Raw genomic sequence first — 72,089 nt, 5'->3', positions numbered from 1 at the left:
GCTTCATTTGGGAAAATGCAAAAACCATATCTTGTAGTCCGTAATAAATATTTCATTAAATTATCTCTAATTCAGCCTTTGTTCCCATTGGAAAACCTCTAGTGGTGCATAGTTTTTCCTCTTTATTTTATTGCCCTGGTAACATGCAATCGTTTCATAAGCCCTTTGCTTTCTGATATATGGTATATTGCATTGCTTTAGATTACTCTCATAGGCATTGTCTTGTTTAAATATGTAATATCTGACCATCTAATCAACTTAGAGCTATTTGAAAAGAATAATACAGGCTTACATTTGGCTCTCAGAACGTTTCCCAAACAATGAAGAGGTGACTCCACACAAATATTTTCTTTATGCTATGAAAATATTAAATTATTCTCTTTATACTGTGAAAATACATGCTGCTTTGGCTGACATAATTAAATTGACGATGTATCTGATTTCTTAATAATAAAAAAGCAGGCCTTAGAGCATTCAGATTTTCTATGTCCACTTAAACCAAGGAATCCTACTGTATCTACTCAGGCATTCACTTTTTATTGATGATGTTGCACACAGAAGGATGAAGGTCATCCTATAGCTTTTAGAACAGCAAATTTCATACCAATTTGTTGCTTTATTTTTTTGTTTTATTTTAAATTTGTATATTTGTGTGTGATAATCTCTTTCCTCCTTTTCACTATAATTAACTATCTTTTCATAATGCTTTAGAAAGGAATACTATATTTAAAAGGGTATGTCTAAATTTACCCCCCCACCACTAGTGTAGACCAGGCCTAAGTCACATTTGTCAAACTACAGATTTTAATAGAGATGTAACAAATCTCATATATATTGCTGGCAATGGGTGAAGGCTGCTGGTCTGTCTGAGAAAAAATCTGAATCTTAAATCTGAATAGACAGTGATGATTGCTTAATAAAGGGTGCTTTTGATAGTTGACCCTAACTGCTCTCTTTTATGGTTGCTGGGCTGTACAGTTAAAAGCTTCTGCTTCCTCACTGCCCCTATAGAAATATGCACATGTGCCATTTGACTTCTCAGGCAATGGAACAACTGCCCTTAGATTCACTACTTCCCTGGAAGAATTGGATAGAGCACAGAATTGGGATGAAGATAAATTTGTCCCACTGTATTTATTTTTTCTTATTAAAACAGTGTTCCATTTGCCTGTATGGCAAAGCAGCAACTCTTACTATGATAAGGAAAGAATGAGAGAGCAGAAACTGATGGGAGGGTAAGGGGGGAGAAGTGGCTGAGGAAGGGAGAGATTAGGTTGATTCTGGGGACAGAGTGGAGGGAAGCAGCAGACAGGCAGTCTGGGACTGAGGTCCAGTTGTAATAAAGAAGCTAAGAAAGCGGAAGCCAGGCCATAGTTAAAAGATCTGCCATCACATGTCATGTAGTGATGGCCATTTAAAATACTGTACATGTGAATCGTACAGAAATTTGGAATCAAGTTTTTCAAAACTGCCAGATTCATGTACAAATCAGAGATTTATCTCAGCCCTCGTTTGCTGAAAAAATAAATCCATGTGAATCTGACAACGTAAAAATAAATATTAGATCATACAGAATGCTAGAGTGACAAACAGAGGTACTCAAAAGACTGGAAATGCCATAGTTAAGGTTGTCTATATGACCTTAAATGTCCCCTTGTGTGCCCACACCACCAGTTAGATGTGATTTCAATGGAGCTAAGCTGATTTACACCAGCTGAGGATCCCTCTGTTTTCTTTGCAGGACCCACTGCATTGTTTAGAGGGCATATTCTATGGTGTGGAATAAATGAGACACCTGTTCAATATTTTATTTTTAATTTGCTAAGTGTGCAGCCTCATTTCCCATTCACTGCACATCATTCAATTCCTTTTGGACTTCTGCCTCTTTCATTAGATAACCAACCATCCTCAATGAGTGAGGCAACCCTGTGAAGCCAAATCCAAAATTGTGCTGGTAGGTTACCCACGCAATGTCCCACCGCCCTCCCTTGGTCTAAATATAATTAGATATTATTTAAAATCTGGGACTCTGAAAAAAATCTACATTTGGGAATTTATTTTGTACAATCAATGTTTAAAAGGGCATGCAAAAATGGTCACATGTGGTGATGTCCTGGGTTGGAACGATAAATGCTATTAAAATGGAAATCTGCCCTTAGTTTTTAAAACATCTTTCATCACCACCTAGCTGACAGCTGAAAACAATTTCCAAGACCTTCATAAGGCCTTCAGCAAATTTATATGGCAGCAGTGCAGCAGACCATGAATCGTCTCACAGCCCTTTAGCTCTCTAAGGGAAAGGGTGATATTGCCCTGTCTAATTTCCAATGCTACAGAATGACAGAGTCTCAATTTTGCTATTTCTAGTAGTCCAGCTGTTCCAGGATACAAGATGTTTAGTGTTTGACTTCCCTCTAATTTGGAGTGTACAAGCCTGGTGATCCTTTTTCTATTCCTTGTATCAACTCCTGGCATTCCCTCCTAGTAGCTGCACACAGCCTGAATCTGGGAGTTGTTTCGTACCTGCTTAGAGCTAAGACAGGAATTCTGTCTTACACAATTTGTGTACAATGTTGCTATCCTTCTTTTCTGACTTAGCATACAATATCTGAAGAAGCCAACTTTATACCAGTTGTACAGATCCCTGTATTTACTTATTGTTGAAAATATACACATTCAAATTATCTCCACTTCACTCATTGAAATAGCTGGGAGGGAAGGCTTTATTAATATTATTTTAAGGTTCCACCAAGACTCTACCAATTTACAGAAGCAAAAAAATGTGACTAACATCCTATGAATGAACAATGGAATGAAGACTTGGCAGATGTTTTCAGAAATTGGGTCTGGAGGCAGACCTGGAATACAGTACATCAAATCTTTATTTATACTGGCTGGAAAGCTTTGTTGTATAGAGTGTTACAGCTACACAGTGTTTTAGAATAAAGAACCTGATTAGACAATGTCTGTGACATGACCAGAATTCCTTGCCATATAAGGCATATGTTGTGGAGTTGCCCAATAATCAAGCTATTTGGAACAGAAGACCATTCAAAAGATTCCAAGTTACATTGCAAATTGCCTTTTTTCTGTTAGGTAATGGTTCTTTTAGGCTGTGTTGGAGAATCAAGGATATAATATCACAACCTGTGATCAAAGAAACACAATGTAGTGGTTCTAAATTATATTCCCAACAGAAGCTAACTGTAGCCAAGAAGTATTGGGCAGAGCCTGCACTGAAATGCTTTGGGAGACTAATTGGATAAACACCATCACCTGGTCTTTTGTAATTATTCTGATGCTGCATTATCAATATGCCACTTGGTCTGCTAATGAGCTATTGTTTTCTGAGAAGAATAATGGAGATTTCTTTTAGGAAAAAATGCAAACTGAGAATAACAGGGCCTTTATGAGGGGACCACTAATCTAAAAAATGTTGCTTTAAGAAATATAATAAACTTTATTTATGTAGTTCTGTGTCAGGTGCTAGTTATTCTGCTGACTTCCCTGGCAGCCTGCTCAGGTGCATCTTGTTACTTGTAAACCAAGACCATATAAGAGTCTGAGTCTTCCCTTCCTGAAGAAAAGGAGAACTGGGGGGTAGGAATATAGGTGCCTAGCAGGGAAAGGTGTAGACTGATGCTTATATTTTGTAGTTCTTAAATAAAAAATCAGCAAGTAGGGATGATGTTAGAACACTAGTCCTCTTGTGTTTTCTGTGCTCTGTTGAGAATGGTTGGTGGATATTCTATGCATTCAAAAACTTCCTTTACTTAAAAAAAAAAAAAAGTAGGGTGCTCTGTTCTCAAAAGTAGTGCAAATAATATTGGTGGAAAGGAAAACAGGTCTACTCCAGTGACATATTTGCAAAAATATGTAGTTGGGAGAAACCCCAGAATACTGTCTAGGCTGCAGACTATAGTATTTCTAAATACATTTAGAAAATGGTCATGCAAACTAAAGAAAAATATGTGAAAAACAAAAAAGAATTCATTTTTCTCATAACTAAATATAAGGGGGGAGGGGAGAGAATTGAGAGAGGAGAAATGTCCTTGGTGTCCTCCTTAGAAATACAAATCACTAGTCTGATTCAGACCTTCAGAGCAATTTAGGCTGACACAATGGAGAGCCTTTAAAATTATAAAATGTGCTGCAATTTATAGAAATCCCTGTGTGGTCTGGAGTTGCGTCACCCAGCAGGAGCTCTAAGAGGGGTTTTTGTGTTAGGATGCACAATCGCTCCCAAAGGTCTGGTGTGAAGGGGCGGTAGATGTACTGTACCAACACATGTCCCTGTGTGTTCAGTACCAGTTCTGCTTGCAGGTGATGAGGCAAAGTGGAGCAATGGGTCTTACACCTCTCCATACCCTTTGGGGCAGCTTGTAACTCTGGGGACAGTTGGAGAGAACAGTTCCTATTCTCCCCTGTGTGTACAGATTGTGCATACGCCAGGCATTGACAGAGGGGATGCCTGGGAGAGAAGGCTCTTCACACATTTTCTCACACTGTGGCACACCTGTGCAGGGAAAGGAGGCAACTCAGTCCTCAGTTCGCCAAAAAAAGTTATACATATGTTATAGCCTAGATCTACTTGATGAATAGAGCTATTACTTCTCATGATTTTAATCTTTCTTTTATTCATTATCTTGACTTGCCCTTCTTTGATTTCCACTAACGTAGAAAGAAGCACCCACCCCCAGATATTTCTTTATTAAATTCCTTCTGTGATTGAGGATAAACACAGTATGTTACCATCCCAAAATTATGAAAGTTCTCCACTCATTATCACATTTTACATAGCATACAGACATAATGACAATGTTAATTAGTGACAAAAGCTTGATTGTTCTTTAATTATTCTGTCAAGAGCTGGTAGAAAATATGAAGTCACAAATTATATGATATAAATGAAGTGGATTGACTTTAATGATGTCTTCATGTACCAACATGCATATTTCATTACTGAGGTTCTGCTATTAGCATTTTAATACAGTCCATTAATAATAAAAATGCTGTGTAATGAACATTAATAAGAAAATTATTATTGTAACTCCTTAACAGGCAACCAACATCTAGGTGCACTTTTCAATAGCACCAAACATCAAAAGAATGGGGTGCACATAGTCTGTTAATTTCTTATTAGTCATCTTAATTACTGAGCAGAGACTTTAAAAGGTGACCAGAGTCTATGGGTAAAATCCTGGCTTCATTGCACTCAATGACAGAACTCCAACAGAATTCAATAGAGGACACCTAGAGCCTGCCAATATGGGAAAGCCAAGCCACAGAGTTGTAAATTTACATCATGCCAGGCTAAGGCTCCAAAGTAGTTTCTGCTAGGAGCAGTTGCAGAGGGACCACTACCAAGTGCGCCTAAATGTCCTCAAACTTCACCCTGAGGATCTCAAGCCAAAAACATTTCCTCCAAGTATAGTTGTTTTGGTGCAGTATAAGAGGAGAGGAAGTTGCTCTGATAAATAGTTTGGGATCAAGTTAGGACTTTGAAGAGTGTAACCATCACATTGAATTTGACTTAGAAGTGGACTGGCAGCCTGGGCAGAGTATGAAGATGGGCAGGTTATTATTTAACATTTATATTGCAGTAGTGCCTACAAACCTCACCATTGCATTTGGTGCTATACAAACATGAATGGTGCACTAACTGGAGCTTCTGAATAGCCTTCAGTGTTTACCTTAACACATTGCAGTAGTGCACACTTGAGATGACAAAAGTCTAGATTACAGTAAAGAAGTCTTAATCCACACATAATGGTAATAATTATAGCTGGTCTGACAAAAAAAATGATTTGTGAAAAGTTTTGCAAAAAAACCCTACCATCCCCTCCCCCCCCCCCCCCCCCCACCAACTCTAGTCACAATCTTCTGGCTAACCAGAGCTGTAACAAGCTATTCCTGATCCCTAGTCATATCAGCAAGGGGCAGGGAATAATCAATAAATCTAAAACAGGTTAAGAATCACTTTTTAAATCTGTTCTCATGTAAAAGACCAGCTCCAGAATGTTTCCACATATATAGCAAAGTCCATGATTGACATGAGGATCCACAGCCCCCAATACACAGAATCTTGGTGTGACACAGTATAAAGCGTAGTGGTAGCTCAGCCAGTTTGTACATGAAGGTTTGAAGGGGCAGGGCCAGTAAGGAGTTTGTACATTACCATAGTCCCACATAAATTATATCCCAAATCTGTCCAACTGAATAGGTATATTCAACAACTTCGGGCCAGATTTTAAAAAATGCAGATGAATGCTTTTGAAAACCCATTACCAGGGCCGGTGCTACCATTAAGGCAAACTAGGTGGTTGCCTAGGGTGCCAAGATTTGGGGGTGCCAAAAAGCGGTGCTCCCAATTGTTTTTTTACAGGGTTCATGGGCTGGGCTGCCAGCGGCGCGCTGACACGTGTGGCTCAGACTCCCTCTCCCAGTGCAACGGCCTCTCCATGCAATTATTGTCATTGCCAGCAGGGGCGCCGGCGGCTGGGAGCTCCGAGCCCTTTAAATCCCGCCTGTAGCTCCAGCGGCCGGGGCTGGGGTCAGGATTTAAAGGGCCTGGAGCTCCCTTTAAATCCCAGCTCCAGCCCCCGAGCCCTTTAAATCCCAGCTGGAGCTGCAGTGGGGATTTAAAGGGCCCGGAGCTCTGTGACGGCCGCTGCCCGGGGCCTTTTAATTTGCCCGTGAGCCCCAGGGGCTCCCAGCCACCTCTGCAGCTGGGAGCCCCGGGTTGATTTAAATGTATACATGTATAATGTATGTGATTTATTTTATTTGCGGGGGGGGGCGCAAGGTGGAAGTTTCACCTAGGGCACAAAATATCCTTGCACCGGCCCTGCCCATTACACACATGTCTGCATCTTTAGGCACTTAAAGGAGCAAGATGACAACCTTCATGTGGTGCTTCTGTTAAGTGCTGGTGTTTTTTGTGCTCTGTGTTTTGTGCAATTCCACCAACATACCAAAGTCATCAATTGGCCACTGGACATTGTTTTACCGACCTCCAAGTGAACATAGCAATGATCAACCACTCAAAACAAACAGCTTGTCGTTGATCCTGTTGAGGAACCACTGGGTTTTGATTTATGTTGCAAAGACTGGTGCAGATTGAATTGCACCAGGACATTTAGTTGGTTTTGGTCCTGCTTTGAGCAGGGGATTGGACTAGATGACCTCCTGAGGTCCCTTCTAACCCTGATATTCTATGATTTTATGATCTCATTGGAGATGTGAACAAACCCTTTTAAAACGGAAAATGAGGCAAACACCTGTATGCAACTGTGGTCCCCAGGCACAATTGATAGAGTACATCATATCTGAATGCCCCCTTCGTTCTTTTGCCGGGAGCCTGAAGGACATTCACCAGCTCACTGCTGCTGCAATGTGCTGGCTATCAAACGTAGATATAAATGTGTTGTTGTTGTTACCTACCCAAGCCATACGAAAGAAGAAGAAAAAGAAGAAGGCACTTAAATACCTGTAAAATCTGATCCTTAGTCTTCATCATGAGACACTTTCTACATCTGAAGTCAGGCACAGACATCAGTCACCCCTCCTTGAACCTCCCTAGGTTCATATAAGAAGAGGTGGTTCTTTAGGAAATTCATATCTAAAACTTTGCCATGTGAAGGATTATAGCTCTTTCAAGAGTTAAGTATGAGGCGTGGGGGGCCAATAGAAAGACAGTAGGTCAGGGAATTCCCACAAGGAGGATGAGATGAGTTTTCACTTTTATGCTTTTTGGAAAACGTTGATTTGGCAATGAGATTCTTTACAAACATGAAAGAATTAATTAATTCCAGTGGAGTAGATAGATATTATTAGCCTCATTTTACACATAGGGAAACCAAAGTACTGAGAATGTGACTTACCAAGCTTCATGATCAGGGACAGAATTAGACTTTAAGCATTCCTGATTATCTGTTCTTTGTTCAGATCATGTCTGTGGTCTCAAAAGTAACATGAGGGAAGTCAAGTTCCATGGTTTTTCCCCAACCATCATTATGGGCTATTATCTTTACTTACGTCCATTCTAGTCCTCCCTCTACATGACTGTACAAATACCCCCCATTCTGAAATGGAGAGATCCGCCATAACCAGAACGGAAATGTGTGTGTCCCATGAAATGTCCACTGAGGGTGCTATTGGGTGAGAGAAATGGTTTTTATTCCATTTAAGGTTCACTATGTTTTTTAGAACACTATTATGGAAATGTCAGTTTGAGTAAAAGGCCTATTGTTTTTCCTGAATGTGATGCTAAATGAGACAGACAAAACCAGTTCAGTTTATTACTTCTCAGTATGTTCATTACTGTCATGTTATGAATATAGGTATTTATATATCAGTTTTGATTTGAGCAAATAGTTTTGAGATTCAGTTGCAAAAGAGCAATCCTGCAAATATATTTTTGAGCATATAATTGTGGTGTTCCAGTATAACAGAGAAGGAAATATTTTACTCACTTAGGATCCTGTTTTCCCGCTACAGGATATAAATAACCATAAGGAGTTACCTGTATCCTGCAGTTGGATAATGAGGTCCCTGTAATGTGATTGCTGTAATTTAAATGCAAAAAGAAAGACCAGAGTTTGGTGTACATCTTGCATCAGATTCACTAAAGATGCAAACCCCAAATGCTGTATTAGAATGAGAACAACTGTGCCTTATCTCCTGTTATTTTTCTTGTCAAGTTTTTTAATGCTGTCACTCCACAGCATCCCTATACAGAGGTCTCTGATAGGAAAATTTTCCTTTCTCCATACACACATTCAAGGATACTTTATCACCTAACTGATTAAAGGCCTATCATAATCCCCTTTTCATAGTACCCAACGAATTGGTGGTGTTAAAAAATGTTCAGCTCATTAAGAAAATGTCACACTTCTCATTCCTAAACAAAAAAAAATAATCTGGAGAAACCTGATGACTCATCTGTTAGTATACAGTGCTCTATAAATCAGAGCTCTCAGTTTAAGTGTAATTGACATGTTCACCATAGCTGAGGAAGAGCTGGGAATATTGTAGGGTTCATTCCCTAATCCTCCACAATTAATTGTGCTCACAGAAACATTTTGAGCATCTTTCAGTATATGTGGCTCTATATTCTTGTAGGAAGTCCAAGAATTTGTATGGCATTCCAGCCACTTCAGACACAGGAGACAAGAGAATGGCTTTTGAACAGGGTGATTGGAGTAATGGATGAGAACCAAAACAACAACAAAAACCTGCCATTTGGACCAACCTAGTATTTCCAGAATACATTTTGAAAAATGTTGCTGGGCAATGACGAGTCCATGCTGAAAAATCTGGAATACAATCCCAGTTCCCCTCCACCAATGAAACATAAAATCTTGAAACAGATAAACTGCTTATTGACATACTGTAAATGGCAATACTAAGTCACAAATTACTAGGCATTTGTTTTGAGCTGATATGGTTTTAGCTCACTAGTAAACAATCCAACATGGAAAGCCTGCGATGCTATATAGGCATGAACATTGTGCAATGAAGTCTTCTCAGAGATTTTGCTACCCTAAATCAGATACTATACAAGATTTGTTTTGAGAAGATGACTAGTGGTCTAATTTCTCACCTCTTCCTTTGGGCTTAAGCAAGCCTCTGTCTCCCACACTGTCACTCAATTTCTCCTTCTGTGAAATGGGGGAAATAGCACATACCACTCACTCAGGGATGTTGTAAGAATGAATTTGTTTATCTCTGTAAAGAATTTTGAAGGTATAAAGGTATATGTAAGTGCTAATTATTTTCCCCTCTTGCTGTAAATTGGCTGAGTCCTTTGCCTGGCAGTAATGATTATACATCTTCAGATGTTCCAGCCTCTGCTGAAATTTTGTGAAAATTGTTTAATTCAGCCAAAATGGCTGAAGTTTGGCAAAGATATAAGCAACTGAAAGCAGGCTCTTATAATGGGAAGTGTTAATAATAATATGTAGTGTTGCCTGTCTATAATTTTATTGTAGTGATTCAAAACTGGCAATAAACTCTGGACCCCTCTCAGATTTTGGGAGAATTTGGATTGACTTCAAATCCAAAGATGCCCCTATGCTTTTTGTTAGGGGACAGACGCAATACAGGATGGCTGAAGGGGGTGTTTTTGATTTCTGATTTGGAAGCACTCAAAATCTCAAGAATTTGGCCCTGTGAAAATGGAAACCAAGCCCTGGCTTTGATTCAACCTTGGATCCAAACATCTAACTCTTTGCCTAAATGTCATCTGTATCTCACTGTATCTTCTCTTCCCATCTCTGTGTATTATTTAAGCACTTCCATGTTTTAAGAGTATTATTCTTAAAACACTTAAATAATCCTACACAAACTATACACCCAGTGAGGATCACGTGTTGAGAACATCATTCTAAATTTCAAACTGTTTTGTTTTAGGAGCAAACTATGTCCTGGGATAATGATAATGTGAAAAAGTATATTCATATAGTACTTATAATTCTTCACATGGAGAGGGGGTTAGATTACACATTTACATAGCCTCACATTTTGAAGATCCTTCCTTTTGTAAGCAGGGACAAAGCTATTTTTACATTCTGTAAAACATAAGTAAGCCTATAGAGGTCTAGTGAACAAAAGCTTCAAATTTCACACTGTGTTCTGGGAATTTCATCTCAGACCATCTTTTGGGAAATTTATGAAATGTTTAAAGTGCTACACCTCAAGGTGACCTGGAAAGCTTTTCTATTTGACTTGAAAGTAATGCTTGTCTGCTCAGTATTTTTAATTTGTGTGTGTTGTTAAACTCCTGACACAAACAGTTTCCTGGCAGCAAAATCTGCCCCAGGAGTATGGGGGGAAGGGACTCTGTGTGTGTGTGTGTGTGTGTGTGTGCATACACACACACACTCTCACACTTTTTTTGAGGGAGCCACAGTGCCATGATTAGTTGTGGTTATACAAGCTGAAAGTAATAAAATATACCCATCATAGCCCCAGGAGAGCAAGGTGAGATTTGTCCATTGGAGGCTGCTGGAAGCTAACTGCACAGTAGATACTGAAGAGTCATAAATTTGTAATATGTAGCTATTGTGGCTGGAGGGATAAATATTCAGTACCTGTTATTACCTGATAAAGTCATACATATGTATGGATCCATTTTATGTGGTAATTACTGAATCTAGCTTTAGCATCTGCTTTTACCTGATAAACCAACTTTATTATTTTTAAATAAAGCAATTGAAATAATTCACAGGCCACCAGGCACTGTAAAGACTGCAAAATAAAGCAATCAAAAGGGGAGGGAGCAAGACAAGATTTTAGCTCCTTTAAACATCAAGGGGTGAGAGCAAGAACTATATCAACCGGCTTTGCATGTGGTTTTACCAGAAATATTCCTGTCTGTTTCAGAATGCATGTTTAGAAAGTTAACTTAGGACACATCTATGGTATGAGCTTTCGTGAACATACTTGCACTAGTTCCATGAGAACTAACATGAGTAGAAACTGTAGCGTAGCCACGGTAGCACGGACAAAGACTATGGCGGCACAACTTAGACATGCTGACTGCATCCCCACATCTATCCCATGGGTACGTTCTCAGCACGGCTCAGCTATGCTGCCTCTGCCCGTGCTCCTGGAGGGCTATGCTACTGTTTCTATTCAAACTCTCTCACTTTGAGCTAGTGTAAGTACAAAAACTGGAAGTCACACCGCTAGCTCACATTGTAGACATAGCCTTAACCAACATTAAATTCCACAGCGTTGCAAGGAAATGTGACCAGCCCTAATATGTTTTTTAAACTGACTTTGAGAGTTAGGCAAAAAGCACTTTTTGTATCCAGCATCCAGCAAGGTATTGGAGCAACTCAATTTACTCCTTCTCATAATGTTCAACTACCAGTTGATTTGATAAATAATCAGAAGAGAGAACCTGGGAAATGATTTTAATTAAAAGAAGAGAGTTTTTGTGACGGGTCCCAGTGGAGGCCAGCTATGGTCACTCAACTAGGGTGAACTGCAAAGAATGGGGCAGACAATCCCCACAAAGATGGTGGATATTCCAATACTTAGTGAATCTAAGTCAGCATAAAACAGCTTCTTTATTACCTCACTGGTTACTCAGATGTCCAAACAACACAGTTCCCTTAAAGTGATCCAGCCTCAGGCCTTCATCCAGGTACCTAAGTCAAATATAATGATTTCTGAAAATTTTATTTCATCATATAAAAGAAAAGGTTCTACCAATCCCAAAGGATTGGACACATTACCTCCCAGGTTACTGAATATTCCAGATCTTACCCAAATACACGCTACAGCCAATTCTTGTTAACTAAACTAAAATTTATTTAAAAACAAGAAAGAGTATGGTTAAAAGATCAGTATACATACAGACATTAGTTCAATTCATTGAGGTTCAGATTCATAGCAGATTGTGAGCTTTGTAGTTGAAAAGAGTTATTTCCGAAACAGTTCATAGGTTATAGTTCAATGTCCAAATCTCATATTCAGGGTGTACTAGCGTAACTGGGACCTCAGTCTTGCGACTCAAACTCCCCCTGATGAAGCCTAAGCAGATCTGAGATGACAGAATCAGGACCCAAGGATCTTTTATACAATTTCATGTCCTTTTTGACAAGTCAGGATTTCCTCAGGGAACAAAAGATAATTAGGATGACTTTGAAGGAGGTCCATCACTGGTATTTAGCTATACTAATTAACATAAGGCTACTTGCTTGTTCCTCCACTATTCACAGTACATTTCAAAGAGAGATGAATACCGAGATATCCCGTGTTTACAATTCATTTAAATGCTAGGACGTTATTTTGATCTGTGAACTATCAGGATACAGCATAGACAGAAACTGTTGATTACATAGTTGACCCTACTCATACATATTGTGATGGGGCAAGGCCAGATGGCTACAGTAAAAGCAGTGAGGAACAGGTATGTTAGCCCCAGGCTAAACCAATCCCTGGTATCATGGTAACCAAATGCAGGGCCGCCCAGAGGGGGTGGGGCAAAGGGGGCAACTTGCCCCGGGCCCCGGGCTCCGCAGGGGCCCCCAAGAGAACAGCTGAGGCTCCCGCCTCCGCCCCTCTCCTGGAGCCCTAGCACATCAAGCGCTGTCCTCAGACAGCGCCGCAGCGTGTCTCCGCCGGGGCCCCTGAGCCCCGCCCCGCTCAGAGCCGCGTGGTGAGGGGGCGGGGCTGCGAGCTCCGGGCTGAGCTCAGCTCCCTCCGCTCGGCATGGAGCTCGCAGCCCCGCCCCCTCACTATGCGGCTCTGAGCGGGACGGAGCTCAGGGGCCCTGGTGGAGACACGCTGCGGCTGTCGGGCGAGGCGCTGAGACTCCGGGTGAGGAGGGAGCCGGGGGTAAGAGGCTGGGGCCAGGGGGGTTGCCTAAGGGGCAGGGAGTCCTGGGGACACTCAGGGCACAGGGAGGGGGCAGAGGTTGGGGGAGCAGTCAGGGGGCAGGGAATGGGGGGGTTGGATTGTGGGTGTTCTGGGGGGGGTGGATAGGGTCAGGGCCGCCCAGAGGGGGCGGGGCAAGAGGGCGCAGGAGCATCTTCGTTCCCGGTCTTCGCCGGCGGGGGGTCCTTCCGCTCCGGGGCGGAAGGACCCCCCACTGGCGAATTACCGCCGAAGTGGGACCCGCCACCGACGTGCAGCCCGGTCTTCGGCGGTAATTCGGCGGCGGGGGGCCCTTCCATTCCGGGACCCACCGCCGAAGTGCCCCGAAGACCCGCAGCGGGGACCCCCCCCCACCGCCGAATTACCGCCGAAGACCGGGCTGCACTTCGGCGGTGGGTCCCGCTTCGGCGGTAATTCGGCGGCGGGGGGCTCCTGCCACGGGTCTTCGGGGCACTTCGGCGGTGGGTCCCGGAATGGTTGAGCCCCCTGCCGCCGAAGACCCCGGGCCCCCGGAATCCTCTGGGCGGCCCTGACCAAATGGCAGTTGCTCCAGGTTAATCAAGACACCTGGGGCCAATTAAGAGCCTTCTAGAAGGCAGTGGCGATAGCTAGATTGATTGGGACACCTGAAGCCAATCAAAGGCTGGCTGGAACTAGTTAAAAGCCTCCCAATTAGTCAGTGAGGTGTGAGTGTCAGGAGTTATAGGAGAGAGCTGTCTGCTGGAGGAATGAAGTAGTACAAATCCATATCAGGTGCAAGAAAGGAGGCCCTGAGGTAATGGTGAAGGAGATATTGAGTGGGGGCTGCTGTGGGGAAGTGGCCCAGGGAATTGCACACATCCTATTTCCAAAAAGTCAGCTACCATAGCTGCTAATTTTAGGGTTTCTGGGCTGGAGCCTGGAGTAGAGAGTGGGCCTGGGCTCCCCTATCTCCCTTCCCTGACTAATCACTGAGACTGGGAGACAACAGAGACTGTGCAAGGGAGGGTTGCTTCTCCTCACCTCCCTTGTTGGCTTATGATGAAAATGGCTCAGTAAGCTGTGACCCTTGCCTCTAGAGAGAGAAGGGATATGTGGAGGGTCACTGTGAGTCTCTGAGGCTAGCAAAATTTGCCAGGAAATGCAGGACTCGCAGAGTCAAGGACAGAACTTTGTCACAATATGTAAATACACAAAACCACAAACATTATCTCCCCACATGTCTTCTGAGGGTTATTTATTTTGCAGGATGTTTAACCCTTTCTAGCCATGCATCACAGATGCTAAAAAGAGAGTTGATATTTTTCAATAGATCCCCGGTCTTGGTCCATAATTAGTGCATATTCCTGGCTGCAATATCACCAGGTGCAGAATAGTTAGATCCAGTGTGTTTCTACACCAGCAGATGTCATGTACTTACCTGCTGATGAGGGAAAGCAGACAGTAACTGACTTGACCATTGGTTCCTTTTTTGCCACAGGTAGGTGAGAAGCCATTTTTCCTGCTTCAGTGATTTTTCTCTATTTTCACTGCAGTTTATCAGTATAAATTGTTTATCTGCTCTCTTTTCTAACTTCTACTTTCTTTCTTGTTTTAAGAAATTCTTTTCCTCAAGCTATATGTCTGGGCTTCAGTGAACCACTCCCCATGGTATTGCCTTGCATTTGCTGTCTTGTCTGGTGTAAAATTAGTTTCTTTTCAGGTCACTGTTATGTTTTCCATGCTTTGTTCTAGAATTTACCTTATTGTTCTCTTCTGCTGTCAGGATATGGTGCTCCCAAGTGCAGCCAGATGTCTGTGACTGCTGTGTGTATTGCCTCAGGGATGATGCAGGCTCTGCTGAAGAATGTCACATGCTTCCACCCCTAAATGCTGGAAATGTGAGTGCACATTTGAACACTTTTTTTTTTCATGTGGACTTGCAACCTTTGATTTTAAAATTCACTGTCTGGTTTGGTTTTCAACTGAGAAATGTAGCCTCCAATTGGTCCTGCTAAGAATTCGTTGTAAGAAGCCATTTGTAACCCACATCAAAAAGAAAACCCAGAAACAATACTGTATATTCTTGAATCCCATTTCCTAGAACCTTATTTGTAAACTAACAGTGTTAGTTACTGACCTCACTCATTTTAATATAAAGCATTCCTGTAGGAGGTCCCAGGTATCCCGTCCAATTTCTGATTTCACTGACACATGCAATGGATCAGACTGTGTCCCAGTCTGTTTCTTGTTACTCTCTCTACTGTTAATGATATTGTCACTTGCTGTTTTATTCATTGCGCCAATATTTTTATTGACAGCTGTCTTTTCCATAAATGACAGTCCTGCCTGCCTTTGACAAGTGAAGGGACCTACAATGTCAATTTCTGAAGAATTTAAGCTTTCATTAAATTTTATAAAGGAGTCTAGTACTTGTATAGCTGCAAAGATAATCTTCCAAATATGAACCAACTTAAATTCAATGTATGGTCTTCTTCCTGAGTCTGCAGGCAGACAGCTCCACTGCATCTAATGCTTAGCAAGCAGTAGCAGAATGAAATTGACAAGACTTTACCCATTTTCACTAGTGCTGTGAAAATTGTGTGTGGCAATGGTTTTGAGTGTACACAGGCACGAGGGTTATTCAGTTGGGGATGGAAGCACCTGAAAATTGGAGGATAGAGAAGAGATGTCAAATAGCAGAGACCTCTTCCTTCCAGCTCCATTTCCCACTCCATCCTCAAAGCAGCCAGCAGGCTGGCATATTGGTAAGCTAGTGGAGTCCTTCATGCTTACAGCATACAAGAGGTTTTATGAGATAGGTGGAGTAATGGAAACCTTCCAGAGGCCCATCCATTCTCATGTAAACCTTGAAACTCTGGGTAGGGTAATAGTGATGTTCAGTCTTCTCACCTATAAATAGGGATAATAACATCTGTCTATCAATCAGGTATGTCGTTAGACATGATTTGATAGTATTTACAAGGGGCTTTGAGCTGTCTGCATGGAAAGTGCAACGCAAGTTCAGGTGCAATGAGTCTTATGGAAAATTACTCAATACAATTTTTTCTGACTAAAAGGAAACTCAGAGATAGAAATGAATTCAAGAGCTCAAGTACTTTTAACATCCTCAGAACTGTGACATGGTCTGTCTTTTCTGTCCTGCAAATTAATAGCATCAAGGCCAGTTGCCTAGAGGTGGGAGTAACTATTTCTATGTGTGGAAATGAAGGAAACAGTGAGAATTTGTATGAAAAGTATACTTTTAATTAAATGTTTAGGGACATATAAGCCATCCACTCTGTATGTGTTGCTGTCAGGAAAGATTGTGCTATTACCTTGAACCTGCTATATGATTTCATTATTATTTTCTTCACTAAATACATTTTCAACTGAATAGCAATTCTGCAATGAGAATGAAAACTGGTCAGGCAGTTGAGGTCTATTTTTAATCATTTTATTCATGAAGTCCAGATCCACTCCCCAAGTAACCTGGCCAAGAAGCAAGCACGTGGACAAAGAATCTGCCCAGCACTCATGGCCACAGAGTTGGTGTAAATTTACTTTGGGAATGCTGCTTCAGCCAAATGGCTGGAGTAGCGTACACTGAGCAGGTACACCTTCTGACAACTGGGGGATCCAGGTTGCAGTGAATCACTGTCCTCACTTCCCCTTCACCATGTGTTGACTTGCCACGCAAGAGGTGTACACTGAGCAGGGCTTCATGCTGTGGAATGGGTGAATTGCACCTGTTCAGTCCATCACATCCAGTTGTCTGCTTTCATGCAGCATAAGCATAAAACAAAGGGGCTGGATTTGCCTCTGGCAACACAAAATTAGATCAAATTTTCTCCTGCATTAAGCCACTCAGTGGAGGAGACAAGGATGGGCTGTCAGAAATCCAATTACTGATGGCAGATTCTCAGCAACATGCAGCTCCAGCCCCAACCCGGGCATTAATGTAGGTTAGAGTGATCTAGGGACTGTTGATGACAGCCCCAAGAGACCATCCACCTATTGAGAATTGGCAGCATGCCATGGTACTGCAGCCACTCCCCTTCTTACATCTATCAAACTCCCACCCATCCTTGGCATATCATCTATGCCAGGGCAGGTGGAGGGTGGCATAGGAACTAGTTAGGCATTTCTGCCAACTTTCTGTAGTCAGCTGAGAATTCTCTCAGCTAATGTAGAGTGTCCCGCTGTTTGATGGGCCTGAATGGCACATAGGCAGCAAATCAGGGAAGAAAATTTTGCTGCTAATATACAGCACTATTTTCCTTATGGGAAAGAAAGCTTGTGAAGACTTTTTTTTTCTTTTTCTTTTTAAAACAATACCTAACAGTGGTCCCTGGTAGCAGATGGAAGTTAGTAAAAATGATTTTTTTCACTTAGCAAAATTTTTGCATGGAAGTGATTACAATTAGCTTTTTTTAAGTTTAAAATTTACTTAACATCCATATGCTTTCTTACTTCCAAGAAAACTTTCTGGGAAGGGAGGATTATTTCTTTGTGTGGTTGGGGTGGGAGGGAAGTAGGTGTTTTAGCTGGAAGTGGCAGAGAAGACCATACATATTATACAGTATGTAGTAAAAAGGCAAACCGAGAGATCCAGGGATAGGTTAGCAGTTTTAGAATGCAAATCAGTAATTTAAAGACTTTACCTCAAGCCAATTGAAGTAAAAGGGAGTCTTCAATGGGCTTTGGATCTGGCCCCTAGGAGGGGAAGATATGAAACAAGAGGTACTGAGAAACCTGGATGGCCATTTCTTAGATCAGCTTATTGCATACTATGCCTAATCAGAAAGGGTAAATGTTAGTAATTACTCAAGACGTAACTCAGGGAACAAGTAGTGGCTGTAAAAGGCTGACTTTTATTCAGAGTTCTAAGTAGGAAGTGAAGTGTGTGTGCATTTGAAGTTCAGTTCTGAGCTGGGCAGCAATATATTCAAAGACAAAATGTTTAAGATAGAATCCAGGTGGTGGTATGTTCACTGCATACAAACAGGGAAGTTATATTAAAAAAACATAAAACGCTTTCTGGAAAGTTAAAATGATATTTCTGCAGACCCAGAAAACCCCTTGCCATAAAACAAGGGCTTTATTTCTGTCCCTTTCCCCATGGCTGAAGAGAAGTGAGAAAGTGTGCTTGTCACCCTCACCTCAGATCAGCTACCAAATTTTGGGATGTAAACACAAGGAATTGAGATGCACCTGGTGCATCTCTTGCTCCTCTGCTCTTGCAGACTGGGTGCTGTCTGGTTTACTAGGAGCAGGCTGATGGCCATCAGCACTCAGCCAGTGTAGAGGCTTTGAACATTGCTGGTGGAATATGGGCAATGATACAGCAGCAGAATTTGAGCTAATATAGGACACTTCATTGCATATTTTTTTGGTGACCAATATTCTATTAATACTGGATGTGATCCTGACTCCATTGAATTTAATGGGAGCTTTGCTAGTGACTTCAGTAGGGTCAGGATTTCACCTATTGGTTTAAAAGGCAGTATAATTTCTATCTGTGCTATATGAACAAATTAAAATTGCAAGCTATCACTTTAATTTATATGGGGCTTCCTGGAGGGGGGCTCTGTAGGGAAACTTGCAGGCAGGGGACCTGTAGGGAAGCATGCAATCTGAGTCAATCTGCGAAGAGCCACCCTAGAGTAAGACTGGGTGAGTTGTGCCTCGCTGTCTTAGGGACCAGCTTTCTTTCTTTCGTACTTTCTTTTTGGGGTTCTTGTGTGTTATGGTTCTGGATTTTAAGAAATAAAGTAGTGTCAGGTTGCAACTTTCCAGAAAGATTATTCATGTTTTTTATCTCACCTCTGTGTCTGTGCCATGAACTTCACAGTTTAGACTCTGTACTACCTGTGAAAAGTGATAAGCTATAATGTCTGGCCTAAAGCAAGATTGTAAACTAGAGAGGAGTTGAATGACTGGCTTGCATATGTTGTTTTGATGTACATCATCAAGGTTTGAATGCTATGAAATGAAACTTGACAATTTGTGGATGAATTGGGGGGGGAATACCTTGAACTCCATGGAAACATATTACACTAAAAGAGTTTCTTAATGGAGAAACTGGGGACATTATAACTATTATGCAAATATATAATGCCTCATTAATAAGAGTCAGTTTGCATATATGTATCGGTCAATATTTAGAGTATGGCAAGGACCATGACACACAAATGTGTAGGGTAAGGAGATTATAGCCTGGTAATAGAGAATTGTCCAAGAGTTTTTAGTTTAGGGTTTCGAAGATATTTGCAGATTTTTTCTGAGTTTCTAGCATTTAGGATACTTCTTTTAACTATACTCTCCATTCACACTGTTTTAAGGCAATCACAGTTTTTAACTTTTTTTTGTTCTGAATTTTTCCTGCTTGTGTAATTCCAAAATGGCTGAATTTTGCTTTTAATTTTAGTGAGTCTTGGTTGACTTGGGTTTGTAATACTCAGCAGCACCACTGACAATCTCTGGGGTCCATAACTGGTAGTGTTTAGAATGTCAGAAAAGCCTCAAAAATGGTTCTCCAGGGGGTTCCAAACTTTTATTTGGCATAAATAAAATGATACTTGAAGTCTTGGAAAAGTCCTAAGTTTTGCTAGCACTGTCTGTCGTGCATGTCCTTGCCAAGAGTATACATTTCATGCCTCACACAGGTTATTAGCTCCACCAGTATACCTCACAGGTTCACAACACTTATAGGAACCACTGGCTTGGACGTCACAGTTATCTGGCAGATCTCAAGCTTTTGAAAGACTCTGTAAGAAAAAAACAAAAATCCTACAGTGCAGAAATCATGGCTACAGCAAGAAACTCTGAAGAGGCCCCTTTGTGAGTGGTTCCATTATCCAGTGTAAGTAGAAAATGAGCCCCAATGAGAACTGCAGGAATGTTCCAAAAGAAATATTTGTAACTCTCCAGTAAGAAATGGTTACTTAGGGTTCATTTAAAACGGTTTTTAAATCTAAGTATATCTTAGAGAAGGATGAACTAGTGGTTAGGGAACTTGCCTGGATTTTGGGGGAAATTAATAAGATTGGTACTTTTTATCTTGGAAAAGAGATGACTAAGGGGGAGATATGATAGAAGTCTATTAAAATCATGACTATGTGGAGAAATCAAATAAAGTGTTATTTATTCCTTCTCATAACACAAAAACTAGGGGTCACCATAGGTAGCAGGTTTAAAACAAGCAAAAGGAAGTATTTCTTCACACAATGCACAGTCAACCTGTGGAACTCTGCCAGAGGATGTTGTGAAGGCCAAGACTATAATAGGGTTCAAAAAAGAACTAGCTAAATTCATGGAGGACGTCCATCAATGGCGATTAGCAGGGATGCAAAACCATGCTCTGAAGTGTCCCTGGCCTGTTTGCCAGAAGCTGGGAATGGGTGACAGGATGGATCACTTGATGATTATCTGTTCTGTTAATTCCCTCTGAAGCACCTGACATTTGCCACTGTCAGAAGAAAGGATACAGGGCTAGATGGACCATTGCTCTGACCCAGTATGGCCATTCTTATGCTCTTATGACCTATGTTCAATTCCGTACTCTACTAGAGAATTCATGTGCTATTGTAAGCTCAGATCCACAAAGCTACCCAAGTTCTGTTTTTAGGTGCCACTGCCATCCACAAAACTCCTGCATGGATGCTGACTTAACCCTGTCAGCACCTAAATTTACTCCCTGCTTGAAGCTTTGTAATAAAAGTTTCCAAGGTGTGTATGTTCCTGCCTTTGAGCATAAGCAGAGCTGCCTCCCTCTAGGCATCCAGGTGCCTAACTCCTGCCTAGGTCCCACAGCTCCATGACCCAGGAGAAGAGATGCTTCTCTGTCAGTCATATGCAGGACTCAATCCAGTGGGCATGTTTAGGGGCTGCCTAACCCCCTACGGTACTCATGTGGGAGAGCCTCAGTTCAAGTTTCACTGCTGCCTGCTGAGAATAGGGATTGGAAAAGGGATCTGCCACCTCCCATGGGAGTGGCCTAGTCATTAGGCTATGGGATAGTCTGATCTGGGCATGGGCTCTCAATCTCTTCTATTGAACTTGTTCCACTTTAATTGGGCCAGAGAGAGTTAGAATAACTACTGTCCAGTGGTTAGAGGTGGCCAACCCCTGTTCAAAACTTCTCATCAGGGAGAGGTGGGATTTGAACTGCATGTTTCCCACATCCCAGGTGAGCAGTCTAACCATGATAAAGTTTATAAGGGAGCAGTAGCCTACTGATGCTGCTCTGTATAGATTTAGACAGCTGTTAAGCATACCTACTAGATTTGGCTCTCTACAACTTAGACAGAGGAGCATCTGTCTTTCTCCAATTTGTGGATTGCTAGCACAGCAAGGCACCTAAGTCTGGGCTGCAGGGAGGCACCTTGCTATACTAGTGATACGTGAATTGGAGAAAGACAGGTGGTGCTCCTCTGCCTAAATTGTGCAGGGCCCAATCTCTATAATAGGTGCTGGACTCAGGACCCAGGCCTCTCATTGTCATCTCCCATTGGCTAGCTTAGGTGGATCCCTGCCTAGGGTGCTAGTTTTTATTAATTGCATTCTTAAGTGCCTATCTCTCCCCATTCATTGTGCAGGGTGCCTAGGCACCTAACTCAGTCTTTGTGGATCACAATGTTGTTCCTGTGTGTGTGTGTGTGTGTGTTTGTTTTTTCCTAGGTGCCTAAATGTGGACCCGGACCTGAGCCTCAGTTCCCTCTCTCTGTGATGTTGTGAGGATACTTACATTAAAAGATGATGAGGTGCTCAGAGACCGTAGTAAGGGGGCTGACATAAGTATCTATGGTAGACCTTGACATTATATGTAATTCTTATTCAACTTACTGTGAGACCAGAATGAGTGAAAAACACTCTGAAATCCTCAGATGTCAGAAATGAAGAAGCTTAAAGCATGTATTTACTTATTTATTGTGACAAAGTTCCTCCTCTATCTTGGTGGGTCCTGCGCTTACTGGCGGATTTGTTCGCCTTAGAGATTCACCATGTGGGTCAGGGAACAGCCCAGAGACCTTCCCCTCTGGTAGAGCCCACAGTCCAGGTCAATTCCTCCTGTGTCTGATCAGGAGTTGGGTGTTGTTGACTGCAACTGTCTAGAGTGCCTCCTGGAACAGCTGTGCAACAGCTACAACTCCCTGGGCTACTTCCCCATGGCTTCCTCCTAACACCTTCTTTATCCTCACCACAGGACCTTCCTCCTGGTGTCTGATAATGCTTGTACTCTTCAATCCTCCAGCAATATGCTTTCCCACTCTCAGCTCCTAATGCCTCTTGCTCCTAGCTCCTCAGATGCATGCTACAAACTGAAGTGAGGTCCTTTTTTAAACTCGGGTGCCCTGATTCGCCAGCCTGTCCTAACTGATTCTAGTGGTTTCTTCTCAATTGGCTCCAGGTGTCCTAATTAGCTTGCCTGCCTTAATTGGTTCCTGCAAGTTCCTGCTTGTTCTGAAACTGCCCCTATTACCTCACCCAGGGAAAAGGGCTCTTCTTAATCTGGGATTAATATATCTGCCTTCTAACACACTCCTGTATCCATCTGGCCTGACCCTGTCACAGTATTTGTTACTGTTTTCCAAACACAAAGAGAAACAATACACACTCAGTCCATATGTTTTATTTTTATTTTAAATTAAAGGAAACAACAAAACAAGAAAAAACAATTGGAGGGAAGTAGATGCAAGCATCAGGTAGGCCACTAAAGTGTATGTTACAGTAATCAGGGAAGGATCTGAGGATCTGATTTAGTTAGGGATTGGTCCTGCTTTGAGCAGGGGGTTGGACTAGAGAACCTCCTGAGGTCCCTTCCAACCCTGATATTCTATGATCTGAGTGAGACTTCTGGTTGTAGGGGTAGAAGGAAAAAGTCAGATCTTCGAGGTGTTGAAGAAGAAATGACATGGCTTGGAAGTGTATGGAAAGGGATGAATCCAAGAAAACAGCAGGTTATATGCTTCAATGTTGGAGAAGGTGGTGGAGATAGTTAGAGGAAATTGAGAGAGCTTGAGAGGGAAGATAAGAAGCTCACTTTTGGCCTTGCTAAGCTTAAATTGATGGTATAAATGAAAGCAGAATGCAAATAATTAGTGTAGATCAGGGGTAGGCAACCTATGGCTCACGTGCCAAAGGTGGCACACGAGCTGATTTTCAGTGGCACTCACACTGCCCAGGTCCTGGCCACCAGTCCAGGGGGCTCTGCATTTTAATTTAATTTTAAATGAAGCTTCTTAAACATTTTAAAAACCTTATTTATTTTACATACAACAACAGTTTAGTTATATATTATAGACATAGAAATCGACCTTCTAAAAATGTTAAAATGTATTACTGGCACTCAGAACCTTAAATTAGAGTGAATAAATGAAGACTCAGCACACCACTTCTGAAAGGTTGCCGACCAGTGGTGTAGATTTTAAATTGCACTTTAAATGGTCTGTATTTTTCCAAACAATGCAATAATCAAAAATATAAATATTAAGTAATTTGAAACTGGACACTAACAAGACATTTAAAGACATCTGATGTCTCATGTAGTGAAACAAATTGAATCATCATTAGAACTCATAATTGATATCGTAAGTGATCATTCATAAATTACTCACCTCTCGTTTTCTTTTTAGGTACAATGTGCTGCTCAGGAGTAAATTTATATGTATCTCATGGTTGCTTATCTGTTGTTCCCACTATTCAGTGGAGATGGTTGAACAGCAGCATTCACTGCAGACAAGGAGCTTCCAGATTCTGTCAGATACTTGAGGGAGTTATACAAATTCTGCATTACAAGACATTGTTTCCTACAGTGATCTGACATGCCACTGGAGCTTGTATAAACTGAAAGTAAACACACCCTTTCACTCGTGCTGTGTATGTATGTATATGTGTTTAAAAACATACGATCAGTCACATCTAAACTATCATTTTCCAGTGCTTTAAAGGTCACTGTCAGATTATTAGAAACAATAGCACTTAATCCTCACGTCTGCCTAAATTCAAAGATCAGTAGAACATGCCAGCACCCTGGCCATGCCTCTTGTTGTTCTGGGCTAGTTACACTACATTTCTGGCCACCACTTTATTATCTGGCAATAGCTAATCCAAAGCAGGCCGACAACCTTCTTTCGACAGTTTGTAGCACTTGGGGCAGGGCCTAAACCCCATCCCTCTCCAAAGCTTTAACCTGGGCCTAGCACATTGCTAGCTCCCCACTGCCCACCCTTCATATGAGGTTTGAAGGGCTGAGGAAAGAAGGTTGGTGCCTCACTGTTCCAGACACTGGGAGCCTTGGTCCCATTCCCCACCTGTGATATCCTCCCCTAATCCAATTTCACTGGATCCCTTAGAAGAAGTCCCTACACTGAGTACCTGCCAAGTTTCAACAACAGGAAAACATTCTGAACTAAGTTACCCACTGAGTCCCTGGGCTGCTGAAGGAAAGATATATTTAAAAAAATCACATTGCCAAGGCCAATCTGACACCTGAACACTTCTTTCAAATTCCCCAGTTCCCAGGATTTCCTGCAGCAGCACAATGCTGCAATGTTTTGGTATAACGTTTACAATTCATACAAACCTGTTGTCATTTTAGTAGAAATGTTTTTCAACAATGTTAGGTTTTAAACACCTTCCCAACCCAGTCTGTTCCTTTATTAATAATTACATCTACATATCTACATTTTTTCCATAAATACAGTAAATTTGCCCTTTAAAAAGTTATGATGAGTCCATCTAAAATTATCAACTTCACCCAAAATGCATCATGAATAAAAAGGCCACCACAATGTTAGATTCTGGTATATACAAATTTTAAATGAAATAAGTAAAAAATAACCCTTTTTTCCTTTTTCATTGTGCACTAATTAGTAAAATCCAAATTGGCAGGAAATATGATCCATTCCACATTTTACAGTATTTCCTACTACATATGCTATCTGTTATAGACACACAAGCTAGAGCATCCTTATCCCATTTTCTTATTTGCAATTTGTAATAAGATTTTTACATTAGAGACTGAACCTGCTGTGAGGACTGTTATCTCAAAGGAACCGTCCTGCTGTAAAATGTTTCCTCAGCTCTGTTCCAGATTAACAGTACTCTGTCAGCCATTTGATTTAATAACAATGAATGAACCATTTTCTGACAATTTTTACATCCTCTTTCTACTTCAGGGCTTACATGGATTGCAGAAAAAATCCAAGCCTACTAGCAGCCAGCCATTTTTATGGGACACAGAATAAAGGCTTATGAACACCTTCTCTGAATATAAAATCCACTTTACTCACAATAAATCTTACAAACCCTGAATAAGCTAATTAGAATCACCAAAACAGTGCATGATGACAGAGATGTGAAAATATAGATGTTTGCTGAAGCTCTGTTTGTAAGACCTAATAATAATCCAAAATGTGGGAAAGCAGGTTTTTATCATTTCTAAATGCAAACATTTCCCTAATTATGAGTTATCTTGAATGGTGGATATAAATTTTCTTCTGAAGTTGTTGTTCATCTAGCCATTTTGGACCTTGATACTTGTTGCAACGGTTCTGCAGCGCAGCACAGCTCAGTTCTGTAAGTGCTGGAACCCTGTATAGTCAAGTATTGTAAAAACCATATGGAAAACTTGTATATGTATTTATATATACACATATATAGGTGCAAGAGAACGCAGCAGACCAAGCAAAATGAGGTGGAGCTTTCTGCAGTTTTCCACTCTCATCCAGTGGTCCTCTCCCATCCTCCCCTACCCCCATTCTGGCTCAGCTTAAATCCTCTGTGTATTGAACTTGATCCACTATCCCAGCCCATGGAGGCTTTACCTGGCCTGCTGAAAGTGAAGAATTCACACTGCCCTTGTGCACTGTTTAAATCTTTCTGGGGAACTCCAGAGAGCTGCCTTCTGTGCAGCATGCTCCTTTTCTTGTGACTCTTCTCTTCTGCAAGTCCCAGCTCACCCAAAAATATATAACAGCTATGTTTGTTTGTATGACCCAAGGATATGTACCTTCTAGCCACTGCTTAGTTACATAGGTTCAGAGAATTCTTGAGGGCACAGGGCTTTGTTTTGTACAGTATTGTAATATCCTGAAATTCAGTATATGATCTCTGCATTGGGCTATGTATTTATAAGACACACTCACACCCTGCTGTCACCACTTTGTTTGGTTCCTTGCAATTTAATGTTGACAATTCTGGCAATATTTTCTTGTTTTTCTTCAAACCTCAGCTCCTGCAATAGTGTGATTACATGAGAATGTCGCATTTAATTTTTAAAACCAAGTTTATAGCTCATCTTTGTGGAGAAAAGTCTGATTAAATGTTTGTCAGGCTTGATTCTTTATTTTCTGACCAGCTTTATATTTTTTTTTATAAAGGCAGCTACCGAGTTTGAGGCCAGCCTCATTACTATTCAGCTATTACAGTCTAATGCAGCATTTTTTGTGCTGATTTCAATTTGTGACCCTGGTTACCTATTTCTTATATAATCTCAGCACAGGTATTCATTATGATATCAGGAGACTTACCACTAACATTTGTGTGAATTATGCAGCTATGGTCTATTGGAAATTCACCCCCCAGAAAGTTACAGAGCATCTATCCTTTAATCCTTTTGCTTTAAAGTCTTTTCTTTTCCAAAGGAAGAGGCCTAGCTTCACTAGCCTTTCTGCTTAACTTTGAATCATTCTGGTTCTCTCCATTGTCCCTTCTCCATTTTTGTAATATCAATTTTATATCAAGGTGACTCTAATTTAGCATATTATAATAAGAGTGTTTTAGGACTACCAGGCTTCATATGTATTATCCACTAGCAATTTTTCTCTGAATTTTTTTCTTGACACCAGAAAAAGAATGTTTGTACTATATAAGATGTATATCCAAACAGATACATGTCTTATTCTCAAGGCATTTTGGGGATTCCATGGATCAGAACTCATCACCATTCTGTGAGGAGTTAGGTGAAATTTAATTGCACAAAATTTCAAAGATGCAAATCAGTCAGGGAAGAGGAGACCGTGTTACATCCATTACACTTTCAAGAGCATCTGATGCTGACATTAAAAAGGCTCCAGAGGCAATAGTGTTCAGCATATGATGAAGTTCCTCAGAATCAATTTTGTACAGTCTCTTCATAAACTGATGGGAGAGAGAGACTGTGAGTGTAATATGTGAATCAAAAGCTTAAGTGTCATTACAATACTGAGGGCATTTCTCTGCCCCGGTTGCATGCGTGCGCGCGCACACACACACACACTTACACTTTCAAGTGGCTTATATAGCATTTATCTGCAGTTTTAATTTACAAGCCAAAGTAAGTCTAAACCATTCAAATAGGGTGACTGGCATGCTGTGTATGCCAACTGGTAGCCAGATAAACCAAGTAGCCAACCAGTGAAGCTTCTCCCCTTGGATGAACTAGTTTTTGTGTTTCTTGTATGACACCCACAGTCAGCATTCCAATGGAAACAGCTGTTCTATGAGAGGCTGAGGCCTAGGAGAGAGCTTCTCAGATACCATGGTGAAGATTGGAGAATAGTTACAATGACTTCATTAGCACAACTCGCATGCTTACAGTTAGTTAAACATGAGCTTTAAGCACATGTTTAACTTTAATGCTTTGCTATATCATGGCCTTATGGAACAACTGAAATGCCCAAGCTCTGTTAAACAAGGGCCACAGAAACAAATGTAATAGTCATTCATTAAAAATTAAACCAGAAAGCAAACAAGACACATAAGAAACTTAATCTGGAGTACCTGAGCTATCTTTGGCACGAAAGAGAGGAAACAAATTGTGAACCAACCCCACAGAACGTTGTCATTTCCAGGCTTTTAAAATGTAGTCATAATTATTTGTATAGCATCGTGAATGGTTACCCAGTGCTATAGAGTTGAAAATTGGGCCAAACAAGTAGATTCTTCCAGCCTCAACAGGTTTTCATTCTGTTCTCTCTGTCTTTCTTAATAGTTCATCCCATGATTTTTGGTCATGTTCATTCCCTCTTTCATGTTGCCCCTAACTCTTGGCATCCCTCCTAACTCTAATGTGAATGCTCACCTGCCACTCTTTGCTCAAATGCCTCCTTAAAAGGCACTCTTTCCACCAGGGCTGGCGTTAGACTTGCTGGGGCCCAGGGCAGAGAATGAGGAGTAGACCCCCACCCTGCCTCCCTAACCTAGTCACACACTGAATTTCTGAAGCTGAAGCCCAAACCCTGCCATGCGCCCTGTGGTATGGGGCCCCAGACTATTGCCCTGCTTGCTACTCCATAATTCCAGCCCTGCCTTCCACCAAGCCTGCCATTGTGAACCTACATAAGCTATGGATGCTGTTATAGACCCAATTAATAATAAAAGACAAAAACTGCAGGGCTATGATAACCTTCCTTTGGTTATCTAGGGTAGTTTGTATCCGTACTGCTTTGTGTGGCGACATGGATTGTAAATTAAGAATGGCCACAGATCATGTTTTCCTCTGTTTCTCTGTATCATCAACACGTTGTTGGACCATAACATATTAACAATATAAGCACAAGCTAGTAGTACTGGAGGTGTGCAGTCCTTATATTTGAATTGCTGGGGTAATAGTGCTTTAAGCGCCAGATCCTCTCCTGGTGCTAATCATCCTAACTTCATTTATTGACTTCAGTGAGGCTGTGGTGATTTACTCCAGCTGAAGATCTTGCCCTAATTTTTGAGTCAGACAACTTAGAATAGGCAAACGTTCATATTAATATTCTGTATGTTTTACATGTCTACTTAGGAAAAATGTATTTGAAAGCATAGTTGGAGAATTTAGAGTTTAGAATATTATTCAGTTACAGGTTTCAGGTTTAAGTGATAGGTTAAATTAAAGAGTTATAAAATAATTGTTATGAAGACCCAACAAGAATCTTTATTAACTTAAACAAGTTGCAACAGATATTGTCAATCCAGGGCTTTAGAGCTCTGTTCATTGACACTTTCTTACGCCTCACACATCACAATGTTCTAGTTGGTTACATAGAAAGAGCCTGCACTGTTTCTCTTCTTTCTAGACTGCCTGAAAATAATATAATAATAACCATTTCAAGGAGGCATTTGATATAGGTAGATGTATAACACACAAGGATAAAAAAAGAGAGAGAGAGAGAATCAAATCTATCAGAAGACAGGAAATTATTGTAATTCATTTGGAGAAGATTTTTGGAAATTAGATGTTAAATTTGCCCTTGAGTAACATGATCCACACATGGCACACAGCAGGTAAGCCATGCTCCCGCACACTTCGCCAGCGTTACTGCAATAATCTTTACATAATATAAACTGTTCCTGAACAATTTCTCTAATATATGAGCTGCTTTTCTTCAAATGTTTGTACATATTTTGTTTTCCAAAAATTTCTGGGCCAAATGCTTACATGAGCAATGCTACTGTCATGGATGCGGATATCCACAGACAATTTTTACAGATTGCAGATCGGATGCGGATACACCTTTGTATCCGCGCAGGGCTCTAGGCATAAGAGCTCCCACACCTGTTGTTGTGAGCCAGGTGAGGATCACATGTAAACTAGGACAATCCTCCTGGTGCTGGTTAAGCCAACTCTAAGCCAAACTATACTACATCACAGTACAAAACCACCATCTGGCCCATGATCTTCACTTGTGCAGGAAGCACTAAACCCAATGGATCATTAATTACTAGGGTGATACTATGTACCATTTCTAAAATTAAAACTATATTAAAAGGTGCTTTTAAAAATAAAAATAAACAGAATTGTCTATCTGCAAATGACAATTAATCATGTGATAGCTTTCACCCTCACATGAAGTACTGTACTAGGATTTTAACCTTTCAATTTGGGTGTAAGTGCCCTTCCTTCCATGCAAACCTGTGGAATGCAACACCCTCCTCTGCAGTTCTGCTTACAGATTTTTCTTAGAAACCAGACTGTAGTTGAATTGTCATTCTGATTCTCATGCAGGCTGCTGGAGGAGCACTTTTCTCCTCTGCAGGTCTGCTGCTACTATAATACTCAAATCAACTCCCAGTTCAGCCTCTAAGCTAATGTTGTACCAGGGCTTTTCATGTAAATTGACTAGTGTTCGTGCTTCTCTCTGAAGTAATAAATATGAGGTTACATTCACAAGAAAAATTGCAGCATAATTTCTTTACAGGTTAAGGGCCCAAACATCTTTATCTAAATTCTATTTCATTCTTTTGGTCTTGTTTTTCTCTTTCTGGATTTTGTATTCTTGTACATTCTGAGCTTCTTTTTTGTTTCATTGGTTGGGTTTTTTGTTATCACAGTACATATGAAATAGTGTATACTGTGGAGAAAAAAAGGCAGGATAGCTTTCTCTCTATCCCAAATAGTCAGTAACTAAATCTGTTTGTACAGTGCAGATAAGAGGCAAAATGTGTGAAGTTTTTTTTCTGTTTATTTGTATTGTGATTTTATTTCTTTCTAGAATAAATGTTCTCCTGCTGGACACACTAATTAATAATGATCAATCTACTTTATGTATTGTAACATACTATTCTCACTGCCCCAAACTGAATACAGTCTGCTAGGATAGAAAGCCCTTTTGAAATACTATTATATGTAACAAAGAAACCCCAAGAAAATCACTTAGCAAAGGCTAGGGGAAAGGTAGTGTTTCCTTTTGTTACAATGTTAGGTAATGATACTTTTTTTGGGGGGGGAGGGGAGGTCCTAAATTAAAACCGACCATGAATCAATATGATTTTAGTGTTACATATTACATTGTCAAATAGAAAATACTAATTGCAAACCCATACTTGTTCAGTCAATATAACCTTATTATCATAAATAAAAGTTTGCAAGGAGAAGCCAATGGTTAATTGCTGATTTATATGACAAATGAGCCAGATTCTCAGCTGGTATAGTTCCTTTGGAGACAACATTTATCATAGGTTTGTATTGTGGTGTTGGTTTTATTGTGAATTATTGTAATTGATATATTTTCATTAAAATATACCAAAAATAGTATGACATTGGTAATTTTTAGCCATGTAAGTGGACATAAAATACAATTACACTTTTCTTCTTGCAGGGCTGGCAGATGATTTATCAGTGAGGGACCATGGGGTCAAAGATATAACAGGCTACTTGCAGCTTTTCACAGTGTCTTTATTGGGATTAGTTTTATTATAGTTATACTGAGTGCTGTTATGCCTCTAGTGAGTCAGTGCCTGGGGACGTTTATGCCACCTGTCACCCCCTCTTAACAGCTTTGATCTTGCATGCAATGGTTGGAATATTATTGTGCCATTTTTCAGTTTCAGCCTGCAGTGGTTTAACACAGTTACTGACACTTTTTTCACAATATGAGCTGATACAGACAAGCATTTTTGAAGGGATCCCTAAGGCTAACAATAATATTTATATCTTCTGCTGTTCAGAGAAAATCAGAACCAATGAAACACATGAAAGATGTGGTCTGTTTCTTTTCGGTCATTAAAGTTTCAGTTCATTCTGTGGGCTGTTCTGTGGAAGACTGGATGTTCTTAATCAGAGAAAACAATATTCTTATTCAAATCTATTACCTATGAGGTTCCAGTTTTAATTTTTAAAAATATTTTTACACAGCGATGCACAACACGGTGAGGAATTTGTGTGCATTGACCAAACTCGATTGATTTTGATAAAATAGATATGCTGAATGAATAGCATATGGCAAATGCAGGAGAAACATACAGTCTGGTCTAACATAAAGTATCTGCAGCCTCTCAGTCTGTGTATCCTTCAGTCAGATGCAGATGTTGGCTCTCTGGAAGGCTGACTTCTCCCTGCATTGGTTCCAATAAATCTCATAGTTCTTTATCTCTCACCCTTCAGTGACTCACTGACCAGTCTCTGACTCCTTCCCTATGATTTATGACTTCCACTCTACATTTTCCTCTGATTATCTTATTGAGTGTCCTCCTTCACTTCCAGTGGCAGCTAATCTTTCTGAGGAGCTGCACAACCTTCTTATGCTCTGGGAGTGTTCCTGAGGCCCAGTTCTTCTACTCTCAAGGCAGTGCCCTGAGCAGGAGGTAGAGTATAATTTCTCACACAACGTTTGTAAAGCACTTTAAAAGCCCAACTAAATTTGTTAGTCTCTACAGTGATACAAGGGCTCCTCGTGGTTTTTGCTGATACAGACTAACACGGCTACCACTCTGAAACCTGTCACCATGCAAGATTTATTGTTACAATATACCATACTGTGTGTGTTGATTATCAGTGATGCTTTGAGTTTAAATAAACTGAACAATTTTCCACCTTTTGTCCTGTACTAATGTCTTAATACTGACTTTGCAATCTCAAAGACATAGTGTTGCAACAGATTGTTATGTCACAAAAACTGGATTACAGCTTTACTGCAGGATCTGCCAGACCTAGAGAATGGCTTATTTTGGTGAGACATAACGATCCTTGCTACAGATAAAGTGGTCAGAGTGCAATTCAGGGAGGTTTGTACCTTTCTGGAAGGTGGGAGCCCATGTGGTTCCCTTTCAAGCCATTTGAATTTATGCTGGTTGTAAGTGGCCCATTAAGGCCAAAAACACAGCCAGGGATCAGTGTGACCCAGGCACAACCCCTTTTCTCCCTGCTGCCAGTGTAGCAAGGAAAGGGGTATGTTTGGAGGAAAGTCATGGTGGATACCCTATGGTGGTTCTGTGTTTCTGGAGTATCACCTGTACACTGGGCTCATCCTCCCCATTTTAGTTAAGAAGGCTTTAGAAATACATTGCATCAGCCCTGTGCTGCAACAGGAATTGCAGTCTGGTCCAGACGACACACATATTTTCAACAGTGAAATTCAGCGCTATGGGGAGGTCCGGCACCAGACCTATGCACCACTTGAGCCCCACTTAAGGCCCAAATGGAACTTAAATAGTGTGTAAAACTTAATGAATTTCAAAATTACTCTAAAGCTTATTTAAAGGGTTGATGCTTAATCCAGTCTTAACTAGGCCTCTATCTTTGTGGGCCCAAACTTGTGGTCCCAATTTTGAGCCTACAGTTTAGGTCATATCAACTCAAGTTCCTGATTTGCAAAACTGCCCACACAATTATACATGCCCGTAATTTGTACATTCCAAAACTGAGGCTGTCTGAAAACCTGGCCCAAAGAACATTTCAGAAGATTCCAATGAAAGAAAAGAACCCTCAATCTCAAGACTGTACAACTCTGATAAAATCTAGCCTGCTGATCTGATACAGCTCAAGCTCTTTATAGATAGCAAGCAAGGGGATAAATCAGGGAATTAGAACAACAGCTTAGTTTGGAACATTTAACACAGCTCTTGCTGTTACCCTGGTTTCCTTAGCTGTAAAATGAGCATAATAACACTTCAACATCAGGAAATTGCTATGTGTGTGTTAGTTAATATTTGCAAAGTGCAAAAGTGCATCCTTGGGTGAAAAGTGCTTTAGACAGGCTCAGTCCAAAGCCCACTGTAGTAAATGGAACACTCCAATAGATATCAATGGGCTTTGGCTTAGGCCCTAAGATTATTCTTATGCCACACTGCACTATGATAAATAGAGGTGTGATATAATTGCATATATTATTTAGTTTACTCTGTTTGTTTCTTCCTCCAAAGTCAAGTCAGATTTTAGCTGCTGTTTTGGAGGGACTATTTGTGAGAACCTAGTGACGAACATGTCCCTGGTGTGTTCCTGTTTACTCTCTCCAAATTCGGAACTGTCTTGTTAATTCATAAAAATTCCCTGTAAACGCTTCTATTGTTTCCCTGGGTTTTTGGTTCCACTGATAAAGACAAGCTCTCTGATGGATGAGGTTCTGTGTGGGGATGAAATATTCATCGAGTTCCTCCATTACTATTTTATGATCGTTTTTTATGCTGTTCACTTTCATATAAGGAGGTTTTAAATATGTGCTCCACTGGCTTCCATAGTGCATATAAGGGAGTGTACCTGTACTTTTTCTGCTCTCCTCACGCAGCTGCTTAGCGATCCTGTAATGGGTAAAGAACTACTTCCAGTCCAGCCAATCCCCAGGATAGAGGAAATCAAAATCCCCAGGTGGCAGTCAACCTATCACAGTCACTTAGCTGTCAACTTTTTCTTGTTCTCATCGCTCCCTCTCCTTCTCTCATATTCCTTCTTATTACTTTTTCTTATGCAATATTTACTGCAGAAATCATGTAGAGTAAAGCCAGGCTATCCTTCTGGAGTTAAATCTGCTCTATTTAAAAACTAGTAACAAACTGTTTTCAAAGGAGCACCAGCTTCCAGCCCTTTCATGTGTGAGCTTGTATTTGTGGGCTCAATGAATATACTCAGGACTATCATGTCTATAGACCAAATTTTTTGGACACGGCCTCTGATTTTGGTTGCCCAATTTGAGACACCTAAGCTTGGTTAGAAAAGGTGCTGACTACCCTACAGCTCCCATTGACATCTCTTGGAGTTCCAGATGCTCAGAACCTCAGAAAATAAGGCCCAGGCTGTCTCAAACTGGGCACTCCAAAATCATAGACCACTTTTACAAATTTTTGCCCACAGAAACTTTGGCTTCCCACTTCATTTTATTAATATTATTTGAATTACAGCAGTGTCCAGCAAACACATTAAAAGATGGTCCTTGTACTGAAGACCTTACAATATAAATTACGACAAGACTAAACAACTAGGTGTAATAACCAGTTTGAGGTGTAAAAGAAGAGATGATGAGAATAAAGGTGAAAAGAACATACAGTCACATATACTAACCAGGTGACATGTAGTGGATTTCAAGAGTGATTGTTTCCTGCAATATTTCACCTTATTACATCATTGGGGACTGTACATTTAAAAAGTATAAATTGGCCTCTATCTGAAACTCATCACTGGTTCCTCACCTGCATCCTCCTTCTACCCCTACCTCCAAAGATTCCTCACAGTGCTCAGATCTCTTCTGTGTCCATGATGCCACAGAATAAGTACCGGCCTCTTACTGTACTCTCACTCCTCCTCTCAGACACTCCAACTGCCTCTTCCCACTGCCTGACAATTAAAAAAAAAAAAAAAGTAGATTTGTCACATCAATGCTAGACAAATGTGATAAAAAATATGTCACTTGTTCAGTTTTGAATAAACTCAATGTTACCAGGAGAAAGATAAAATAAATTATTAATGTTCTTTAAATAAAATTAATTATAATGATTAATTTTATTTAATTATTTTAATCATTATACTATGATGTTACAATGATTTTTTCAATCTATGTCATAGCTCCTGCTCATCAGTTAAACTTTTGATTGTAATTCTCTACACACATGTCTCCTGGTGGCACAGAGCAGGAGAAATGATATCAGAGGAGCAGGGAAAGATCAAATTGAGGACCAACATTAAACCCCAGAAATAGCCTGGGGTTTTATACCCCTTAGATATCTAACTTGGAATGGAAAATTTTAAAAAGGACAGCTACGGAGGAAAAAACAACCCAAGATCAACAAGAAGAAAACAATGAACTTCTTACCTTTTTTTCACAGTTATTCTGGGTTTATGCTTCCTCAGCACATAATAAAGTGCTCAGGCTATATACAGATGTGCTTTCTATAGTTTGCCAACAGTCCAATTTATAGTAAACACATTTAGCTCATACACAAAGCAATGCTGAAGTGTCGTGGAACATATCAACAAAGTTCAGTTGTCAAAACAAAGGTCTTTTTGGTGTGACTTTGCTTCTGTAATTTTTAGGCCTGTCTGAAAATTCAGAGATAATATTCCATAAGACTTAACTCTGTTACAGGCTTTCTCCTGTAGATATGACATGTTGGTTCCGTTATCACCAAAGGTTGTTGAGAAATCTGATCATCAGTACTGAGTCAGGGGTTATATCCTATCTGCAGGTCAACCTCAGGGCAAATTAATCTCAGATGCTTACCCTGTTATATGGCACACTCTATTCAAGAATTGCAAAGTCAGTTACAAATAGTAGTTAATCAAGTCTCACGCTACTGTTGTGAGTGAACTATTATCCCCAATTTAAAATTAGGGAAACTGAGGAAAGTGTGACTCACCCAAATGACATAAATCAATTACAGAACTGGAAATAGAATGTAGGAATGCTGACTAGTGTTCTAGACCAGGCTGTCTCCACACATTAGAGGAGTTCTATTTCCATTCAGCAGAGGATATGGGTACATATGCTTACCAGCCACAATGTTATAAGCATACCTGATTTTGAAGAAAGGCTCTATAAGCAAATTATTATGTGGTTCTGCTTCAGAATACAAAGCAAATTAAACTGATTCTATAAGCTAGTGAGGGGTTCAGAGGGTTGCTTTGCTCAAAGCTCTGTGTTGGGGTCTTCATTACAAGGTGCAGACACTCCCAAGGTATTTCTGTTCCCCGGAGTAAGTTACATGGCAGAAAATCTAGAAAACTAAAGATAAACAATTTAAAGAGGATAATAGTAATGAAAAAGAGTGATTCTTATTTTATTTCGACAAAGAGTCCTGTGGCACCTTATAGACTAACAGATGTATTGGAGCATAAGCTTTCGTGGGTGAATACCCACTTCATCAGACGCATTCACCCCCGAAAGCTTATGCTCCAATACGTCTGTTAGTCTATAAGGTGCCACAGGACTCTTTGTCGCTTTTTACAGATCCAGACTAACACAGCTACCCCTCTGATACTTATTTTATTTCAATACTGAGCTAAGGAGCACTAATAAATCCTAAATTGGCATTTCCAAAATTAAGCACTTGTTTTTTGTCCACCTGTTTGAAGTACTAGCTGTCAAAACATTTCCTGTAGACCTAAGCACCAATATGAATAAAAACAAGCATCTGGCACAAAAGAAAATGGTCTAGCTAACTGTTATTGTTGCAGCAGTAGTGATGTGCATTGAAAATTATTTAGTGTTTGCTTCAGCTATATCATTTGAACAGCAAAGTCTTAAATAACGTGTAGGAGAAGTATATTAACTCTGAGTGGCACTGCAACTCTGGAGATTGGTGAATAATAAATAAAAGATTTTCCTCAACTCAAACTTGTAAAATATACTTGTAACAAACATAAAATACTTGTGTTTTTACTTTTTTTCACCTAGCATATGAGTAAACTGTGCATTTGAGTTTATTGTTCTTTTGAAATGCAGATATCCTTAAACAACACATTGTAAAAGGTACTTTAGGTACTGTAAACGAGGATGCAGAGCTCCATTAGATGCGATGTTAGAAATGTGTGAGCTACATGAGACATCTGCTACCTGAAACTACCCATATGGGGAATAGTAGGGAAATGGATTACCTGCAGGTTAACTTGCAGGTAACAATCCCAATTTTACATGCAAAAGAGAAAACACCTGTTCCAAGTCTCATCTGGTGTTTGGTTACACTGAATAATGTAATATATCACATGGAACAATGCAATCCAGAGTAACCAGACACAAAAGGATCGAATAAACTGAATCCTTTATACCAAGAAATTAAAGAAACAAGTCAGCAGTCCATCTCCTCCTTCCTTTTCCCATACCGAACACTGATATAATTTCTGGAAGAACTTCTTTAGAGGAACCATCAGTGATACCTATCAGTATGATGAGCAGACATACTGGCCAAGATTTTAAAACATGAGGGCTTAAAATTAGACATTGAAGTCCATATTCAGGTGCATAAATAAGAGAGTTGGTTTTTTAAAGTGCTGAATGCACCCAGTATCTTCACGGGTACTCAGCACTTTTGAAAATCAGGATTTCAGAACCTGACTTCAGGCACCTTTAAGAAAATCTTGGCCATTGTTACTGCTGTTCTATTATGTATATAGCTCCCAGAGTTGTGCCAGGCACTTTACAGAACAAATAAAGACCTGGTTCCTGTTCTAGGAAGCTTTTGATTCAGTTTTAGACATAGACATAGATTCCAAGGCCTGAGGGGACCATTGGGATCATCTAGTCTGACCTCTTGTCTACCACATGAGACAGGGCGTTAGATTAACTAACACTAGGAATATTTAGTGAGGAAGCCCAAGCTTTATGCAGTAATAAGATAACACAGTTACTCTGTTGTGGAGCACACACATCTTGATTGTTCTGTTAAAGTAAATACATGCTATTTTTGTTTTGGAAGTGGTATTACTGGGAATTATGTAAAAGTCCCTCCCCTCTAGTTAAAATTGCACAATGAAACATGAGCCGTGAGTTCAAATATCCCTAGTTTAGCTCTCCTGTATCTATAGTGTGTACAGCGGAGATTGAATTTAAAGTTTTATTTCAAGTGCTATTTAAATTCTCACACACCTATATAGTAATTCCTTTTCTTTGTGCTGTCTTGTCAAGAAAATTGTGGCTCAGTTTTTAATTGTCTTTCTGCCACCCCAAAGCGCTATCAGGCTAGGACATATTGTCTTTTATATCATCCACCGACAGTTCAAGATTAATTAGCCTTTTGCCAATTTTAAAGGTATCATATATATCCTGAAGGCAGAGTATGGTGTTTGGCAGCCTCTTCAATCACTCCAAATCCTGCTCCATACACTGTATAAATAATCTGTGAGCAAATGAGTATGTGCTGTGTATAGCTACAGACACAAATGCTATGTTCTCTGCAGTTCCACAATCTTCCTTTTGTACAGATTTGAGCATTTTACCAAGGATGATAAATATTACTCCATAAACACACTCCATAATCTTACAACAGAACTGGAATATTATTTATTAACATTCATTCTATGATTTTAGTGCATTATGTATTCTTTGTTCTGCCTAGTTCACAATGATGGATACTTACACCAGGATCTGGAAGTCTTGCTTTTGTAATACTGTACAGTGAAAGTTAGCATGTGAAGAGATATTTACCTAGAAAAACATAGGAACAAAGATGTTAAATGCTTTTCATGATACTTTCACAGTGTGTTTACTTTACCAAGTCCTATTAGCGACTGTTCCAAATTGAATTGCTTAGCCAATTGTTTGACTTCCTTGCCTAAAGTTGTTGTTAGTTAGTTGCTCATGTGTTGAAAATACCTGTGTGCATGAAAATACTAGCTGCTGTATTATTTCTGTGTGAGGTTTCAATCTCAAAACTGGGTGACTGAGCAACAAAATGGCAGATGAAATTCAATATTGATAAATTCAAAGTAATGAATACTGGAAAATATAATCCTAACTATACATACAAAATGATGGGGTCTAAATTAGCTATTAGCACTCAGATCTTGGAGTCATTGCGGATAGTTCTCTGAACATATCCACTCAATGTGCAGCAGCAGTCCAAAAACGTTAATAGGAAGTCAAGTATCAGAGGGGTAGCCATGTTAGTCTGGATCTGTAAAAAGCAACAAAGAGTCCTATGGCACCTTAAAGACTAACAGATGTATTGGCGCATAAGCTTTCGTGGGTGAATACCCACTTCATCAGATGCATGTAATGGACATTTCCAGAGGCAGGTATAAATATGCAGGCAAGAATCAGTCTGGCGATAACGAGGTTAGTTCAGTCAGGGAGGGTGAGGCCCTCTTCTAGCAGTTAACTCTTTGTTGCTTTTTAATAGAAAGTTAGGAACCATTAGGAAAGGGATAGATAATAAGACAGTAAATATCATAATGCCACTATATAAATCAGTGATATGCCCACACCTTGAACACAGCATGCAGTTCTGGTGACCCCATCTCAAAAAAAAATCTATTAAAAATGGAAAAGGTTCAGAGAAGGGCTACAAAAATGATTGAAAGTATGGAACAGCTTCCATATAGCAAGATATGAGGGGGTGTCCACACAACCCAAGCCATGGATGGGTTAGAGTGGCTTGCTAGGCCAATTAACTCCCCAGCCTGCAATTGGAGGAGGAGCCAGGGACAGGAGGCTCAGCTGGAGAATCAGGAGGGCCTGTATGAAGCCCAGAGATTAGTACCAGTTGTGAGTTGCTTGGGAGTCACTCCCTAGGAGAAGGGTGTGTGTTTGAGGCTATGGAGGCAAGTAGCCTACAGTTAATCCCTGAGAGGAGGGAGTTGTAAGGCTGGCAAGCCCAGACAATGGCGGAGAGCCAGAAGGTAAGGCAGTGGCTCAGGAAAAGGCAGTAAGGTCCAGGAGTGTGAAGACTTTAGTACTGATTAAAAGGTCCCTGAGCTGGAACCCAAAGTAGAGGGTAGGCCTGGGTTCCCCTACCAGCCCCTGGGGAAGGGGCACCATAGGGGCAGTGAATGGGAAAACTGCTGGTAAGGAAAGACTTTGAGGCTCCAGAAGGGGGAAACACGCGTAGTGACTGGCCGCAGGACCAAGTCATGAAGAAATATCTCCCAGAGTTGCAGAGACTAACAGATAGCGCTCCAGTAGGTTGTGCAGCAGGTAGCAGAAGTGGGTCCCGGACCTGGAATGAGCTAATCCCCAGAGCGGCCAGGAGGAGGTTCCACCTGCTGTGAATGGACCCTGTGAAAGGAGAGATTAAAAAGACTGGGGCTATTCAGCTTGGAAAAGAGATGGCTAAGGAGGATATGATAGAGGTCTATAAAACTATGAATGGTGTGGAAAAAGTGAATAAGAAGTGTTATTTATGCCTTCACATAATACAAGAACCAGGGGTCACCAATCAAATTAATAGGCAATTAAAACAAACAAAAGAAAGTACTTCTTCACACAAACACACAGTCAACTTGTGGAATTCATTAACGTGGGTTGCTGTGAAGGCCAAAATAACTGGATTCAAAAGAGAATTAATTAAGTTCATGTAGGATAGGTCCATCAATGGCTATTAGCCAAGACACTCAGGGATGCAACCCCATGCTCTGGTGTCCCTAAGCCTCTGACTGCTAGATGCGGGGACTGGATGACAGGGAATGGATCACTTGATAATTGTCCTTTCTATTCATTCCCTCTGAAGCATCTGGCATTAGTCACTGTCAGAAGACAGGATACTGGACTAGATGGACCTTTGGTCTGACTCAGTATGAACATCCTTATGTTCTTAATCCAGCAAAAAATAGCAAAGTACTATGTCTAATCTAAATTAATCTTAAATAACTGTTTTTAGTTATATATCACTGTGCACTGGGATTTAATCCCAGTCCCAGCCATTGGCAATCAAAAAGTGCAGCAAATCCATGGTGTAAGCAGGATAAACTGCTATAAGATGTGATGTGTATTGATGTAGTTTATTATTACCTGAAACGTGGGTAATAGGGGCTTTGGCAGTTCACATTAAGGGGTTGCACCAGTGCTCAGCCACTAATGGCTAGCTGGGGCAAATCCTCAGTGTGGTCAAGCCCTAAGAAGCACAAAAGCCCAGGGCAAAATCTTTTCTTTCCTCCATCCTTCCAGAGCAACAGGATAGAGGAGGACAGGTGCATGTTTGTGTGCACATGCTGATCCTTGAGGAAAGCTTTATCAAAAAGTATGTTTTACAACTCTATCTAAATACTGTAAGGATTGGACTGAGGCTGTGATAAATGAAATGGTGGGGTAACTCCCTTTGATGGACACCCAGCAGCCAGTTAGCTGTAAAATCCCTCTTGGTAGCTGTTCATAGAATCATAGAATATAAAGGTTGGAAGGGACCTCAGGAGGTCAGCTAGTCCAACCCCCTGCTCAAAGCAGGACCAGTCCCCAACTAAATCATCCCAGCCAGGGCTTTGTCAAGCCTGACCTTAAAAACCTCTAAGGAAGGAGATTCCACCACCTCCCTAAGTAACCCATTTCAGTGTTTCACCACCCTCTGAGTGAGTGAAAAAGTTTTTCCTAATATCCAATCTAAACCTCCCCCACTGCAACTTGAGACCATTACTCCTTGTTCTGTCATCTGCTACCACTGAAAACAGTCTAGATCCATCCTCTTTGGAACCCCCTTTCAGGTAGTTGAAAGCAGCTATCAAATCCCCCCTCATTCTTCTCTTCTGCAGACTAAACAATCCCAGTCCCCTCAGCCTCTCCTCATAAGTCATGTGTTCCAGCCCCCTAATCATTTTTGTTGCCCTCCACTGGATTCTTTCCAATTTTTCCACATCCTCCTTGTAGTGTGGGGCCCAAAATTGAACGCAGTACTCCAGATAAGGCCTCACCAATGTCGAATAGAGGGGAATGATCACATCCCTTGATCTGCTGGCAATGCCCCTACTTATACAGCCCAAAATGCCATTACCCTTCTTGGCAACAAGGGCACACTGCCAACTCATATCCAGCTTCTTGTCCACTGTAACCCCTAGGTCCTTTTCTGCAGAACTGCTGCCTAGCCATTCAGTCCCTAGTCTGTAGCAGTGCATGGGATTCTTCCGTCCTAAGTGCAGACTCTGCTTGCTTTACCTATAAAGGATTAAAAGACCCCCAGGTAAAGAAAAGGAAGTGGGCACCTGACCAAAAGAGCCAATGGGTAGGTAGAACTTTTTAAAATTGGGAAAGAAACTTTTCCTTTGTCTGTTGTTCTCTCTGGGCTGCAAGGACACAGAACAGCAATGCTGTAAGCAGCTTTAAGCCAGGTATGATTATAGATTATCAATTCATACCTCAAACCTACTTATCTGAAGCCTCAGATATGTAAGTAAAATTAGGAAATATCTAAAAAGATGTGATTAGGGTTATTTCTTTTATTTCTTATTGGCTTGTGGATCTCCTCTCTGCTAACCCCAGATGCTTTTGTTTGCTTGTAACCTTTGAGCTGAACCCCCAAGAAAGCCATTTTGGGTGCTTGATTTTTGGAATTGCTCTTTTAAAATCTAGCAGAAGCCTAAGTTCCAGATGTATTTTTTTTGTTTTGTTTTTAATAAAATTTACCTTTTTTAAGAACAGGGCTGGATTTTTGGTGTCCTAAGAGGTTTGGGAATGTTGTTTGATTAGCTGGTAGCAACAGCTAATTTCCTTTGTTTCCTTTCTTAGCTCTTCCCCAAAGGGGGGTGAAAGGGCTTGAGGGTATCCCACAGGGAGGAATTCCCAAGTGCTCCTTCCTGGGTTGAAAGCATTTTTTTTTTGCATTTGGGTGCTGGCAGTGTTTACCAAGCCAAGGTCAGAGAAAAGCTGTAACCTTGGGAGTTTAATACAAGCCTGGAGTGGTCAGTATTAATTTTTAAAATCCTTGCGGCCTCCACCTTCTGCACTCAAAGTGCCAGAGTGGGGATTCAGCCTTGACAGAGCCTGATTTCTTTTTGGCAACAGATTCCACCAACAGGGTCCTGCTTCAAGGAATGCCTTGTTCCAGTGCCTGATAGTGTTACTACATGATCAAAACTGAGCTTTCATTTATAAATTAATAAATAAGTTTCATGTCTTTTCCATTGCAAATGCAGTATTCACAATCTGAATTAATGCATTGCTGTCTTGGTAAACTGGCTTTTCAGAAAACATTCTCCATCCAAACCATAGCATAAGCAAAGGTATGAGCTTTATTACCATTCATCTCAATATTGTGTTTACTCAAAGTCATTTAGATGTTAACACTCTTAATCATGCCAAATGTGATTTTTCTAAATGACGTCAAGGAAAAGTCAGAAAATCCTGCCCTGGCAGGGAGATGGACAGATTACTTAAGTATTTTTCCATTTCTAATTTCCATTAACATCTTATTTTGGAATTGTAGAGAAGAAGGGAAATTATTGCTTTGCTATTCTCCTTTCATAGCCCTGGAGAATCAAAGCATTTCTAAGTTTTCCGATAAGATCAGTGTAACATCTTCCATAGCCATTTGTTCTACTCCTGGTTTTAAAAGAGGCTGTCTCATGGGATTTCATTTTACTTTATTTGTATTGTGTGGCAAGGCTTTATGACTTGAGAGGTAGCATATTAGACTGAGACAGGCTCAGAGGGCAGTGGGATAGTTTTTTGTGGAGTGTTCCATGGGCCCACTTTAATTTTTGGTATGTTTTTTTAAGATGAAATTATGTAAATGCCTAGATGTTTGGAGAAGTGCATTTATCTGTTTCACTGTTTTCAGTTTATAAATATTGTTATCTGAACTAGTAATAGCACTGCTGTGTTTAGGGTATAGAGTGTATTAGTTCTCACATTCCAAGAATGTGCCAAGACTGAGAAAGACCTTTATGTTAATAATGTTAGTCTCAAGCATACAAATATATGTGGTCTATGGGAGTAAGATCCTTGGGAGGAAAATTCCATGACATTACCATACATTTTCTCTCTTTTCCATTGTGGAATGGCACAAGGGTTTGCTCACCTCCTGTTCAGAAACATCAGGGAGAACAGCCTCCCTTTCTCCCTTTCCATGTGTTTCCTCATCTCAAGTCCACTCCACTAGAAAGCTCAGGTAACAAATCTTCTACATGGGCTTCTCAAGTCCTTTGTGCAGAAGAAAGACACCACCAACCACCACTTCATGCAGCCACAGAGAAAAGACAAGATTTGCCTCCTAGTTTGTGCAACACTTTGGGGATCCTTAGGTGTGGTATGACTGTAAGTTAATGCTATTATTTTATAATGTATTGACATATTCACAGTCCATTTTTTTCAGATGAAAACTAGTTTTCAAAATTCTCAAACCTCTAAACACATTAACTATTTGAACTATGCAGAACTCAGAGAACAGGTGCTTACTTATGTTAAATGAATATCTACATTTTATTATGCTGGTTGTCCTTACAGAGATATCTCTGCTGTAAGTACAAACTTTCAGAGTAGAGATAAAAAAATCAGAAAAGGGTCATCTCACTGCACAGCATGCACCTCCAATTTCAGAGAAATATGAAATTCAGACACTGAGTAGTTCTGGACCTCTTCCATGAAACTATCAGAAGGAAACTGTGGCCTTTAATGATCACAGGCATCCATGTTCAATTGAGTGTGACTAGATGAAGCAAGAATTCAAACTGAATCTCCTTAGTGAATTGTCTACTGATTGAGATGTAGCTCAGCGAAAGCAAACAAGGTCCCAAGAGAACAAATTTCTATTGAGAAAGCAAGTGCAAAACCAGATTTGAGGCTGCAAAGTGTTCTTCGGACAGGTTGCAATGTGTAATTCTAATACATAACATGGGAAAAATGTGATAAAGAAATGCTTATACATTTTTATTTAAAAGAAAATTCTCCTCACCCCATCCACATAAAAAATGATACAGGAAAAAGTCTTTATTTCTTGTCCTTTCTGAGTTAATGTATTCCATTTAATCTGCACCAAACATTCCTCTGAACTTTCTTGACTCAGGATGATGGCTACAACATCAGTATTTCTCATTGTGAGATATTTCAGATTAAAAACTGTCATCTTGTATTGAATTAAGGAGCAGATCACAAATCACACACTCAGCTGTGCTAACTTTCCTTGGCATCTTATTGGATTCAGAATTGGCATAATTTCTCTTCATTTCTCCCTCACTGCTATATTTACTTTCTCTTCCTACTGCATTCTATAGTCAAATATTAGAAAATATACTGGAGAATAAAAGAAAAAGGGTCTTCAGAGAAATACAAAGAGTTTGTTATAAAATTCCCATAGAAATGCAATCCCTTCCAATACAGAGAGGAAGAGACAAAAATACTGTCTGTCTGATGCAGTAGACTATATCCAAGGCTTCCAAATGACTGTACTGCCAAAACAGTCTGGGATGATGGTTTCAAAGCAGAATGACCTTTCAGGACAAAGGTCAAACTGTTATAAACTAACAAGAAAACAATTCAGTGGCCAAGAGCTTCAGATCTTCTCAAGTAAAGGTTGTGCAAATGAGCCCATCACCATTTGATGTCCATGAGTCCTCCCCATACACACACACACACCTGCCTTCTCTTCTTGCACTGGTGTCACATGACTACTGGAGTTACTAAAGCCCTAGGCTAGAATAAACCCAACACAATTAGAGATAGGGAAATAAAGTTTTGGGTAGGCCTACAAACTGTGAATCACTTAAAAAACAAAACACCTTTCTTAAGCCTAAGAAAAGACCTTCCACCAGTCTTTGAGATGTGCTGCACAGGGGCCTTTCACCCTCAATCATTGTCATGCTTTAATGGGAACTCTCTACCCTGGTTTCTATAGTTTTAGACATTAACAATGAGCCCCTGGTTCCTCTTTCCTTCTCTCCTTACAACAATCACAGTTCTTTTTTGGGTGAGAGTCAGGGATAGAATCCTTGGGTCACATGACTATTGCTTAATCCATTTGGCTAAAATGGAGCTGTCATTAAGGAAAAGAAAAAACACTTTTGCTTCCTACCATGCTGGCTTTTGTGGATCCCATTCTTAAATGCCAGGTGCCTAACTCAGGTTTTGTGTATCCTGGTGTTCAAGTGGTTTTTCTACGTGCCTAAATATTAGGTGTTGCCGCGCTCAATCTTTGCCGATCTGGGCCACACTCTATGAATGCAGAACTCTGAGAAGTTGCAGAGTTTTTATGAGACAGGAGTCATGGTGCATTTAAAAAAAAACATGTTCGCCACCCGCCCTCCCCCCACCCTCATTTTGGTAGTCAGTAAAAAGGTAACTTTAAACCTAGGGCTAGTTTTAGGGGCAGGGGAGCAGGGTGGTTGCCTTGGGTACCTGCTTCCATCTTGACACTCATTTTTGTTTGTTTGTATGCTCCACTTATTGGCTTCTCTGACTGGCCAGTCATTTTTTGTTTGGTTGGGTTTTTGATTATGTGGTTTTTTTGCTCAGCTACTCAGGGTGGGGAGTACCAAAAATGTTTTCTGACATAGGCAGCAAAACATCTAGGGCCAACCCCATTTAAACCTCACATACAGTATAGATGATCAAATAAGGACCTTTATCAAAGACACAAAATATTTCCCTGTGGCTGTTAGTTCCAGTGCAAAAACCCATATTAAAAGTATGAAGATAGTACAGTCACAAAACGAAGGGCCAGATTCCTCCCTCAAATGCACTCAAATCCCACAGAGTTAATGGGAGGTATGTATACATCACCTAGGGTAGAATTTGATCCATAGATGGTGGTCTAAAATTTGCATCTTGTGAATTCAGAAATGTTGGCAAATGTGAATACATTATATTATCTGAGAGCTTTATCACTAGCCATCTCCTTCATTACAGTTTCCAGGCACAAGAGCCACATTTTGTCAATTCACAATACTGAGGTTTTAAGATATCTTAAACCAAATTGGTGGTAATGACAAACGGAAAGTTACTGAAAGAAAGAAAATGGTTATATAATTCCATATTGTTACTTACAACTGGGAAATATATTCCTTGTCCTAATATCAAAAATCTTATTAGCAGCACCTTCTATCCTATTTGCAACTTTTCTATTTGCATTAACACATTAATTTTTGCTAATACTGTAGAATATTGTTATGATACAAAGGTCACAAACATACAGTTCCTGTTAAAATAGAATAGATAATACTACGTAGGAAAAATTGTTGCTACTTTAGAGCCCTGTTCAATATTCTTCTTTTAGCAAACTCCCATTGACTTTCTGTAACAAGGGCTGAATACATTGTCAGACTGCAATGTTACTCCAAATAAAAATCAGTGGGGCTAGCCTCAATAAGGACAATGACTAGTTCCAAATACAAATACTGTGTATATTCTGTCTGTTGTAAATCCATCAAAAACATAATTCAAAAGAGATTTTTAATAAAAAGGTTCCTAACTCTAGTACTTAAAACTAAAGCTGTTGAAAAATGTGGAATTTTGATTTTTTTTCCAGAGGAACAAGAAGCAATTTCCATTTTTTTGACCATCTCTACTTTTAACAAATATGCAATTGCACATAAATAGAGAAAGACAATGGACTGAGATTTGCAAACATTTTAACAATTTATGAAAGACTTTCTAACTCACAAATGGCAGAAGAAACCTGATCACACTCCCACATGACTCTTAAGAAGTAATATGAAGTCTTGTGCTCAGGAGTGAATTTCACTCTGTGCTACCTAATGGTGCAATAAAATTGACTTAATTATGTTTAGGTTCTTCACTATCTTTGCTTTCTTTATTTTAGCAAAAAATTTGTCTATGTGTTCTATCCTCCTGAGGTACCAGAATCTCCTTTCTTTTGAGACATTTTAAATGTTGGGCCAAATTCTTTTCTCCATTACTCCCATGCAACTTCCATAGGCATTTTTGTGGGGTGGGAGGGAGTATCTGGGGACAGAATTAGGTAATAACGGTGACGTAAATGTCAAATGTCAGAAGCCATCAAAAGAACCACCTTTTCTCAAAATATAAAACAAAATTTAATTTTTCACTAAACATTTTAGCAAATGAGAATACTGGTGGTATGTTTGCAGAAAGAGTTAATTTTACTCACTCCTAAACTTCTGTTCTGGTATCCAGTGCTGTCCCTCTTTTCTTCAATTCTTCGTGCTCTTCTCTCTTTTTCTTATTCACTTTTGCCTATTTCTTGTAAAGTTTTCCTAATATTTCTACTGAATATTGCAGCTCAATTCCTGAGCTGTGGACAAGTAGCACTTGACACAAGTCAAGTGCAAGAGATGTCTTTCATCTATGATAAACCAAACAGGATTCACCTACCTATTTAAAAAAAAAAATCCTCACAATCAATAAACTGCATTTATTGTCTATGATAATAAAACAGGATCCATCTGTTGATCTGGGGAAAATTCAGATCAGTTTGAACTTACCTAGAGAAAAATGTTCATACAGGAATCTGGTTGCACTTTTAGAGAGAGTATAATCTCTGTTAGAAGCTCTTCACAACATAGGAGCTCTTCACAACAACTGAACATATTCTATTAATTTTAGCTGTTATTCTCATTATAGAATTAATTAATTAACATGGTTGAGTTCTTGTGGCCCAACATATTGTAAAAATCCTGATAACAGACAAACAGGGCTGGAAGGAAACTTGAGTGATAAGTGATCTCTCTCCTGCCATCCATCTCCATCCTCTGACAAATGGTCATCTAGTCCAGCCCCCTGTGCTGAGGCACAATCAAGTATACCTACTGACAGGCATTTTTCTAACCTGTTGTTAAAAATCTCGAATGATGGGGATTCCACATTCTTCCTTGAAAGCTTATTCCAGTGCTTAACTATCCTTACAATTGAGAGGGTTTTTTTTCTGAATATCTAACCTAAATCTCCCTTGCTGCTGATTAAGCCCATTATTTCTTGTCCTAACTTCAGTTGACATGGAGAACAATTGATCACTGTCCTCTTTATATCAGCTCTTAATTTATTTGAAGACTGTTACCAGGTGCCCCCTGAATTTTCTTTTCTTAAAACGTGTCCAGTTTTTTGTAACCTTTCTTCACAGGAAAAGATTTCTAAGCCTATTATCAGTTTTGTTGCTTTCTTCTGGATTCTTTCCCATTTATCCATATCTCTCTTAAAATGTGGTGCCCAAAACTGGACACAGTACTCCAACTGAGGCCTTACTAGTGCCAAGTAAAGAAAGACAATTACCTCACATATTTTACATATTACACTCCAATTAACGCACTCCAGAATATTAGTCTTTTTTGCAGCTGCATCACGTTGTTGACTCATATTCAATTTGTGATCCAATATAATCCTTTACACAGATTCTTCTCATCAGCTGTCAGGGGCTGAAGCTGGGGCTAGAGGCAGGACTGTACACCCCTGCCCTGCAACTGGAGCTGGAAGCAGGGCCCTGCAGCCCCTGCCCTGAGGGCTTGCAGTGGGGGCTGCAGCCAGGGCTGTGCACACCTGTCTCACAGCTGCAGCCAGCTCTGGAGTAGGGGCTGTGTACTCCCTGTGCCTATGCCCTCTAGTGGCCTCTGGAGCCTGGGCTTCCCCTCCAGCCATCGTGGGGGGCTTGGCCTGTCAGTCCTCCCACCCCATGGGACTCCATTCCTCCCCCTACCTAGCCCTCCCCCCCCCGGTTATTTTTAGTGAAAGTCACTCATAGATCACGGTCTCCCGTGAATTTTTGTTTATTGCCCGTGACCAGTCCATGACTTTTACGAAAAATCTTAGCCTTAATAATTACTCATTGAGTACAGTTTTACGAACAGTTTTGCCCCCATCTTATAGTAATTTCATCTAGACCACATTTCCCTAGTTTGCTTATGAGAATGCCATGTGGGACTGTGTCAAAAGCCTGACTAAAATCAACATATATCACATCTACAGCTTTCCCCCTGCCCATCCACTTAGCCAGTAGCCCAGACAAAGAAAGAAATTAGGCTGGTTTGGCATGATTCGTTCTTGATGAATACATGTTGGATAATAACAATATTTATTATTATTTATGTTCTGGTAGCACCAAATGTGTCAAGTGATTTCCAAACACAGAAGACAGACTCCCTAACCTGAAGAGCTTCAGTAATGTCCTTTTATTGGTTTGCTTTATGGCAATGGCAATTATAAAATAAATATCACATTTTACTTAGGAACAGAATTATAAAAAATGAAAATATACATGTTTTAATCTCTTAGCAATATAAAACATGGTTTTATAGTTTTCAGAAATCATGGTTTCACCCTTGTATATTAACAACATACATATGTACTGACTATGAAACAAGACCTGTACCTTTGCCAGAGCAGGAACCTACTAATAGCAATGCAGCAGAGGAAGTGCCTCTTCCTCAACTGAAGAACACTGGATAGAGTGAGCCTGTCTGTCCTGTTCGACATTCAGAGAATCCAGTTGTCCAGTGCCCCATGATGGTCCTCTAGTGCCTGGTTATGTTGAATAAGTATTTATTGTCCCTCCCTGCTGTATTGTACAACAGCTTGATCCTCTGTTCTGGCCAAAAGAGGATCTGGTGCAAATCTCTGGCCTACTTCTAAAGCTGGAGCCAGAGTACTTTGTCCCTGGCTAATTCCATCTCTTCCTGAACTCATCACTTTTCTCGACTGAACAAAAAACGTTTTTCTCTACTGACCTGAACTTACGGAACTATTTTTTTTAAGCCTCTGACTTAAAGGCTTGGGCAAGGCCCATTAGAAAATATGTCCCATAATCATAGTATCTTTAAGGAGCTCAAGATCTATATTTTTGAGACACATGTACATATTGGAGAAAAATATAAATAAAATGGATTTTTTTTGCAACACTTTAATCTGAAGAATCATATCTATTTATATTTGACATTTAAAAAATAAATAGCATAAAGGTCTGCTTGTTTATAAAACACCACCGAATTGGGCAGTAATTGTATACTGCATCTTGAAAAAAAGAACCCAAGGTAGTTAAAAATTATCAACAGGAATCACTGTTGTACACATTTGAGCTGCTAGTCAAAAGGACATCATGCTCACAGACAGCTTCATTAGAAAATGGAAAGGAGACATTAGTAGCTGTCTGCTGTCCATGGAGTGATGCCCATTATAGTGACAACTTAAATGCATACAATGATAATTGCTACTGATGTTTCTTTTTGCATTGATAGATTTTAATCAGCAGCGCTGGCAAAGAGAAAATAAAGTAACGGGGAAAGCAATGTTTCTTAAAATTAGGGGTTATTTATAGGTACTGTTCATCACACCAGAATGAACTGTATATGTATTTAAGTATAGACTTTTCATTGGTAAACTGGTATAGATTAATGGATTATTGATGAAGTATCTGGTAGTTAACAACTGAAGAACAGCTAAAAATACATGTAAAACAGGACCATGATTTGCTAAAAGGTGTACTGAGAAGATGTGGCACTATAAAAAATACTTTGCAAAACCCCCCAATCCTATTATGTATATGAAGTTTTCAAGAGGCAGGAAAATGTGCAGATGGGTCAATATTGTAGAAGCCCGTGTTTGCCATAGCAACTAGATTTGCAGAGGTGCCATGTGCAGTTTTGCAAAGGAGGTTACAAATGAGGAGCAGAAACAGGGTATGGATCCCTTGTTATGCAGGTATCTTAGCTATTTCCCCTTATGAACAGTAGTACTACAACTGTGTGAATTACTGCAGTCGCTTGGATGCATAATTTCATTTGTATCTCTGTGGTCCTTAACAGATTCCATTGTCTGATGGGACTGTTGCCTAGCTCACTGTAGTTGCCCTGGATACAACTCTTAACACAATGGCTAGTTTGCAAGTCAATAACCCTTGGGAGGTGGCTTCTTCTTGAGGGTCAGACATAGGAAGCTAATGCAGGAGAGAGAGAGAATAGGGACTTTTTTTGGGGAGTGGGTCAAGTTGGACTCTCACCTGAAGAATATTACTCCAGTTCTCTGTTACTAGAAGAACTCTTCATTGATCTAGATATATGCTCCCAATAGAGTATCTGTTTTTCTTATGTATTGCTAGGATGCACAACACCACTGTATCAAGGTGCCATCCCACTGCCAGTTTTCTACTCAATCATAAGACAGAATTAGATAGGAGATAGTCAAATGGGGGTTCAAGTCGATAGGGCTTGTGGAAGGAACTGGCAGACAATCAAAGCAGGCCAGAATGGACCGTGGGTCAGCAGGCAGTAGTTCAGTTCAGGAATGAAGGAGAGATAGGATGACTGTAGGAGGATTGGGCTGTTTGGAGGAAGACACAGGCATGAGGAGATGAGGGAGGGTTACAGTTCTTTGAGGAAGGATAGCAAACAGAGTTGGACATGAAGGAGTAATACTTCATCTCTTCAGTACAGTTCACTGAGGACAAATGAAACATTCTCATATACAGCACTCATCCTCAATGCTGAAAGAGTGAAGTATTTATTCTAATAATCTACGCTTAACTGCCAGGACTTCTCTCCTATTTTGTAGAACCAACATGTGTTGAGGCTGTTGAAATATTTACCAAGCACGTTGTCTGCTAGTCTACACAGTCTTTGGTAGTAGACATACCATGTCTTTTAATGCTTATTCATTCTATGAACACGCAGGAAAGACTGAGGGCACGTGTTACAGGAAGTACTGAAAACATAATGATGAAAAATAATTGTTTAAAAATATGAAGTTACTGTCTTAGGATTGTCTTAGATCTCCAGAGAGTGCTCCAGAAGATGTTTTATGTCTGAAGGACAGACTCATCCTTCTGTTAATGGAGTCACTGGGGATGATTATAAGAATAAGAACATTTTCTTCTAAAGCTACAGGGAAGGGATCATGAAAAATTAGCTAAGCTGAAAAACCAAAATATTGTTTAAAGCACTAAAAAGGTGATTGTTTCTAGTTAGTCATATATTTTATATTTATTTGAAGTGGGGATATATTCTGTGTCAAGCTCTGCAAAAATAGCTTCACGCTAAAAACTCTGAAGCAACGGTTTTAGCCTGAAAACTTGTGAGGAGAGGTGTCCAGGACTATCTGATGAGGAATGTCACTCATTTGCACCCCCTGCTAGAAAAACATTAAATAAAAATATAGTTATCAAAACTTTCAAGTTACCTACCGGATTTGTTGGTTAATCTATGAGACCTTCTCTGAGTGCATAAGAACTAGATTGCAAGAAGTGGACAGAGGTGATGGCAGGAATCCCACACAAAATAAACACACTTTTAATTAAAACCTGCTAATAAATACAGTATAACTTCCTCCTCAAACTGTCTTTTTCTTAGTATTTTAATTAAATAAAATAAAACTCAAAATGTTCACTCTGCAATCTGTGAATGTCCTGAGAGATAATGTTTATAAAAAGTGAAAATAAATAGACATAGTTACAATATATCCCAAGAATTATGCAAGCTTAATTGCACCTGAGTTAGTTACTGTGCATCCATTTAACCAGGATAGATACAATGAGCTTCTACACACTCCCTAAATTGAGATTTTCTTGCAATAGTCCGGTTACATCCCATAATATTTTCTCTCACTCTGATTAATGGTCCACATTCAACCAGAGCAAATTTTACTATTTCTGAAAGACATAACAATTGCCTATTCTTGATTCTTTTAGTACACTGAGCTGATTTTTTGCTCTATTTTTTTAAACTACCCTTTGGCCAAACTCTCCCTAGAAAATTTTTACACATCTACTGGATGAGCAATGCTTTCCTGTTGGGGGAGTTATTTTTCATAATCATCATCTTCATAGTAAGAGCGGGCAAGTAGATTCTGGCCCTGAAGAGCACATACTGTTCAACTCAGTCTGGAGAATGCAAAAGGCTTTATGTCACCTTTGTGCTTCTGCAGCCCTGGAATGGCTGTGCTTCAGGCTAGTCCCATGGCACAACTTAGAGCAGCTCGTGAGCAAAGAGACCATGATGGCAGCTGGGAATAGTTGGTGTTAAAAGGAATTTGAGGATTAATCATGTGTGGTTAACTGGTATGTGTCAGCATAGATGTAATTAGAGATGAATGAACAGATTTAATATAGTACCTCTGATACACCCCCGAGGCTCTCTGAGTGAAGAATTGGAAATTTATTCTGTTTTAGTTGTATGTTGGTGAAAATGACCATTTTGAAGTTTTATGATGATGATTTGGATGTTCCATTCTAATACCCTCTTTTCAGTCAGTTTCGTCCTTATCTGATAATTAACTTTTGATTTAAAATGTTCATGATTAGGCCCAACTCACAAATGAATTCTTTTTTTGTAAAGTTTCTTAAAAATCCATTCCTCCTTTTTTGAGTTATGAAAAGCACATTTTCTCCATGTGTCAAGACATTTTCCAAATTCTTTTTTGGCCCTGTGGAAAATGGTGGTAAAGTTTAGAGTGTTGCCCCCCCTTAAGTGACTCTCAACCTTTGCAGATTGCTTAAAATCTCAGTCTTACTTTTGCATGAACATGTTTTTTTGCACATAATTTATTGTTCTTTCTAATTATGAAAGCTGATGATCTTTTGGTATTTTCTTCTACTGTAAATATTTAATAGTATTACATGTCCAAACCATTTCACATTGTTTCTGAAAACCTAATCTGCTCAATGATTTATTTACTAGCACTTGCCTTTAGTGCTACAAAAACACAGTGGTGTCAGCTTTCCCATTCTGAATTCATCTATCATTGCCTTGAACTTGTCAGTGTGTGTAAGACTGTCTTCATCTCCTATAACGCTTCACTTCTTTAAACCCAGAGTATGTTTAAAGATATCATTATGTCTCTTGGACGTAGATGAATTTGATCAAGTTCTCTGAAGTTGAGTTAAAATGATTCCTTAGTTAAATATATCTAAGCTTTCAAACATTATTGTTGTAATATCAAAAAGCTTCTTGGGGAAACAAAAAGAATAGACTAGGGAAATTTATCTGTTAGGGAAGATGTTTGTTTCCTTTAAATTGGCATAAATATTAAATATCTTTCCCCTGTCTATTAAAAATATTAACAGGTAAAAATAACCCTTTTTAGCTGTTTTGTGAATGCTATGAAAGTTATCATTGTCCTGGCTATTCTAATAAAGCTATTGATTTGGTGTAGTAAATCATGGCCCTTGTGAAGAGAAGAGACAAGACTGTGGTGTAGTAAATGTAAAAGGGACTTTTTATCCAGGATGTTGGACACCCATAGATCCTGTAGCTTCCTGGTTTACTAATTTACAGACTGAGGGTCTTGCTACAGCGTTATCACACAGCATCTGTCTAACTCCTAACTGGACTGCTGACTAAAATACACAGCAGACGCAAGCATTCATATATTGTCTTTTGGTCTTTACACAACATATGTAACATGAATCACACAACATATGTAACATGATTCATTTGGCAAATTGGTGTCCAAATTACATGTATAGAAAACATAGTACATATAGATGCTGCTCCTTTGGCATGGATCTGGTGGCTTCTGAAGCACAGAGGCTAGTGAGAGCCAATAGAATGCTCACAAACTATGTAAAGGGATTCTACTCAATTCCAATACACTACAGTATACAAACACAAGGATATATTATCTGTCACTTCCTCTAAGGACTTACAGCAATTGGCTTTAACTTGGGTGCTTAAATTAGGCTCTCAAATTCATATTTTAACTTTTTTTTTTTATTTAGGACACTAAATATGGATTAGGATTCTTAGTTAAGGCAGCCAGATTTCATAATTTTTGCCCATGTTACCAGTTTACCAGAGATACAATTAGGCAATAATTTGCTTGCGTGGTGAAAGTCATCAGAGGCTTTCTCATTTTGCAGACCTTACTCAAAACTACCACTGACTTTAATTGGAATCCAATTATTTTATAAATGCCATTTGATCAGTTTATAGAGCTAATTGAACAATTTAAACAATTGTTCATCTAATTTTAGGGATGAAAACAAATATTAATTAAATAACTTGTTTTATTATTCACTCAAGCTTGTTGACTAATGGGGTTGTAAAGTCTTTTGTATGTAGCAGGGATGGACAGAATGACTTGTAAGTGGCTTTGCTTCTTTCTGGTGAGAGATTTCAGACGTGTGGGCAGGAAGTGGTCAGAAAACTGAATTTCCATACTACATGAAATTCCAATATTTTTAAAAAATTCTGAATCAGAACAAAAAGTCAAAATATTGAAAATTCAGAATTCAAAGGCCAAGGGGATGACTTCTGCCTGCAGCAGCATCCCCCTCCAAACCCATGGGGATTTATCACATTTGTCAAAGCTGGCCTTGTAGAAAAGAGAAAAACTACCTTTGAACTTCTCCATCTCCAGCCCTTGAGGTGCCATACATTCAAGGGTCCCTGGGGAATAGCCTTCCTGTTCTTCCTTCTTCTGCTACTTACAGCTGCATCTACAGGTTTGTGGTGATTTCTCAGGGAGTTGTTTTCACTGCTTCAGTTCATCCTATCACCCTTTTAAGGCCATGGTCCATGATGGGAACCATCCCTGCTTCTAGACAGGAAGACGTATCAGAACGTCCTGTAGTTCTGCTATTTCTACCTGCAGAATGGAAGATTTGGCCCTTAGCCTTTATTCAAGCAAACTTCCCCCTTACATTATTTGAGAGTTTTGCCATGTAAGGGCTGCCACATTTGATCTTGAGTTACCCTGTGCTCTCTCTCTTTTCCTGTAGGGCAGGTCTAAGGCACATAAGTGGCACAGTGTCGGGAAGCTGGTGCCAACACAAACACTGGGAAATATATAAAATTTTGCTCTTTCACGCCAGTCAATCCATGAGTAAAAACTATCTAAGAGTTCAATCAAGAGTTTACTCCAGCCCAAAGCAAGGAAGGAGCCAGGGCAGGAATTGTGGAGGAGGAAGCCAGGGAAGGAATTCTCTGTGGGGAAGTAATCTGCTACTGGCAGGTATGACTAGGATATTACATTTTCTTCTGTACTGGTTTCACTGTGCTGACTGGTATATTTAGGGTGTGGGGGTGGTGTGAAGGCTATATACCTGTTTCCTGCCTACAGCAGAATTATGGAGGCTTTTATTGTTCCTGGAGTGTGACCCATAATATAGATAACTCCTACAAAGGAGTGAATGGGGATCCTTCTTACCTTGTATGGGTTGTAGAGTAAGCCATGATCTTGTTCTGAAAGGATGTATTCTCTTTCTTTCTAAAATTCAGATTAATTAGATACACCACAGATATCCAGTGTACAGAAGTTGTAATTCAGGCATAGATACAGCACACGTGTTTATAAGAGTCAGAATAATAACTTTGATTTTGCTGAAATGAATACTGAATTTTAAAAAAAGATTTTTTTTGTTTTTAAAACTGAAGCCACTGGTCTGGCTGAAGGTTTTAAACTATTTCACCTCAGACTATCATATTTCTAACTTTAATTTTAGAAAAGTTTTAAATTGGGAGGTAATTAATGCTCCTGAGGGTTTTTTGTAATTAATTAAAACTGAAAGTTAGAAACAGCATGGCCGTGAGAGAAGCACTATTAAAACCAGCATGTGGTGTTTTTACAAAACACAGGTTATTTTCAGTTATTTCTTCAGAAGGACGAGAATGAGACTGGGGAAGCTGGAAGGAAGATGCTGAGTGAGATGGAATGCAACTAGGACAAGTGGAGTTGAAGAGAATTGAGAACAAAACAGAGCTAGAATAGGAGAGATAGAAAGAGTTCTGGGAGATAACCTTATAATTCATTTTCTTTTAGTTTGCACTGAGGAAACTAATTGATATTCTATAGCAATATCTTCTATAAAAACAAAACAAACAAGTCAGCAATGAACTCCTGGGATTTTTGTAAGCAGAGTTTGAACATATATTTATAATTATAATTGATTGAAAAACTAATCATATTACAATGTCTCGATTACCATAATATCTGAGTACTCCACACTTTTTAATGTATTTATTCTCATAATACCCCTTTGAGGTGGGGAAGTGCCGTTGTCCCCATTTTACAGATGGGGGAACTCCAGGACAGATAGATTTGCCCAAAGTCACACAGGAAGTCAATGACACAGCAAGAAATTGAACCCCCATCCCTCATGTCCCAGGCTGGCACCAGACATGCCAAACCCATGATAAAATGCAGAAATTGGGCTTGTTTTTGGCTTAACTGGCTTGTGAGTTGCTTGTTGGCTAGTTTTTGGCTTGTAGCTTGTTTGGTGTGTAGCTTGTTGTAGCTTGTTGCTTCTTTTTTTTTTTTTGATCAGCTCCCGGCAAGCAGGGGCAAGCGGGGGAGAGAGTCAGGGGTGCACAGTGGGCTCACCACAGTCCCAGACTGCACGCTGGGGGGCTCTAGTACACAGAGTGTTGGGGTTCTTAGTGATTGGCTTGTTTTGGCCTTGTTTTGAAATAGGATTAGCCTGATTTTTGGCTTATTGTGAAAGTCAGGGTGTTTATTTACCGCGTGAAAGTTGGCAACTATGGCTGGCACCCTAATCACAAGACCAGCCTTCCACTCTCTCAAAAAATGTGAAAAAATCGTCCGTGTTTTTCATTGGAAAAAATCAGATTTTTATTTTTTTACCATCTCTATTAATGATGGGGTTGGAAGGGAGTTGTATACATATGCATTTAGAACCTGCTCGTAGTCACAATGAAGGAACAATGAATTTTGTCACTGAGTTAGTCATATCTTTCCTCTGATCAGGGAAGGGTTGGACTACAAGAGCAGATATTTTCCTTCTTTAGGTGCAGACTGACACAGGCTACTGTAACATCCTAATCCAATTTACTGACAAATATGTAGGGTTTTGAAAACAGATATTATATGGCAAAAGCATATTATAACTTAAACTTCCATAAAACCTGTGGAACTCATTACCACAAAATATCATCGAGGCTAGGAGCTTAATAGGAGCCTAAAAAGGATTAGACACTTACATGGCCAAAGAGAACATTCACAGATATGTTAGGTAAGATTAAAAAACAAAAGGTGGGGTTTTCCAGCTTTCTGAAACATGCACCTAACTTTTTTTGGAAGGGTTATAAACTTTCATACTTCAAGGCATAAAGGAACCACTCATTGACAGGGTTTAGAAAGAAGCTTTCCCTACGGGCAGGTTATTCCATAGTTGTACACTACACAGTTTCTTGCACCTTTTACTGAAGCATCTGACACTAACCACTGGGAGGGAAAACCAAACAAAAACAAAACCCCCAGAATACTGAATTAGGGCCCTGAACCTGCAAACATGACTTGCTTAATTTTATCGGTGTGAGGATCCCCATTGATTTCAGTGTAGGTTCCAATCTTGCTCTCATTACTTATATACATTTTAAATTGTTTCCTAGTCCTCTGAGTATTTAATATATTGGCTTGCAACTTCTTGACTTTGGAATTTGTTTTGAGAATTTTCTTCCATAAACTTTTGGATTGTGTGTTTGTGAGAGAGAGAGAGAGAGAGAGAGAGAGAGAGAGAGCATGTGATCAGTGGAGAGCACTAGAAACTGTGGAGACACTGCTCAAAATATTATTTTTCTATATAAAACTGAGTTCTGTGAAAATATTTACTATATTATGGAGTGGTTTATTGTTTCCCCATAGTTAGGGCTAAACCTACTGTCACATTATAAGTCAAATTTTCATCCAACCTTCCAACTTTCCCAAAAGGAACCCAATATCATTGACCTTTCATATCGCACATCTCATCCTAGGGCAGAATGTTTCTAGGAAGTTTGGAAAAACTAGTTAAGAAATTTTAATATATGGTGTTGAAAAATGTCCCTGTTGCTAACTCTTCAAACATTGTCCTAATTCTTTTATTGGCTCACATGTGTTGGCCTTGCTAACGTGTTAGGGAAAGTGAAGGTTTGTGGGTGAACTAAAACAGTGTTTAATACGAATAGTTTTATATTATATAAACAACACCAAGGTAGGCAGGGAAGGAGTTAACTGGGCTTTCATTACAGCAGAGTTAGAAGGCTCAGGAAGTCTAGTGGAGAGGGTCTGAAACTAAGAGCTCCCCCTCCTCAGGTGCCAAAAAGGACCTGGGAAACTAATCTTTTTTGCTAGATGCTTCATAAAGTAATGATTGTTTGTCATTTAGTTATCCTTTCTTGCTGTCTTTTCCTCCCTTTTTAGACCAAGCTGACAAAAACCTGAGTTCCCATTTAGTCTAATACCCATTGATAGGCCTATCTGCCATGAACTTATCTAATTCTTTTTTAACCCAGTTATAATTTTGGCCTACACAACATACCCTGGCAATGAGTTCCACAGGTTGACTGCATTGATGAAGTACTTCTTTTTGTACCTACTACCTATTAATTTCATTGGGTGACCCCCTGGTTCTTGTGTTATGTGAAGGAGTAAATAACACTTCGCTTTTACAGACCTCTCTCATATCCCCCCTCCTTTAGTCCTCTCTTTTCCAAGCTGAAAAGTCCCAGTCTTTTTAATCTCTCCTCATATAGAAGCTATTCCATTCCCCTAATAATTTTTGTTGCCTTTCTCTGCATTTTTTCCAATTCTAATATCATTTTTGAGATGGGGTAACCAGAACTTCACAGTGTATTCAAGGTATGGGCATACACTGTACTTAGCTGTTACCATTCAAGGAAGAGATCTTGGATTCATTGTGGATAGTTCTCTGTACACTGTATGCCCACACCTTCTATATGAGGAGAGATTAAAAAGACTGGGTATTATGATATTTTGATATTTGATATTTGATATTATGATATGATATTATGATATTTACTGTCTTATTATCTATCCCTTTCCTAGTGGTGCTAACATTGTTAGCTTTTTTGACTGCTGCTACTCATTGCATGCATGTCTTCAGAGAACTATCCACAATGAATCCAAGATCTCTTCCTTGAATGGTAACAGCTAAGTTATTTTGTATGTATAGTTGGGATTATGTTTTCTAATAATATGTTTGCCCAGTCACCCAGTTGTATGAGATTCTGTTGTAACTCCTCACAATGTACATTGGACTTAACTATCTTGAGTCAGCATGACAGACAGTGGTCTCAGCACCCAGCAGCCTAACTGTTCACAAGTTTTTGTAGGCATCAAGGCAACAGTGAGTTTTGTAGGATGATAATGAGGTAGCTTTGTGGCTGTTTACAGGCAGCACCTCACATGTGTTGGGCAGCATGGCAGAAAGCACAAAAGGGTTGCTTGGAAAATTTAACAAGTGAGCAGTGGAGGCTTTTAAAGTGACGGGATGAAGTAGTTTGTTTCCTTGGCTTACCATCCTTCCCCTACATTTACCTGTGGCTACTGCCTGGGCCACACTAACACAGCTGTATGTCTACATAGAACAATCGTTAAAATTACATTACTGAGGAGTACCGAGCTGGTGTAAATTGTCATAGCTCCATTGACTCTGTCCCTGATCTGTTCTCTCAATTATAATTAAGGGTTGTTGGTTTGGGTTTTTTTGGTCTGGAATTATACAGATGCTTAAGGTTCCCCCCAAGATCTTCAGATAATCCTGTAAGTACTTTATTAATTATCAGCCCCCTTTAATAAATAGAGATATCTGAGATGGACAGAGTGGTTAAGTGAGCTGTCCATAGTCACAGAGGAAGTCTGTGGTGAATCTAGGATTTGAGCCCAAGTCTCCGTCCTTGCATGCTTTCACCACAACACTATCTTCCCTTAGCATATAGCATACATACAATTGATAACTACAAAAGTACAAATGCAAGAAGAGGTTTCTTGAATAAAACTCTTATCTATATGAAGAGACATTCAGGAGACAGAGGTTTTGACCCAATGTTCTTTTCTGCATATTTGATGAAAGAAAGACACAGTGTCTTTCTAGTGACTGGTGAGTTTTCTCTTATCAAAACTTGCCAGACAATAATGGTTTGGTTTTTTCAATGCACTGTAGGCTGTTGAAGATTGCACCAGTCAGTGGGTATAATAATTTGGGCAGTCTGAAAAAGGAATTGAAAAGCTAGATGTATTTTTTTCTGTTAAAGTTTCAATCCAGATCAAAAAGTGCCATTATTGGGATTAAAACAATACAATCAACCTAAATTGTTTTGTACCACTCCAAAAAATTTGAATTTTGGTCCTATCCTGTCAGCTATTAGCATTGCTTCAAAAATGTGTATTTATAGTTAATGCATATTTTAAACAGGCAACAGGATAACTGGTGCTCCTGGTTACCACACAGGCCACACAAATGCTTCACTTGCCTGCGAGTATGCACACATGTTATATAAAGTATAATTTTAGTTAGTGATCCTGCAATGAGCTGGGCACAGGTAGAAGCCAGCACAAACTCTCATTAACAGCAATGGGGACCCATGTGGGTGCAGGGGTTCACCCAGGAAGAGTTCATTGCAGAATCAGGGCATCATTAAATTATATACCTGGAAAGTAGCATGTGTTAATCTTTCAACATAGTTTGAATTTCTCTGTACTCTGAGTATGAGTTACGACCCTACCTTCTATTCTCATGCTGCTTGTGAAAATGACTTTTAAAGGTAGTCGTAGAGAAATTAAAGTTCTTAGGATCAAATCATACTTCTTTTTCTCATGCAAAACTCCCACTGAAGTCAGTATAAGTATTTAATTAGTAAGGTGAGCAGGATTTTGGTCCCAAGTGGCTTTGTGAATAATGGTCAGTTCCACTGTTCTACGTGTGCCGCTCTCACACAGCACCAGGACAAGCATTTTTAGAAACAGCAACATTCAATTGTACAAATGGGCAGAGAAAGCGAGAGACAGGTGTTATATGAGATTATTTTTTAACTAATAATTTTAATTGACTGGTTTTCAAATTGACAACATCCCTTTAAATGACTTTTCCATGATTATGCAGCAAATAAGAACTGAATCAGAACCAGAACTCAGGAATTCTTGACTCTCAAACACTGATCACTCATTGAGGATGCTCAATTACTTGTGATAGCCATATCCTAAAAGATTAAGAGGTTTGGTTCAGGTAAATAACCAAAAGTTCAAGGGTGAACCCCTCCCCTCAATGAAGTCAATGGCAAAGCTCCCATTGACTTCAGTAGGGTCAGGATTTCACTCCAGTTGTCTTTGCCCTAATTCAAGAGTAGGGAATAGGAGTAGAATTCTACTAAATTTGGACTTGTGCACAAAGAGTTAATATGAGCGGGCTTACCACTATCTAATCAACTTCAGAAATTTCTGACATGGAACAGGGATGGAGTGGCAGATACAATGGGCTTTATTGTGCAGCAAATTAGCTTTTCTGTTGAATAGTTTAGCTTCCATTGGAAACAGGATCTGTGACCTTTTGGACATCTGAGTGCTTATGCAGCACAGAAGTTCATTGAATCAGGGCCTGTATGTTTTCAAATGTTTATGTACCTTTAGTTTCAAGTGTAAGAACAGAAGCCAATAGTGAAAGGAAAATAAAATGCAATGGAAGCAAAATACTAAATTAGTCTCTGACCTCTTTCAGCTCCTTTAGCAAACTGTGAACTCTGGCAACAAAACAGATATAGCAGATCAATATTGTGTATAACTCCAGAAAATGTTCTTTGTCTCAAACTGATGAGATTATTCTGATGTATTTGGCCCATTTCTGCAAGACCGCTGTAACTAGAGTAAAACGTTCACTGATGCCAAAAATGTTACTTGAAATCCAAGAGATATAGCTGCAAAATTAGCCTGATGCTGGCCCAGCCTTGCTCTATGCCTAAGCCTCCTGTAAAGTATTTCTAAAGCCAACAATTAAGAAGTTTAAGATCATCCATCAGTCCCAATACAGCTATTTTAATTAATATGCTATTCAAGTGGTTTCCTCTTTGCCATTTCTCATAATTACTTTGTTTTCCCAGATAAAGTTGACAGAAGAATTATCACAAGAATGTGTGATTTTTTTTTATCAAATTTTGCAGCTGTTAGAGAACCTAAAGATGATTGTTCCTAAGGGCAACCTCTCCTTTTTTCTTTCCAGCACAACTGTTTAGCCATAAATGGGTGAAAAAACTATTCAAGCTTGCCTCACCAATCCATTGCTTTGAATTTTTAATGATGACAGCTAAATAATAAAAGCTCCCTAAAAGGTAACAAATACACAGTAACATTCTGGTGGATTCTCTGCACTCTGCTATGGAAACAAACATCTGTGAAAGATTATTTTCTTTAATGTCACCTGATGAAGATGACCTTTAAAATAACCACAAAAGCAAAGCTTTAACCACCTGCTGAGAAATAAAAGGCAGATATTTACATTGCAAGTGTCTTAACTACAGCAGGAAAATGCAAAGATATCTAAAGCATTTTTACTTTCTAAGTTATGTTAAGGTAAGAAAATGTATGCTAGTCACTTATTTAAAATTACCCTGTTAACACTACATTTGGTATGTTTGTGAGTAGTAGATAACAAAATAATAATAAATTCTTAAAAAAACAAATTTTGGGGAGGGGAGTGAAGTATTTGGGCCTTGTTACAGTTATCCATCCAGAAGAGAAAGTTATATTATGATGATCCTAGACACAACTTGTGTGATTGAAGCTGTGGTCAGGAACCATAAGTGAGAAATAACAATGTCAGAATGGGCAAAATCAAGGCTGATAAGCCATATTCCTCATTCCTTGGAGCCATAGACAACACATGCCATTCTTTGTCTGGTCTGGCAGTATCAATCTCTAACTCAGATGTCCAGACGTGGCATGAAAAGTCTGATTAAATGTGATCCAGACTGACTTCACTGGAGGTAGAACTGAAGAGCCTAATGGCTCAAATGAAAAACGTGATAGAATCCCGTGAAATGGTTCAAAAATAAACTCCACCCTATGAGTCTGATTGGGAAAATTCCAAAAGGTACTGACCATATTAAGGACAATACTCTTCACATACTACTTTTCCCCCCATTTCCCCAGCCAGGAAGATATTTACAGTATTGGATAATTCTCCACCTTCATGCAGCACTTCCTGATCCTGCAAACATATATCTGAATAGTCCCATTGAAGTCGATGGAGAATACTTACATATATAAAGTTAAGCATGTGCAGGATCATGTGCTTCATTTTTAATGCTAACATGGTGCTGTCCCCAGTGCAACTCTTTCTTCAAATCTTGTTTTCATCTTTACTTATCATGAGGCAATGCCATTGCTGTGCCTCTGTCAGATTTTGTAATCTCCTGTCATCAGAGAAGCTGTATAACCAGTGATGAGCTGCCAAAATCTTAACAACCGGTTCCCTATAAAAAGTTCTGATTTAAGTGGGGGGGAGCGGGGGAGAGGCCGGGGGAGACATCCTCGTGGGGCCAGGGACCCCTGCAGGGCCTGGGCCAATTGCCCCACTTGCCTCCTCCCCTCTGGCCAGCCCTGGAGCTTGCAGCAGCCCCCCCCCACACACACACACCTTGCTGGGCCATTCAAAAAGCGGCAGCAGGACGACTCCAGAGCTCAGCTGAGCTGCCCAGCTGGTGCCCACGGCTGGCCATGCTACAGCTGGGGGGAAGCGGGGGAAGGGCCGGGGGAGTCTCAGCCTCCCCAGCTGGGAATCCTGGGAGCAACAGGATGGTCCGGCCTGCGGACCAGAGTTCTTTGCCCACCCCTTGGCCCTTTAACAACCGGTTCTCCACGGAGGTCTAATTTTAGCAACCGGTTCTTGAGAACCTGTGGGAATCTGCTCCAGCTCACCACTGTGTATAACTAAAAGTACATTGATGCTTGCATACTTTGATAACACGGCAGCAGCAATGGTGCTGCCAAATACTAATTAAAATTTACAAAAACTGAGGCAACTCAAAAACAGCACTGCCAAAGGCAGCACAGAAGTTATAGCTGGTAAACAACCTAAAATTCCCTCTGCAGATTAGCTGCCTTCTGCAAATAATTGACTTCACTGGAGGTAGAACTGGAAAGTTTAATGGCACAAATGAAAAACATGATGGAATAGTTACACATTTCCCCATATTTCTTTGGGGATTTACAGTCTGTAAAATCTCTACATTTTCCCCATTCATGTCTCATTCCCTCCTTCCTCCCTCTTTTGCTGTCTCCTGTCCTGTTATTTTACAGTCTTTCTCCTTTCTTTTTGCTACCTTCTTACTTTCATTACTTCTTCTGTCTCACTCTAACAATAATAAACCACTTACATTTTTATCAACACTTTTATTTGGAAGAATACCACGTCCAACTGAAACCGAAGGGAATGATTTGATACACAAAATGCTGTCCCTTAGAGGTGGAAGATTTTGTCTGAGCCAACAAGGGAAAGAGAATCTGTAGGCTCCTTTAAGGATTGCCACCCACTTTTTTCTTCCCCTCCTCATGGTTTGGGGAGGGGAAAAGAGGAGTCATTGGCTGATCAGCTGGATAGAAGCCCATTGGTTCCTGTGCACCTGAGAGGAGGACTTATAAGTCTGCCTAGGTTGCCATTCTGTGCCCAGAGCAAAAAGAGCTCCTACCTCAGGATGAGAGCAGGACTGTGTATCCTTATGGGAGCCTTTCTGAGTCATGGGCATCATGCTGTGGGCATTTGGGGGCTAGGAAAGAAACTGTCTCTCACTAGCAGACTGGCCTGTGATGGGGGGTTGCCTTCCACTAAGCAGTCCAGGGGCCTGCTGGGAAGGTTGTGAGTTGTTCAGAATGTTGCAACTTTGCATGTGTCCAGTGCAGGTATTAGTTTATTCTGGGGTGCAGTTCCTTAACAAGCCAGAATTGGAAGCAGGAGTAGGGGAGGACATCCCCTAAATGGGGTTGGGGTTGCTAATGTCAGGTACAGCGAGGAATCACCCCATGTCACCCATTTATTTTCACACTTCTTCTGAGTGCAGGGCAGTCAAGTCCCAGCAATGGTGCTGGACCAAGTTAAAAGTTTGGAAGGGGCAGGGCTGAGAGAAGCTGTGCCCTGGATTACAGAAAGAAAGTTGACCTGCACTGGACATGGTTATTGCCAAACAGTTTCCCAGTGTTAACTTAACAGTGTTAACTTAATAAAGATATGACCTAGTTAAATCACATTCATGGGGGCCTTGTCTGTATTCCCGTGGCTCTAGGACACTCTAATGGCTCAAACTGGAATTTACCTGTGCTCTAGAATTATTAGCTGTGCTCTCAGGAAAAGCATCACTGAATCTTTATTAAACATAAGTGGTCAGAAGTAGAGGTGGTTGAAAATTTTTTGACAGAGCAGTTTTTCTTTCAAGAAATTTGAAAGAAATTCATTTTTGAAATATTTTGCAGGAACATGTCAATTTTGATTAAACTTATTAACAGGAAAAAATCTAAATGTTCTGACAATGTCAAAACATTGATTTGTTTAGTTTTTGATTTTTATATTATATGAAATATTGATTTAAATATTACTATGGTATGTATGTATTTAATACTGTGCATATATCATACTTAACATTTTAATGATATAAAAGTCAAAACCACATGAAGAAGAGCTCTGTGTAGCTTGAAAGCATGTCTCTTTCACCAACAGAAGTTGGTCCAATAAAAGATATTACCTCACCCACCTTGTCTCTCTAAATTAAGTGAGGAACTGTTTTGGGAAGTTCTATGGCCTATTTTATACAGGAGATCATACTAGATGATCACAGTAGTCTCTTCCAGTCTTGGAATCAATGAAACAACACTGTTAAAAAGACACATTATCAGAGTCTCAAATGGAAATTCTTCAGCATTTTTGTTTCCCAAATTTTGAAATGTTGGAATTTCCCATGGAATGGAAATTCTGGTTTGCAACCAACCCCAGTCAGAACCTTATTTTTATGTCCCTTAATGACTGTACCTCCAGAAATACACTTCTCCCTACAACCATGCTGAGACACGGGTAGTAAAATCTCAAAGGGAAGAGTGCCACCTATTCAATCACCAGTAAAAAGATACCATTATTCCTTGGAGAATTCCCATACCAAGTCCTGACCTTAAGCAAGGTGATGTAAGTTAGAACTGACAAGATCACAGCACAATGAATATATGTCCCTCTTTCTTCATTCTTTTTCATCTCATTTTTTTTCTCTTCCATATGAAGGCTGGTTCCTTAACCCAAACAAAGATGTGCAGCAATTTCCAGAGACTCGACTATGTTTCTCCTATTGGCGTAGTGCTTCACTGTTCACAGAGTATCCTATCTGCTTTTACACTAATAACATAGGCTATCAGTATTACAGCATATAGGGAGGATTTTATAACTATCGAGACTCTAAAAATAAAGAAACATTTCTAAGTTTTTTTTTCTTTTCCCTTGCAAGGCATTTCCCACTGTGGAACCACTATAGAAGCTGGTCAGCTGTCTATGGCATCATTTAATAAGTGAGAGGTTTTTTAAAAAAAAATTCTAGATGATTCAATCAGAAGCTGAGGCACTGAAATCAGTCTTCGATCCTAGAGTCTGGGCATTTCTGAGTTGGGCTAACATTGTTAAATGTCTCCCATGTCTGCAGTGTTCTGTTCCAATTCCTTTAACTTTTCAGATATGCTGTAAGATTTTGAGGACAGGGTTTCTACAGTGAACTACATCCTACGAAGTGGGTATTCACCCACGAAAGCTCATGCTCCAAAACGTCTGTTAGTCTATAAGGTGCCACAGGATTCTTTGCTGCTTTTACAGATCCAGACTAACACGGCTACCCCTCTGATACTTGACACAATGAATTCAATGTGATCTTTTCAACCGTTTTGTTGGCCTTACTTTAGATGTCAGTTACCTGGGAACCATCTTGAATTCTTCTGGCAGATCTCCTTGATGTTTATGTCTGGCCTACCTAACTGTTGTTCCTTTTTTTCTGATCCCAGGACAGGTTGATATCCTGACATCCCTGATCTTCTCATATGAGCCAGATTGGGTCAGGTTTTAAGAGAATATTTATAGAGTGAGCCTGCTTCTGTTCTCAGAGCATCACATGACTCTCCTTTCAATGCCACTGGTATAGACTGTCAAAAGTGACTAATGATTTTGTGTGTCTCAGTTTTCAACTTGACACCATAAAGGGACCTGAGCACTCACCCTCTGAAAATCAGACCCCTTTCAGATGTCTCAAATTGAGTACCCAAAAATTGAGGCCCTTGACCAGGAGTTTTCCATGATATTATTAATTAAAACTTGAATGCAAGAATGGCAAGTATTTAATGCATGGCAAACAGTTCAGACACATGCTCATCATCCTATTCATTCTCATATACAATAAATTAACTGCACTCAAAAGCAAGAATGATCAAAATTGGAAGTATCATCTTTAGGGATCAATCTAAATTTTAAAGGGTTATATCGGGATTTGCAAAACAAGGTAGAGCTCTCTGTTGGTTTATCCTGAGCAAAATAATGAAGACTGAAATATTGATGATTTAAGGATTTGAGGGTTTAAAGTGTTCAGCTCTTTGTATATGTTGAGATTGTGTTATGAGACCCTCATTAAAGTTTCGTTTGAGCCACTAAGGAGAGCAATATCATTTTGCTAAACTCATTTTCTAGTAGTCCTCCCATTAGCTATGAGATGGTTCTCTTATTTTCCAGTTTGAAGCTTTTAAACTGCCACTTAAAGAACCTAGTGCTTTTGTTTAGACCTGCGGTTTGTGTACACATCCTAGTTTACTGTTTTTGTTTTTTATGAAAGGTGGCAACATCTTTCTAATTTTTAATCTTCAAATACTCATCTGCAAATTGCACTCTACCAAGTCTAAACAGATGATAAGGATTCTGACCACATTTTGTGTCATTATTACAGTAGGAATCCAAACAATAAGAATTCATATAAGCATATATGATACTTAACAGGCCCACTTCTACAAGATACTTTAAGTTCTTATTAATTTAATGTTCTTTTCATAAATTTTTGATACAGCCAAATTAAGATCTTCCTCAATAAGTGGGAGATTTTTTTTAACTAGAAGTGCACTTTATAGCCAGGGAAACTACCTGATTACTCAATTTTTTTATGTTTATATTGCCATAGTCAGTTTCCCATAATTGGGCTGCTTCTATTAGCAGAAAGCATTCAGACTTTATTAAAAGTATTTGTAAAACTCATTTTCTTTAAATATGTAACATCTGCGTTTGTCTCTGCTGGGCTCTGCCTTACTACCTCAAACAATCAAAACTAGACACATTATACATCTGCCATCTTTTATAATCTAAACTGCCTCAAGTAGGAACAATGCATTTATATTTTATAATGAAAAGAAAGTCTCTGAATGCCAACTAGTAGACACAAAAGATTATCTTCCTATTTGCCAGGCTTGGATTGTCAGACATTAAATTTTTTAGCAGCCACTTCTGATGAATTATTGATGTTCTCACCATTTAGAAAATGGATCACATCACTAGAGTAATTAGCACCCTGCCACTTCTGCCTATCACATTTAATGTGTCATGAGAGAACTCTGTGTAGAGCTATTTTTTTAATAAATGACTAGCTTTGTTTATCATCCATTGCTATATTGAAGATTACACTCTAGCACCTAGGGACTGTATTCAAGAGGTTGAAGATCACAGAGGCATATGTGGTTTCCTTTTTGTACACATGCATTTCTTTTAGGAAGTTAATAATGATTTGGGGGGCGGTTTCTGAATATTTTGAAATTAATATGCTAAGCAAAGGTTTGATAATCCTGTATTCTTTACACACCCCAAACTCCCTTTGATTCCAACATAATTTTTTTGCTAAGTATGTAATATCAGTTTCCATATGAAAAACACATCCTTATTTCTGTCATACAATTCATAAGACATATAGTAGGAAAGTTCTCAAGGTGAATAGCTTATGATTCCATTTAATATTGTTAACTTAATATAAGTTTAAGATTATCACTAAATATTTTCTCTACTTTAGCATGGTTCTGTGGAAGGTATCAATTATTTTAGTAGATATTTGGTCATGGTTTGGATTAAGCGTGAGATACGCAGGTCTGAGAGATAAGCAAACATAGAACATCTGAAGATTTGTTTGAACCTTTTGAGGTAAGCTGCTGTGGCAGTAGTAAATAATGCATATTCAGACCAACAGAACAAAAGATAAAATACATGTGGAATATCTGATACCTTTTCTCAGGAACAGCAGATGTGTAGGAATAAAATGCCAGTAATTAATTTCAAATTAAAAAATAAGTAATTTTCTTTTCATCATAATAATTACTGTCTTGAAGTCGATATTGAGAACAAGACCATTCTTGAAATATGAAGATTATAAAGGTACTGCTGAAATAAAGAAATAAAAACAAAATCTTACTTAAACATGAATTTAGGCTGTTTAGGTTCCTGGCATCTCTTATCAGGGCACAAAGCATTTGCCACAGTGTGCTGTCTATTTACAACTACAAGAGTAAAATGGAAGAATTATTGTTCACCCTGAACCCTCACATCCATGGATTTTTGAAGTGCGACACTTCCTGTTGACCCATTTATTTCTACAAACCCCTGAAGAGTGGCTAAATTTAACACTGAGATAAGTAGCACCAACTATTGACCCGATCACTCTATCAGCTAAGTAATTTATAAGCATAATGCATATTATTTAGGGCAATGTGTTTTTTTTAAAGGCGTCCCTAAATTGTATGCTTTTCATAGGCAATTGTGCACTGAAATGAGCACTGAATTACATGTGACCACATTTTAACATTTTGGAAAGCTGACATAAAAATGACCATGTACTGATGAGTGAGGGTCAAAAAAAAAGTAAAGAAATAAATGGGCAGCTCTGTGCGCACATCCATCTATTTAAATGGGCAAATGTATGTTAGCTGCCTAACTGGACACCTAAAATTAGTCTGTGGATTTTCATGTATAATCATGTACTGAAATAT

The 72,089-nt window shown here is 39.6% G+C and overlaps 2 long non-coding RNA genes across 5 annotated transcripts; both read left to right on the top strand.

The window, feature by feature from the left end:
* The first annotated feature begins 13,271 nt into the window (after window positions 1–13,271).
* Window positions 13,272–64,666, top strand: LOC123371642. 4 transcript variants are annotated; one of them, XR_006579881.1, is made up of 5 exons: window positions 13,935–14,164; window positions 14,681–14,848; window positions 15,134–15,248; window positions 57,052–57,284; window positions 64,282–64,666. It is a non-coding gene; the product is annotated as an uncharacterized LOC123371642 (long non-coding RNA). The 4 variants fall into 4 exon arrangements; XR_006579882.1 differs by lacking the exons at window positions 13,935–14,164; window positions 14,681–14,848 and adding an exon at window positions 13,272–13,332; XR_006579883.1 differs by lacking the exons at window positions 13,935–14,164; window positions 14,681–14,848 and adding an exon at window positions 13,291–13,350.
* On the top strand, window positions 20,955–24,202 carry LOC123371643. Its single transcript, XR_006579885.1, has 4 exons — window positions 20,955–21,078; window positions 22,030–22,112; window positions 23,003–23,054; window positions 23,985–24,202. It is a non-coding gene; the product is annotated as an uncharacterized LOC123371643 (long non-coding RNA).
* Window positions 64,667–72,089: the final 7,423 nt, after the last annotated feature.

The sequence above is a fragment of the Mauremys mutica genome, chromosome 5 (genome assembly GCF_020497125.1).
Source record: "Mauremys mutica isolate MM-2020 ecotype Southern chromosome 5, ASM2049712v1, whole genome shotgun sequence".
In the NCBI taxonomy this organism is placed as follows: domain Eukaryota; kingdom Metazoa; phylum Chordata; order Testudines; family Geoemydidae; genus Mauremys; species Mauremys mutica.
The sequence above is the reverse complement of the archived record's forward strand: the minus strand, read 5'-3'. Positions and strand labels throughout refer to the sequence as shown.